A 72,089-nucleotide genomic window follows, 5' to 3' on the forward strand; every position below is an offset into this window, starting at 1 on the left:
TTTCGTATTTACCGATGTCGATGTCATTCGTATTTTTTGGCAGTGTTTTACGGGAGTGTATTGTAAAACACTGCCGACTTAAACACAATGAATCTCGGCCGGATCTGTGAGATCCGTGCTGGGCTTCATTGTGCACCTTTCGTAATTAATTAAACATTGTTAAAAATCTAAAAGAAAAATGCGTGGGGTCCCCCCTCCTAAGCAAAACCAGCCTCGGGCTCTTTGAGCCGGTCCTGGTTGAAAAAATATGGAGAAAAAAGTGACCGGGGTTCCCCCATATTTAATCAACCAGCACCGGGCTCTGCGCCTGGTCCTGGTTCCAAAAATACGGGGGGACAAAAAGCGTAGGGGTCCCCCGTATTTCTGAAACCAGCACCGGGCTCCACTAGCCAGATACATAATGCCACAGCCGGGGGACACTTTTATATTGGTCCCTGCGGCCCTGGCATTACATACCCAACTAGTCACCCCTGGCCGGGGTACCCTGGAGGAGTGGGGACCCCTTCAATCAAGGGGTCCCCCCCTCCAGCCACCCAAGGGCCAGGGGTGAAGCCCGAGGCTGTCCCCCCCATCCAAGGGCGGCGGATGGGGGGCTGATAGCCTTTTTGTAAAAATTTGAATATTGTTTTTAGTAGCAGTACTACAAGTCCCAGCAAGCCTCCCCCGCAAGCTGGTAGTTGGAGAACCACAAGTACCAGCATGCAGTGGAAAACCGGACCCGCTGGTACCTGTAGTACTACTACTAAAAAAATACCCCAATAAAAACAGAAGACACACACCTTGAAAGTAAAAGTTTAATACTTACATCCACACCTCCAAACATACATACTTACCTATGTTCACACGAGGGTCAGTCCTCTTCTCCATGTAGAATCCATGGGGTACCTGTTGGAAAAATTATACTCACATAATCCAGTGTAGATGGGTCCTCCTCTGTTCGATTTGTAATCCACGTACTTTGCAAAATAAAAAAACGGATACACGACCACGCACTGAAAGGGGCCCCATGTTTTCACATGGGACCCCTTTCCCCGACTGCCAGGAACCCCCCCTGACTTCTGTCTAAGAGGGTTCCTTCAACCAATCAGGGAGCGCCACGTTGTGGCACCCTCCTGATTGGCTGTGTGCTCCTGTAGTGTATGTCAGGCAGCACACGGCAGTGATACAATGTTGCGCCTATGCGCTCCATTGTAACCAATGGTGGGAACTTTGTGGTCAGCGGTGAGGTTACTTTCGGTCAACCGCTGACCACAAAGTTCCCACCATTGGTTACAATGGAGCGCATAGGCGCTACATTGTATCTCTGCCGTGTGCTGCCTGACATACACTACAGGAGCACACAGCCAATCAGGAGGGTGCCACAACGTGGCGCTTCCTGATTGGCTGAAGGAACCCTCTTAGACAGAAGTCAGGGGGGGTTCCTGGCAGTCGGGGAAAGGGGTCCCATGTGAAAACATGGGGCCCCTTTCAGTGCGTGGTCGTGTATCCGTTTTTTTATTTTGCAAAGTACGTGGATTACAAATCGAACAGAGGAGGACCCATCTACACTGGATTATGTGAGTATAATTTTTCCAACAGGTACCCCATGGATTCTACATGGAGAAGAGGACCGACCCTCGTGTGAACATAGGTAAGTATGTATGTTTGGAGGTGTGGATGTATGTATTAAACTTTTACTTTCAAGGTGTGTGTCTTCTGTTTTTATTGGGGTATTTTTTTAGTAGTAGTACTACAGGTACCAGCGGGCCCGGTTTTCCACCGCATGCTGGTACTTGTGGTTCTCCAAGTACCAGCTTGCGGGGGAGGCTTGCTGGGACTTGTAGTACTGCTACTAAAAACAATATTCAAATTTTTACAAAAAGGCTATCAGCCCCCCATCCGCCGCCCTTGGATGGGGGGGACAGCCTCGGGCTTCACCCCTGGCCCTTGGGTGGCTGGAGGGGGGGGCCCTTGATTGAAGGGGTCCCCACTCCTCCAGGGTACCCCGGCCAGGGGTGACTAGTTGGGTATGTAATGCCAGGGCCGCAGGGACCAATATAAAAGTGTCCCCCGGCTGTGGCATTATGTATCTGGCTAGTGGAGCCCGGTGCTGGTTTCAGAAATACGGGGGACCCCTACGCTTTTTGTCCCCCCGTATTTTTGGAACCAGGACCAGGCGCAGAGCCCGGTGCTGGTTGATTAAATATGGGGGAACCCCGGTCACTTTTTTCTCCATATTTTTTCAACCAGGACCGGCTCAAAGAGCCCGAGGCTGGTTTTGCTTAGGAGGGGGGACCCCACGCATTTTTTTTTTAGATTTTTAACAATGTTTAATTAATTACGAAAGGTGCACAATGAAGCCCAGCACGGATCTCACAGATCCGGCCGAGATTCATTGTGTTAAAGTCGGCAGTGTTTTACAATTCACTCCCGTAAAACACTGCCAAAAAATCCGAATGACATCGACATCGGTAAATACGAAAATGCAGAATACGACAGCTTAGTAAATTAGTCGTAATAAATGCAAAAAGTTGCATTTTTACACTTTCGATGTCATTCGTGATTGAACTTTAACCTCATTCGGGAAAATACGATTTTTAATAAATATACCCCATTGTATGATTTTTAAACAATTTACTTGTATATTCTTGTGGAAAATAAATATTTGGACACCTACCAAGCAGCAAGATTTCTGGCTGTCACAGACCTGTTACTTCTTCTTTAAGAAGCTCTTCTATCCTCCACTCGTTACCTGTATTAATGGCACCTGTTTGAACTGGTTATCTGTATGAAAGACACCTGTCCACACCCTCAAATAGTCAGACTGCTACCTCTCCGCCATGGCCAAGACCAGAGAGCTGTCTAAGGACACCAGGGACAAAATTGTAGAGCTGCACAAGGCTGGGACGAGCTACTCGACAATAGGCAAGCAGCTTGGTGAGAAGAGATCAACTGTTGGTGCACTTGTTAAAAAATGGAAGAAATACAAAATCACTGACAATCTCCTTCGACCTGGGGCTGCATGCAAGATCTCACCTTGTGGGGTATCAATGATCTTGAGAACGGTAAGGAATCTGCCCAGAACTACACGGGGGGACCTGGTCAATGACCTCAAGAGAGCTGGGACCACAGTCACAAAGGTTACCATTAGTAACACACTACGCCGTCATGTATTGAAATCCTGCAGATCCCGAAAGGTCCCCCTGCTTAAGCCAGCACATGTCCAGGCCCGTCTAAAGTTTGCCAATAACCATCTGGATGATCCAGAGGAGGATTGGGAGAATGTAATATGGTCAGATGAGAGCAAAATCAAACTTTTTGGTATAAACTCCACTCGCCGTGTTTGGAGGGAGAAGAATGATGAATGGCATCCCAAGAACACCATATCCACTGTGAGGCATGAGGGTGGAAACATCATGCTTTGGGGCTGCTTTTCTGCAAATGGGGCAGGACGACTGATCCATATTAAGGAGAGGATGAATGGGTGCATGTATTGTGAGATTTTGGGCAAAACCCTCCTTCCCTCAGTAAGAGCATTGAAGATGGAACGTGGCTGGGTCTTCCAGCATGACAATGACCCCAAACACACTGCCCGGGCAACTAAGGAGTGGCTCCGTAAGAAGCATTTCAAGGTCCTGGAGTGGACTAGCCAGTCTCCAGACCTCAACCCAATAGAAAATCTGTGGAGGGAGTTGAAAGTCCGTGTTGCCCGGCGACAGCCTCAAAACATGACAAATCTAGAGAAGATCTGCATGGAAGAGTGGGCCAAAATACCTGCTACAGTGTGTGCAAACCTGGTCAAGAACTACAGGAAATGTTTGACCTCTGTAATTGCCAACCGAGGTTATATTACAAAGTATTGAATTCAACTTTTTGATTGTCCAAATATTTATTTTCCGCAAGAATATACAAATAAATTGTTTAAAAATCATACAATGTGATTTCCTATTTTTTTTTTTTTTTTTCAGATTCTGTCTCTCACAGTTGAAGTGTACCTATGATGGAAATTACACACCTCTCTCATCTTTTTAAGTGGGTCAACTTGCACAATCGGTGGCTGTCCAAATACTTTTTTGCCCCACTGTGTGTGTGTGTGTGTATGTAAATATATATATATATATGTATGTATATATATATATATATATATATATATATAGTCTCTCATATCCATCCTGCCACATAGCCACCAGTATAGATAGAACCAGCAACTGCAATTTCTTCAAAAACGTGCTATTTACTCCAAATGCATATTAAATTGATACAAGGCTCAGCGTATACTCATCGTATGAAAGCATGAACAACACATGTGACCTCCCAAACAGCCGTTTTCGGTGTATCCATCTTCTGGGGAACAGTCAAATAAAGTGCCTTGTGCAAATAAGTGCCTGTATAAAGTGCATAACCTGCTTCCCTTGTGAGCTCCATTTAAGCTCACCTAATGATGCTTACCTGCAACACCTGTGTCTCACACGTCCACCCACCAGCCATCATGGAACCGCCACGTCCCCCTCTCGGGACCTCCGCCGCTGTAGCTGTAACGCATGCCGGCTACTACGTATCCAGAAGATCGGGTCCGTGACACGCATAAGGATGCGTCACGTGACCGGAAGTTCGGGTCCGTGAGCCGCATCATGCGTTCCACAGCCCGGCAGTAAACACGAGTGGAGGGCGGCAGTATCCTGAGCCCAATGGGCGCCCGTGCGAGGTCCGGTTATCGCATGCAGCATCACCTCTAGTACCTAATCAACTACACAATTATATACAACAAAACAAAAATATAAATACACAATATGTTGTGCAGGTGTGGGCGCCTACCAATGCCAATGGGAACCAATTATTATTAAACCATCTACCTATTATGTTACCATGGGGTATATAACCCCATCAGTCCCAAAAGCATTAAAATGTAGACACCCAGACCTACACAACATCCATAAGGAAAAAACGATATACAATAATCATTAATCACATCCCAAGGTAAACAAATCCTATCAACAATATATCCTCATCAGGATCGTCATACTAAAAGTTGTTGAGAATATACCATATTCAGGGTCATCAAAATACACTCAATACCAGTACTATATAAAGGGGGCAAATGAACATTCCTCGTTAAGTCCACTTGGAGCCAACGCATCCAACATATATATCCACCTACACTCCTGCTGTAATAAAAGCTTGTGCCTATCACCTCCCCTTCTCAAGGGAGGCACATGATCTATGGGCATAAACATAAACTCACTCAATTTGTGCCCAAAGTCCACAAAATGCCTCGCCACCGGTGGTGTGTTCCCATCAATTTTCTGATATGCCTTTTTAATTGATGATCTGTGCATAGCGATCCTCTCTTTAAGCATACGTATTGTTTTCCCTATATAGATTTTCTTACAGGGACAAACAATCATATAGGTCACAAATTTAGTGTCACATGACATCCGATGGCGTAACGGATAAGTTGTTCCTTTAATTGGATGACTGCAAGTTTTTCCCTTCATCATAAAGCTGCAATTAACACAGCCATGGCACTTAAAGGCACCTTTTTGAAGCTGCAACCACCTGTTCCCCCTGCCCACTCTGGGGCTAATGTCGGAAAAAGTCACTTCATCTTTCAAATTATGGCTGCGCCGATAACCAAACAGCTGCGGCTCTTTGCAGTAGTGTTTCATCACTGGATCAGACTGGAGTATATGCCAGTGTTTCAAAATTGATTGACGTACCTTACCAGAGGTAATTGAATACGTACTCGCAAAGACTAGCCGATCAGTGTCTGTTCTTTCCCGAGGTTTTAATAACTCTCCCCGCGGAAGTTGCAAACAACGGCTGATGGCTCCTTTAACTTCTTCCACTCCATAGCCTCTCTCAATAAAGTTATTGCCCATCTGTTGCAAAACCTCCGGTAATGTATCTCGTTCCGAGGTGATTCTTGCTGCACGAATTAGTTGGGAATAAGGTAATCCCTTCTTAAGTGCCACCGGGTGGAAACTTGAGGCAAGCAAAAGAGAGTTCTTGTCAGTGGGTTTCCTATGATGCCAGTGGACAATGCCCCCTCTTGTATTCGTACTGCAACATCTAAGAAGTTTATTTCAACTTCACTACTGGTACTCGTGAATCTGATGGACCCTGGTAACCCGTTTAATTTATCAATAAATTCACCTAGTAACTGTTGACCCCCAGTCCACATCATGAAGAGATCGTCGATGAAACGCACATAAAATTTAATAAATCTAGAAAATTTTTGATCACCCATTATGTGCAATTGCTCGTATTGATACATAAATAAATTTGCATAAGATGGGGCCATATTAGACCCCATCGCTGTCCCTTTAAGTTGTAAATAAAATGAATTTTTAAATAAGAAGTAGTTCTTATGAAGAACCACTTCCATTAACAATAATAAAAATTCCAACGGGGGACCTTCATAATGCGGACTGTGGCCAACAATTTCTCTGACAGAAGCTATCCCTTCGGTGTGCCCAATATTTGTATACAAACTGGTGACATCTAATGTCACCAGAATACATCCGGGCTCCGGTGGACCGATGGCTTTCAGCTTACACAAAAAGTCTGTGGTATCCTTGATGTAATAAGGTGTAGATTGAACCACTGATTGCAGATAGTAATCAATAAACTGCGAGATAGGCTGACCCAATGATCCTCGAGAGGATATTATGGGCCTGCCAGGGGGCTTGATCAGTGTTTTATGCACTTTTGGCAAGATGTATATCAATGGAATAATGGGGAACTCCTGTTTCAAAAACTCTACAGTGGGCTCATCAATCCAATTATTAGATAAGCCCAAAAGGATAATGGAATCAAGCTCTCTCTTGAACCGCTCAGTTGGGTCAAAGGAAAGATGTTTATAACACTCACTATCAGAAAGCTGGCGTAACACTTCCTCAATGTAATCCTGTCTATCTAGCAGCACTATAGCCCCGCCTTTATCTGCGGGGCGTATAATGATGCTAGGATTTTCCCGCAGGTCTTTCACCGCCTGAATTTCCTGTTTAGACATATTAGAGAAGCGTAACCTAGTATTCTGTATACAGGACAACGTTTCGCCCCGGACCAGCCGCATGAAGGTCTCAATTGAAGCGTTTGAGGCCGGCGGATCAAAGGTGCTTCTGCCCCTAAATTGTCCACAATGTTCCCCCTCACCTCTCTTAAAGAAAAAATCTTTGAGTCTCAACTGTCTCTGAAATTTGAACAACTCTATCTCACAGTTGAACTTATTCTGACGATATGTTTGTACATGAGTTAATCCCTTAGCTAAAACAGACATCTCTAAATCAGTGTGGGAATAAGTGGACAAATTAAGAACCGCTACCTCCTGCCTCCTTTCTGATTTTTTCCTTTGGCTTTTGTGTCTCTGCCCTCCTCGTCTACAGGGTTTTTTGTATTTCTGTTTCCCATCACAAAACTCCTGGTGTTTGCTCTCTCGCCTAAAAAAGACGCAGAGTTTTTGCCCTGAGTGGAAGCATCTGAATCACTATGTGATGTCTGAGAGTCCAAATCAGTAAAGCGCAAATCATTCCTCCTCCTATACCCCTGTCCTGTTCTCCATTGTCTACGATTTGATGGTGTAAAAATCCAGGGATACACCCTGAATTCTTTATAATCATCTTTAACTTTTTATACTTGGTCTTCTTGAATGCCAACAAGTCATTTTTAAATGAGACCAAGTGCTCATCAAGCTGTGCCAACCAGTCCACCGTACTGTCAGCCTTCAAAATAGGGAGACCTTGGGATTCACATAATGTTATTTCTTTCTTCACATTATCAATGTCAGTATTCACCTGCTGCACAATTAAAACCATCAGATCAAAGCTACATTGATTCAGTATTTGACACCACTGTCTACAAAATTATTTACTGGCATATACTCCAGTCTGATCCAGTGATGAAACACTACTGCAAAGAGCCGCCGCTGTTTGGTTATCGGCGCAGCCATAATTTGAAAGATGAAGTGACTTTTTCCGACATTAGCCCCAGAGTGGGCAGGGGGAACAGGTGGTTGCAGCTTCAAAAAGGTGCCTTTAAGTGCCATGGCTGTGTTAATTGCAGCTTTAGGATGACGGGAAAAACTTGCAGTCATCCAATTAAAGGAACAACTTATCCGTTACGCCATCGGATGTCATGTGACACTAAATTTGTGACCTATATGATTGGTTGTACCTGTAAGAAAATATATATAGGGAAAACAATACGTATGCTTAAAGAGAGGATCGCTATGCACAGATCATCAAATAAAAAGGCATATAAGAAAATTGATGGGAACACACCACCGGTGGCGAGGCATTTTGTGGACTTTGGGCACAAATTGAGTGAGTTTATGTTTATGCCCATAGATCATGTGTCTCCCTTGAGAAGGGGAGGTGATAGGCACAAGCTTTTATTACAGCAGGAGTGTAGGTGGATATATATGTTGGATGCATTGGCTCCAAGTGGACTTAACGAGGAATGTTCATTTGCCCCCTTTATATAGTACTGGTATTGAGTGGATTCTGATGACCCTGAATATGGTATATTCCAGTCAACAACTTTTAGTATGATGATCCTGATGAGGATATATTGTTGATAGGATTTGTTTACCTTGGGATGTGATTAATGATTATTGTATATCGTTTTTTCCTTATGGATGTTGTGTAGGTCTGGGTGTCTACATTTTAATGCTTTTGGGACTGATGGGGTTCAATACCCCATGGTAACATAGTAGGTAGATGGTCTAATAATAATTGGTTCCCATTGGCATTGGTAGGCGCCCACACCTGCACAACATATTGTGTATTTATATTTTTGTTTTGTTGTATATAATTGTGTAGTTGATTAGGTGATGCTGCATGCGATAACCGGACCTCGCACGGGCGCCCATTGGGCTCAGGATACTGCCGCCCTCCACTCGTGTTTACTTCCGGGCTGTGGAACGCATGATGCGGCTCACGGACCCGAACTTCCGGTCACGTGACGCATCCTTATGCGTGTCACGGACCCGATCTTCTCAATACGTAGTAACCGGCATGCGTTACAGCTACAGCGGCGGAGGTCCCGAGAGGGGGATGTGGCGGTTACTTGATGGCTGGTGGGTGGACGTGTGAGACACAGGTGTTGCAGGTAAGCATCATTAGGTGAGCTTAAATGGAGCTCACAAGGGAAGCAGGTTATGCACTTTATACAGGCACTTATTTGCACAAGGCACTTTATTTGACTGTTCCCCTGAAGATGGATACACCGAAAACGGCTGTTTGGGAGGTCACATGTGTTGTTCGTGCTTTCATACGATGAGTATACGCTGAGCCTTGTATCAATTTAATATGCATTTGGAGTAAATAGCACGTTTTTGAAGAAATTGCAGTGTGCTGGTTCTATCTATACTGGTGGCTATGTGGCAGGATGGATATGAGAGACTATATATATATATATATATATATATACATATACATACATATATATATATATATATATATATATATATACATACACACACAGTGGGGTAAAAAAGTATTTGGACAGCCACCGATTGTGCAAGTTGACCCACTTAAAAAGATGAGAGAGGTGTGTAATTTCCATCATAGGTACACTTCAACTGTGAGAGACAGAATCTAAAAAAAAAAAAAAAATAGGAAATCACATTGTATGATTTTTAAACAATTTATTTGTATATTCTTGCGGAAAATAAATATTTGGACAATCAAAAAGTTGAATTCAATACTTTGTAATATAACCTCGGTTGGCAATTACAGAGGTCAAACATTTCCTGTAGTTCTTGACCAGGTTTGCACACACTGTAGCAGGTATTTTGGCCCACTCTTCCATGCAGATCTTCTCTAGATCTGTCATGTTTTGGGGCTGTCGCCGGGCAACACGGACTTTCAACTCCCTCCACAGATTTTCTACTGGGTTGAGGTCTGGAGACTGGCTAGTCCACTCCAGGACCTTGAAATGCTTCTTACGGAGCCACTCCTTAGTTGCCCGGGCAGTGTGTTTGGGGTCATTGTCATGCTGGAAGACCCAGCCACGTTCCATCTTCAATGCTCTTACTGAGGGAAGGAGGGTTTTGCCCAAAATCTCACAATACATGCCCCCATTCATCCTCTCCTTAATACGGATCAGTCGTCCTGCCCCATTTGCAGAAAAGCAGCCCCAAAGCATGATGTTTCCACCCTCATGCTTCACAGTGGATATGGTGTTCTTGGGATGCCATTCATCATTCTTCTCCCTCCAAACACGGCGAGTGGAGTTTATACCAAAAAGTTTGATTTTGCTCTCATCTGACCATATTACATTCTCCCAATCCTCCTCTGGATCATCCAGATGGTTATTGGCAAACTTTAGACGGGCCTGGACATGTGCTGGCTTAAGCAGGGGGACCTTTCGGGCGCTGCAGGATTTCAATCCATGACGACGTAGTGTGTTACTAATGGTAACCTTTGTGACTGTGGTCCCAGCTCTCTTGAGGTCATTGACCAGGTCCCCCCGTGTAGTTCTGGGCTGATTCCTTACCGTTCTCAAGATCATTGATACCCCACAAGGTGAGATCTTGCATGGAGCCCCAGGTCGAAGGAGATTGTCAGTGATCTTGTATTTCTTCCATTTTTTAACAAGTGCACCAACAGTTGATCTCTTCTCACCAAGCTGCTTGCCTATTGTCGAGTAGCTCGTCCCAGCCTTGTGCAGCTCTACAATTTTGTCCCTGGTGTCCTTAGACAGCTCTCTGGTCTTGGCCATGGCGGAGAGGTAGCAGTCTGACTATTTGAGGGTGTGGACAGGTGTCTTTCATACAGATAACCAGTTCAAACAGGTGCCATTAATACAGGTAACGAGTGGAGGATAGAAGAGCTTCTTAAAGAAGAAGTAACAGGTCTGTGACAGCCAGAAATCTTGCTGCTTGGTAGGTGTCCAAATATTTATTTTCCACAAGAATATACAAGTAAATTGTTTAAAAATCATACAATGGGGTATATTTACTAAAAATCGTATTTTCCCGAATGAGGTTAAAGTTCAATCACGAATGACATCGAAAGTGTAAAACTGCAACTTTTTGAATTTATTACGACTAATTTACTAAGCTGTCGTATTCTGCATTTTCGTATTTACCGATGTCGATGTCATTCGTATTTTTTGGCAGTGTTTTACGGGAGTGAATTGTAAAACACTGCCGACTTTAACACAATGAATCTCGGCCGGATCTGTGAGATCCGTGCTGGGCTTCATTGTGCACCTTTCGTAATTAATTAAACATTGTTAAAAATCTAAAAAAAAAATGCGTGGGGTCCCCCCTCCTAAGCAAAACCAGCCTCGGGCTCTTTGAGCCGGTCCTAGTTGAAAAAATATGGAGAAAAAAGTGACCGGGGTTCCCCCATATTTAATCAACCAGCACCGGGCTCTGCGCCTGGTCCTGGTTCCAGAAATACGGAGGGACAAAAAGCGTAGGGGTCCCCCGTATTTCTGAAACCAGCACCGGGCTCCACTAGCCAGATACATAATGCCACAGCCGGGGGACACTTTTATATTGGTCCCTGCGGCCCTGGCATTACATACCCAACTAGTCACCCCTGGCCGGGGTACCCTGGAGGAGTGGGGACCACTTCAATCAAGGGGTCCCCCCCCTCCAGCCACTCAAGGGCCAGGGGTGAAGCCCGAGGCTGTCCCCCCCATCCAAGGGCGGCGGATGGGGGGCTGATAGCCTTTTTGTAAAAATTTGAATATTGTTTTTAGTAGCAGTACTACAAGTCCCAGCAAGCCTCCCCCGCAAGCTGGTACTTGGAGAACCACAAGTACCAGCATGCGGTGGAAAACCGGGCCCGCTGGTACCTGTAGTACTACTACTAAAAAAATACCCCAATAAAAACAGAAGACACACACCTTGAATGTAAAAGTTTAATACATACATCCACACCTCCAAACATACATACTTACCTATGTTCACACGAGGGTCGGTCCTCTTCTCCATGTAGAATCCATGGGGTACCTGTTGGAAAAATTATACTCACATAATCCAGTGTAGATGGGTCCTCCTCTGTTCGATTTGTAATCCACGTACTTTGCAAAATAAAAAAACAGATACACGACCACGCACTGAAAGGGGCCCCATGTTTTCACATGGGACCCCTTTCCCCGACTGCCAGGAACCCCCCCTGACTTCTGTCTAAGAGGGTTCCTTCAACCAATCAGGGAGCGCCACGTTGTGGCACCCTCCTGATTGGCTGTGTGCTCCTGTAGTGTATGTCAGGCAGCACACGGCAGTGATACAATGTAGCGCCTATGCGCTCCATTGTAACCAATGGTGGGAACTATGTGGTCAGCGGTGAGGTTACTTTCGGTCAACCGCTGACCACAAAGTTCCCACCATTGGTTACAATGGAGCGCATAGGCGCTACATTGTATCTCTGCCGTGTGCTGCCTGACATACACTACAGGAGCACACAGCCAATCAGGAGGGTGCCACAACGTGGCGCTTCCTGATTGGCTGAAGGAACCCTCTTAGACAGAAGTCAGGGGGGGTTCCTGGCAGTCGGGGAAAGGGGTCCCATGTGAAAACATGGGGCCCCTTTCAGTGCGTGGTCGTGTATCCGATTTTTTATTTTGCAAAGTACGTGGATTACAAATCGAACAGAGGAGGACCCATCTACACTGGATTATGTGAGTATAATTTTTCCAACAGGTACCCCATGGATTCTACATGGAGAAGAGGACCGACCCTCGTGTGAACATAGGTAAGTATGTGTGTATGGAGGTGTGGATGTATGTATTAAACTTTTACTTTCAAGGTGTGTGTCTTCTGTTTTTATTGGGGTATTTTTTTAGTAGTAGTACTACAGGTACCAGTGGGCACGGTTTTCCACCGCATGCTGGTACTTGTGGTTCTCCAAGTACCAGCTTGCGGGGGAGGGTTGCTGGGACTTGTAGTACTGCTACTTAAAACAATATTCAAATTTTGACAAAAAGGCTAACAGCCCCCCATCCGCCGCCCTTGGATGGGGGGGACAGCCTCGGGCTTCACCCCTGGCCCTTGGGTGGCTGGAGGGGGGGGAACCCTTGATTGAAGGGGTCCCCACTCCTCCAGGGTACCCCGGCCAGGGGTGACTAGTTGGGTATGTAATGCCAGGGCCGCAGGGACCAATATAAAAGTGTCCCCCGGCTGTGGCATAAGGTATCTGGCTAGTGGAGCCTGGTGCTGGTTTCAGAAATACGTGGGACCCCTACGCTTTTTGTCCCCCGTATTTTTGGAACCAGGACCAGGTGCAGAGCCCGGTGCTGGTTGTTTAAATAAGGGGGAACCCCTGTCACTTTGTTTCCCATATTTTTACAACCAGGACCGGCTCAAAGAGCCCGAGGCTGGTTTTGCTCAGGAGGGGGGACCCCACGCATTTTTTTTTTTAAATGAACACTTTCACACCCCTTTCCACTGAAAAACATGCACGGATCTCATGGATCCGTGCATGCCTATCCGAACACGGTAAAAAAAAGCAGGTCTGTTTTATTTTAACACTTTTTCACGATTTGTATTTTTTCACGGCAGTGTTTGGCTATTGTCGGCAGTGTTTGTGAATTGCACTTTTTAGTAAATGACTGATTTCTACCAAATTCCAGGCGTATTTGACCGATGGTGTATTCATTCGTATTTTTTTCCTAGGACTTCCAAAAAAATACGAATGCCCTCATCACTGCCGTGATTTGAGTTTAGTAAATTCCCGAGATGACACTTTGAAGAAAAAACACCATCTCGGTCAAAATCGGGAGCTTAGTAAATATACCCCAATGTGATTTCCTGGTTTGTTTTTTTCCAGATTCTGTCTCTCACAGTTGAAGTGTACCTATGATGGAAATTACAGACCTCTCTCATCTTTTTAAGTGGGTCAACTTGCACAATCGGTGGCTGTCCAAATACTTTTTTCCCCCACTGTATGTTCATCACATTATGACTGCATGGTGAATGTCAGCAAAACATACCAAACCCAGAGATATGCCCTGCAGTGAATTCTAGAACATCAGCTGTGATGTCCCTAGTGAGGAGGGGCACCTCTTACATGCAGTGAGGGCACCTCTTACATGCAGGGTAGGGCACTTCTTACATGCAGGGAGGGCACCTCTTACATGCAGGGGAGGGCACTTCTTACATGCAGGGAGGGCACCTCTTACACGCAGGGGAGGGCACCTCTTACACTCAGGGAGGGCACCTCTTACACGCAGGGGAGGGCACTTCTTACACGCAGGGAGGGCACCTCTTACATGCAGTGGAGGGCACTTCTTACACGCAGGGAGGGCACCTCTTACATGCAATGGAGGGCAGTTCTTATACGCAGGGAGGGCACCTCTTACACGCAGGGGAGGGCACTTCTTACACGCAGGGAGGGCACCTCTTACACGCAGTGGAGGGCACTTCTTACACGCAGGGAGGGCACCTCTTACATGCAAGGGAGGGCAGTTCTTACAAGCAGGGGGGGCACCTCTTACACGCAGGGGAGCGCACTTCTTACACGCAGGGAGGGCACCTCTTACACTCAGGAGAGGGCACTTCTTACACGCAGGGAGGGCACTTCTTACACTCAGGGAGGGCACCTCTTACACGCAGAGGAGGGCACTTCTTACACACACGGAGGGCACCTCTTACACGCAGGGGAGGGCACTTCTTACACGCAGGGAGGGCACCTCTTACACGCAGGGAGGGCACTTCTCACACGCAGGGAGGGCACCTCTTACACGCAGGGGAGGGCACTTCTTACACGCAGGGGAGGGCACCTCTTACACGCAGGGGAGGGCACTTCTCACACGCAGGGAGGGCACCTCTTACACGCAGGGGAGGGCACTTCTTACACGCATGTAGGGCACCTCTTACACACAGGGAGGGCACCTCTTACACGCAGGGGAGGGCACTTCTTACACGCAGGGAGGGCACCTCTTACACGCAGGGGAGGACACTTCTTACACTCAGGGAGGGCACCTCTTACACGCAGAGGAGGGCACTTCTTACACGCACGGAGGGCACCTCTTACACGCAGGGGAGGGCACTTCTTACACGCAGGGAGGGCACCTCTTACACACAGGGAGGGCAGCTCGTACACGCAGGGGAGGGCAGCTCGTACACGCAGGGTAGGGCACTTCTTACACGCAGGGAAGGCACCTCTTACACTCAGGGGAGGGCACCTTTTACACTCAGGGAGGGCACCTCTTACATGCAGGGAAGGCACCTCTTACACGCAGTGAGGGCACCTCTTACACTCAGGGGAGGGCACCTCTTACACGCAGGGAGGGCACCTCTTACACGCATGGTAGGGCACCTCTTACACTCAGGGGGGGCACCTCTTACACTCATGGAGATGGGAACCTTAAGGTCCATACACACGGAGCGATACCTCGTCTGGTGTGGTGTGAAGCTGCTGGGAGCCGTTACCGCAGTGCAGAAGGCAGCGTGTGCGGAGTGCGAGGGGGTGCTGGCCGGCGTCCAAATGGCTGATGACAGTGACGGGTCGTGAGGGCGGGGGTACCGCTGCTGCTGGAAGTTGCAGTGACGGCTGCCAGGGATTGCAAAATACGCGCTCTTCCCATCCACAGCCCTCCCTCTCCTCAAACTGCTCTCAGCCCGTGCTCCAACTTCCAGCAGGGCACATAGTACAGTATGTGGGGGATATTTAGAAAGTAAGTGCTGCTGCTGGGGGGGGGGCGCTGTTTGCCGTAATGTGTAAAATGGGGGACGCTGTCTGCCGTAATGTGTAAAAAGGGGACGCTGTTTGCCGCAATGTGTAAAATGGGGGACGCTGTCTGCCGTAATGTGTAAAAAGAGGACGCTGTCTGCCGTAATGTGTAAAAAGGCGGATGCTGTCTGACGTAATGTGTAAAAAGTGGGACGCTGTCTGACGTAATGTGTAAAAAGTGGGACGCTGTCTGCCATAATGTGTAAAAAGGGGACGCTTTTTTTTTTTTTTTACAGGTACCCCTATTGGATTCTACTGGACAAGGGGACGTGATTGGCGGCGTGGGAGGTAGGTAAGTATGTGTGAGTGTGTTTAAATAAATATTTACTTTCACAATGTGTGAGTTGTGTTTTAATTTGGGTATTTCTTTTGTTGTGGAACTACAGGTAACAGCGGGTCCGTTATTTCCCCGCATGCTGGTACTTGTGGTTTTCCAAGTACCAGCATGCGGGGGAGGCTTGCTGGGACTTGTAGTTCCACAGCAAAAGACAATATTCTTTTTTTGTCACTTTGAAAGACTTTCAGCCCCCCATCCACCGCCCAGGGATGGGGGGACAGCCTCGGGCTTCACCCGTGGCCCTTGGGTGTCTGGGGGGGTGACCCCTTATTTTTAGGGGTCCCCACTCCCCCAGAGAACCCCGGCCAGGAGTGACTAGTTGGGGGGGTAATGCCATGGCCGCAAGGACCAGTATAAATGTGTACCCTGGCTGTGGCATTACCTCTCTGGCTAGTGGAGCCCGGTGCTGGTTTTAAAAATATGGGGAACCCCTACGTCTTTTGTCCTCCATATTTTTGGAACCAGGACCGGACAAAGAGCCCGGTGCTGGTTGTCTAAATACCGGGGAACCCTATGAATTTTTTCCCCTGTATTTTAACAGCCAGGACCGGCTAAAAGAGCCAGACTCTGGTTATACATAGGAGGGGGGACCCCACGCTTTTTTTTTCTTTTTTTTACTTTTAACTTTTTAAATACTGTACACAGTGAAGCCCTGCACGGATCTCACTGATCCGGCCGGGCTTCATTGTGTAAAGTCTCGTACACTCAGAGATGTGCCACAACATCTTGTAGGGAAAACAGAGTTTATTTGTGTGCTGCACTCACAACCTGTAAATAGCAGATGATACAAGCCACTAATAATCACACCGGTCCCTGTAGATGGACAGGCTGCTCTTCATGATGATCTTAAGTGAGGTTCACAGGAAGGGTGGAGAGGACACATAAGCTCCAGTACTGATGGAGAACTCCTCATTGGCCACATAGGCCATGGTTCTTATAGGGATCCGTTCATTCACCACGTAGGCTTCAGTGTTAATAGGGATCCGTTCATTCACCGCATAGGCTTTAGTGTTAATAGGGATCCGTTCATTCACCACATAGGCTTCAGTGTTAATAGGGATCCGTTCATTCACCGCATAGGCTTTAGTGTTAATAGGGATCCGTTCATTCACCACATAGGCTTCAGTGTTAATAGGGATCCGTTCATTCACCGCATAGGCTTCGGTGTTAATAGGGATCCGTTCATTCACCACGTAGGCTTCAGTGTTAATAGGGAACTGTTCATTCATCACGTAGGCTTCAGTGTTTATCGGAATTCGTTCATTCGCCACATAGGCTTCAGTGTCAATGGGGAACCGTTCATTCGCCACGTAGGCTTCAGTATTAATGGGGACCCGTTCATTCGCCACATAGGCTTTAGTGTTAATAGGGATCAGTTCATTCGCCACATAGGCTTTAGTGTTAATAGTGATCCGTTCATTCGCCACATAGGCTTCGGTGTTAATAGGGATCTGTTCATTCGCCACGTAGGCTTCGGTGTTAATAGGGATCTGTTCATTCGCCACGTAGGCTTTAGTGTTAATAGGGATCTGTTCATTCGCCACGTAGGCTTCAGTGTTAATTGGGATCTGTTCATTCGCCACGTAGGCTTTAGTGTTAATAGGGATCTGTTCATTCGCCACATAGGCTTTAGTGTTAATAGGGATCCGTTCATTCGCCACATAGGCTTTAGTGTTAATAGGGATCTGTTCATTCGCCACGTAGGCTTCGGTGTTAATAGGGATCTGTTCATTCGCCACGTAGGCTTTAGTGTTAATAGGGATCTGTTCATTCGCCACGTAGGCTTCAGTGTTAATTGGGATCCGTTCATTCGCCACAGTGGGGAACAGCTTATCGGAAACATAGGCATCACTGTTGCTAGGCAGCCAGTTCATGGCAGCAGTAGCCGAGGTGTTACTACAAAGCCATCCCTTAGAGATGATGATGGGATCAGTCACATTGGAGGTATAAGCCTTCGTGTTAGTGGGCGGGATGTACTTCCCTTCATGAGTGGCTTGTACACGGCCATACACCAGGTATTCACATGACAGGACTCCAGCCATTCTGGGGGCACGGAGGAGCTCTGGTCCAATGTTATTGAATCCTTTGGGAAACAATAATATAGAGAGAAGATATGAACATTTATAGATGAATGGAAATGGTAGAGTGGCATTATCATAGCAAGACGATTATACAAGATAGTCATAGATCCAGGGGCATCTTGCCGTCACAGGGGGGCAATTATAAACCCATATTGCAGTTAAGTATGTGTAAATGTATGGTGTACCTACTTACCCCCTGAGAACATACACAGGTGCCCCTCTGCCCCCATTCCACATGGGCTGCCCCGCAACAGCACTATACACAACCTGTTGTGGGATTACAAGTGGAAATGGATATCCTCATGGTGGAAGTAGTATAATAGCGCAGCCTGGTATCATTTTAGGATCACCCCCTTCATTAATATCAGCTTAGTGTTGTTCTCCTTATCTACTGCATAACATTATCTCATCTACTATTTGAATTTTTATTTAACCAGATTTGCAAACCCACACAGCTCAGTGCAGAGTAATCTTTCGGGTAAGTGGGCAGGCGCCGTGACATGTGCGAGATGGGCAAATAGGCGCACTGGGTTCTTACGCAGAGCCTCACTGCAGAACATGCACTAGAGGGAGCTAATGAGCGAGGGGGGAATAGTACAGAATGTCTCAGAGTCTATTACACCAACCAGACAGCACAATAACATGTTACTGCCTCAGACACCACCACAATGAGCCACATTGCCCCAAACACCCAGAGATGTAGGTGTGCAGAGGCTGGAGATCCCACAGTCTTAACAGATAAGGAGATGTCAGTCTTTTTAAAGAAAAACCAAATAAACTTTAGTAGCTGAAGATATCAATTAATCTGCCATCATTGAAATTGGGTCATTAATAACCTGGGGTGTCTCAAATTATGTGTATCATTTTACTTAGTTATGCAATGTCACCAAACCTCTCAGTAGCTGGAGTTAAGTCAGTCAGCCGGCGCCAGCGCAGAGAACAAGAAGCGCGCAAACCCCAAACAGGTTATTTTGACCAAACCTCAATGTCGGTGTAACAATTCCATAAGACTGATTTTGTTTTCGTATTGCTTCCATTTTGAAAGATCTCATACTTACGTCAACAAAAGAGTCTAATTTTAGATGAAGTTTATTTTTTGTTAAGATATTAGCAATAATGCAGAAGTTGTCAATTTTGTTGATTTTTATTTTTTAAAGACTACTTGGAAATAAAAAAAAGTCCCTTCTCTATTCTCTGTGACTTTTTATTTTATCAATATACCTCATTCAATAGTTCATTGGGGTCATTCCGAGTTGATCGCTCGCTGACGTTTTTCTCAGAGCAGCGAACAGGTTACTACTGCGCGTGTGTATGCACCGCAATGCGCACACGTGTTGTACGTGTACAAAGCGGATCATTGCTGGGCGATGGATTTAACGAAGAATCCATTCGCACAGCCGATCGCAAGGAGATTGACAGGAAGAGGGCGTTTGTGGGTGGCAACTGACAGTTTTCAGGGAGTAGTTGGAAAAACGCAGGCGTGTCCAGGCGTTTGCAGGGCGGGTGTCTGACGTCAATTCCGGGACCAAAAAGACAGAAGTGATCGCAAGGGCTGAGTAAGTTCAGAGCTACTCAGAAACTGCAAAAAACTTTTTCATCCCACTCGACTGCACACGCGTTCGCACACTTCCAAAGCGAAAACACCCCCCCCCCCCCGCGGGCGGCGACTATGCGTTTGCACGGCTGCTAAAAGTAGCTAGGGATCAACTCAGAATTCTAAATATACCAATGATCTTCTAAAATCAACCTTAAAGTTTCAAAATCAGGCATAAAATATACTATGGTCATAATGACCCACCTCAACGCCCATATAACAACTTAACAACTTGATGCCGGGTTAAGTAATAATGTATCCAGGCTTGGGAAAGGTAATGTATAATATAATAACATAGGGGGTCATTCCGAGTTGTTCGCTCGCAAGCTGCTTTTAGCAGCTTTGCACACGCTAAGCCGCCGCCTACTGGGAGTGAATCTTAGCTTAGCAAAATTGCGAACGAAAGATTAGCAGAATTGCGAATAGACACTTCTTAGCAGTTTCTGAGTAGCTCCAGACTTACTCGGCATCTGCGATCAGTTCAGTCAGTTTCGTTCCTGGTTTGACGTCACAAACACACCCAGCGTTCGCCCAGACACTCCTCCGTTTCTCCAGCCACTCCCGCGTTTTTCCCAGAAACGGTAGCGTTTTTTCGCACACACCCATAAAACGGCCAGTTTCCGCCCATAAACACCCACTTCCTGTCAATCACATTACGATCACCAAAACGAAGAAAAAACCTCGTAATGCCGTGAGTAAAATACCTAACTGCATAGCAAATTTACTTGGCACAGTCGCACTGCGGACATTGCGCATGCGCATTAGCGACTAATCGCTCCGTTGCGAGAAAAAAATAACGAGCGAACAACTCGGAATGACCCCCATAATCCTATAGAATAAAAGGCTAATGCTCCTCCTCACCTTCAGTTGTTTTGCACGTAGCGGCCACTAGATGGCGCCCGACGGAGCAATCCAAGTGTTGCTCCGTTCAGGTGCACACAGTGGCCGGCGCTGACATTACTGTTATGCTGTTCTGCCATTTTGATGGGCTGGTAACTAGTCTATAATATTTACCTCTGTCTCCTGTGTTCATGATCTATCCACATGGAAATGTAAAAGCCAAGAAGTCAGTGCAGGTTACCAGCGCTGCACCATAGGGTGTCCTGTGCTGGCACTACTGCCCTCATGTGCCACTGCTGCCTTGGTGATGCAATAAGAGTTTTATGATGTCACCCAAGTGTCCAGCTACAGCATGTGAGGATATCCAGCTACAGCATATAAATACAGGGCCAGATTAAAGGCCATGGAGCTGATATTTATCAATGTCTTATTGTGAAGAGCTGAGTAACTGTGACTGGTGTGGGTGTGGCCAGTACTGTGTGGGTGTGGCCAGTGTCATGTGGGCGTGTGCACCCCAACACAATCTGCCCCACTGTGTCTCTAAGGGGGAGATGTACTTACTACTAAGTCATCGAGAATTATAAAGTGGAGAAAGATGGGGAAGATGTACTAAGTCTTGGAGTGAGATAAAGTAGACGGTGATAAAGCACCAGCCAATCAGCTCCTAACTGCCATGTTACTGGCTGTGTTTGAGAAATGACAGTTAGGAGCTGGTTGGCTGATACTTTATCTCTCTCCAAAAGTTGGTACATCTGCCCCTCAATAAGAAGTAGTAGATAAAATGCAGCATGTTGTGAGGAAAGTAGAATGTAAGTACTTATGACGTATGGCAGAAGTAGGGGCGGCTGTAGGGGAATCGTGCTGTGATGGTAATGGGCCTATTTTATAATGTAGTCCCACCGGCCCCCATAGTCTGACCCTGACTGACTACACATCTCAGAGATAAATACGTCCTGATATATTCCTGTTATATGTGAAACAAGTGACACCATTATAAGAGCCCAGTGTTCTGTTACATCAGACACAGTGCTGTGCTGATTCCTTACAGGTGCCAGTGGCCCCTTAATATCCGGGCATGCTGCAGTGATGTGCGGTGAGGTCAATGATTGGGGAGGCACTGGCTAATAACAGAACTTGATTTACACCAACATACAGCTAGGGGGTATTATCCCCTCTCCCCAATCCCCTAATCCTCCCTTTCCAATCCCATAGCCTAACCTTAACCTCCCCCTATAGTGCCTAACCCTAACATCTGTGCGGCATTGCCTAACCTCCCCCACAGCCTAACCCTAACCCTCTCCGTGGGTGCCTAACGCTCCTCCCTGCAGCCTAACCTCCCCACGCAGCCTAACCCTAACCTGCCACTATAGTGCCCAACCCTAACATCCCTGCAGCATTGCCTAAACCTAACACCCCTCCCCGCTGACTAAACTTAACTCTCCCTCCCCCGCAGCGCTACCCTAACCCTCTCCGTAGGTGCTTAACCCCCCTCCCTGCAGCCTAACCCTAACCTCCCTGGGGGGAGGGGCGGCTAAACTAACCCTGCCGACCCTAAAACTATCGGTGGCACTATACTTACATAGGTCGGGACGCCGACTGTCGGGGTTTGGACGTCTGTATCATGACCAAATCGGATTTCTGGCGACGGCATTGTGGCGGGGGGCAGGATCCCGACTGTCAGCAAACTAACCGCATCCCCTGCCAGTGAGCTTGACATACAGTACAGTAGGTGACCAGGCCAAATCGGGCCATATTGCAGCATTTATATTTAACTCTTATAATATACTGTACCATCCGTTTTTGCAACATCTTCACAACAACACATAAGGGCCTTACACACTGGCCGATTTTCAGCTGAGGTGCCTGACCGCCTGAAGGGTTAAACATGCTATATGAATTGTTATGTGTTTGAATAGACACGTACGCACTCTCTACAAGATGCCTTTGTCTGTTCATATAATATAAGGCTTGTGTGTGTCTTATCTTCAAGGACAATTACATACTAGATCAAAACTGTTACTTCTGTGTGTTACTAAAATATCCCGCATGTAATGTCGTATGCTACTTCTATTTATCCAATCATATGCTTGCACATATTGTATACACCCATGTTTCTCTTCTATATAGTACGCTGTAATTTATTAAATAAACAGAGTGATTCTTAACTACATGGTGTCGTGTATTATCTGTAACGTTAAGGATTGCTCTCACTGACGTCAGTGGCCATCACATCGAGGTAATCAAAGAGAGGTAGGGATCCTTTCAGCTGGGGGCTCGTCCGAGATTCAGTGATCGTCCCTGAATGGTAAAAATAGAGAATTTATTGTCTATCTTTGCCATACAGGATTGCGGTCATACACTGAAGCTGAATCCGTGTCAGTGTTCCGGGAACACGTGACAAGGTAATATTTAAGTCCGGGACTTAATATTACGAAGTTTTATGTAAAAACATAAAACAGGTATCAGGGATACCATAGAATCTTTAATGTCTGGGACTTAAAGATACGTCTGAGAAAGGACCAGGAGTCCAAGCGCAATTCTCCAAAGACGTTAGTATCTGGGATACTTAAAAAAAAAAAATATATAGACCTGGGGTCTATACATAACGTAGATTATACCTCGATCTGATCGTCTATATATATATTCTTGTATGTTGTAGTGAGATAAGTTCTTATATTTGGTTCAGACGGCTGGTAAGTTTTCGTCTGCCAGATATCTTTACTCAAAACTCTTTTCTTGCTTCCTGTTTAAAACGCTGTATTTTTCTGACATCTTGTACGAATGGTAAGCGTACCCGTCAAAAGATTTCATGTTCTCATTATACAGATAATATTGTGATATTGTCAATGACTAATTAACTGGTGTTAGCTAATGCATGCATAGAAAGTTTTTAAATTGCATTTTTTGTTGTGAAATTGCATAGAACGTATTTTTGTTGTGAAATTGCATAGAATGTTTTTTTTGTAAACTGCATTTTTGTTGTGATATTGCATAGACAGTTGTTATAAGTTGTTGTAGAAATTGCGTAGAAAGCTGGTGTAGATTGTATTCTTTACTATGGGAGGGGGTCAGAGTAAGACAGTCATTTATCCTCCACCTTTACCAGGAGAGACATGTAAGGAGTATGTAGCCCGTAACTCCACCACAGATTATTATCTAGTTAACCCTTGGGTAGATAACTTAGCGGGGTGGACAGAGAAAGTTGGCAGCCCCAGCCCATTCCCCCGTGATGGTATTAATTATCCATTTTATATGGACATGATCAAAGGGCTTTGTCTGGGAGACAAGGAAGCCTGGCCGTGGTATGATCATGACCCACAATGGGACATGACATATATGCGCGCTGGAGGAGAGCAATGGCTCACGATAGCACCTCATTGGTATGACAAAAATATCAAGCAGAAACAGCGTAGAATAAAATCTGTAACTTCCCGACTACACAAAGCTGAGGAATTTAGAAGCAACAAGTTTCTGAAAAACTCTTCTCCTCCGCCCTACAGTCCCCTATACCCCTCCTTAAAAAACACAGATCTTTTAGCTGCAGTTGCTTTGTCACGAATTCCGATGCAAAGGGGAGGGGGAGGAGGGGAAGGGGAAGGAGAAGGAGGCTCAGTTGCTTTGTCACGAATGCCGATGCAAAGGGGAGGGGGAGGAGGGGAAGGGGAAGGAGAAGGAGGCTCAGGAGGAATAGCCCCCCCTGACAGTACCCTCCACATAGACGTAACCACCCCCGCCCCTAGTGCCCCTACTCCTAACAGACAAACCGTCTCCCGCCGCAACGCTGACTTAACTATTGCTACTGACAACCCTCTCACCCCCTCCACAACGCGATCCGGCACTGGTTTCCTCGGTGTTGCCACCCACCTGCCCTTCATGACAGTAGGGGATCAGTTGTTAAAGAAACCCATTGAAATAGAGGATTTAGACAGAATTGTTAAGAACTGTCCCAAACCCACTGTTGCACCTGACGGCTGCATAGCTTACTTGAAAAAGGCTTGCACAGGACGCAGCTATACTCAAGAAGATATGAAGCTGATCATAGATGGGGTTATAGACCATTACAACGGGTGGGATTGGAAAAAGATTCCCACCATAAACACTCCTACCACCCTTAACGATGCCGTTCGCTACCCTCTCAATACTGGGGACGGTGTAACGGAGATGTGGAAGGAAATTGAGACCCATATGAAAGAGATTTTTAAAACCCGGGCTTCTCTTCCCATTGCCGTAGCATGTAAACAAAAGCCCACTGAAACTGTCACTGAGTTCTGGAAGAGGTTTAAAAAGTGTTGGTCTGAAGATGCAGGTCTCACTCTTGTAGATACAGACCATTTACTAATTTCTACCTTTGTAAATAACTTGTTGCCATCTGTTATGGTCCCAGTTAAGCAAGGTGTTTCTTCCTGGACCTCTGATAATATTAAGGAATTTGAAAAGCACTTATATGAAAAGGAAGCTGCAGGATGCTTTGATGTTAAAAAACCCTTGCAGAATGCCCCAACTCATAATTACCAAAATCAGAGAGGTCGGGGAGATAGACGCCAGCAGCACTCCACTGGCCCACCCCGTAATCCAGCCCGATATCAAAACCCACAAGCCAGGCCACCCCACCCCCCTGACTCTGCCAGCAGGAAACAAACCTCCTGCTTCAACTGTGGAAGGGACGATCACTGGGCAAGGGATTGCCCTTGTCCCTCACAAAACCACCGACAGCCCCAAGCTCCGGCTCCCTCCCGGGATCATCCCCGACAGTCACACAACAACCCCTTTCAGGATCATGTCCGATTCCGAGTTGACTGGCAGGACCCCTCCCACTGACGGGGCCCGGAGGAGGGTATCCCAGCCTTTGCCCAGCTCACCAGACACTGGAAGGACCCACCGCTACTAACCTTGATTATAGGAAAGAGAGCAATCCCTTTCCTGGTAGATAGCGGGGCAACTACTAGTGTTTTGTGTGTCGACCTGTACGATGGTCATTTGGTAAAGACTGCTCCTTCAATGGGAATCAATGGGATACCCACAGATGCTTACCTGACAGATGCCCTTAGTGTCAGAACCACGGGAGGCACATATATGGGTAAACACAATTTCACTGTAATACCTGAATGTCCAATTAATCTTCTGGGAAGGGATCTTCTTAGCAGGCTCGAAATCTCCATTCTCCCTTCACCCACTGGCAGTGGCCTGGAGGTTGAGTCCCCACACCTACCGGTGTGGGAAGCAACAGACATTACACCTGATTTTGACAAAGTAAACCCTGCTCTATGGTCGGAGGGTCCCTATGACACTGGCCTCATTCCTTGCACACCATATAGAGCAACCCTGAAACCTGACACACAACCTGTCTATCAAAAGCAATACCCCTTGTCACAAGAGAAGGTTGAAGGTCTTAGACCAATGATACAACAGTTTCTCCAACAAGGCATTCTCAGACACGTAATTTCACCTTACTGCACACCAGTCAACCCAGTTGCTAAGTCAGATGGCAGTGTAAGGTTTGTACAAGACCTTAGGGCAATTAACCAACTCATTGTGCCTATAGCACCCATTGTACCTGACATTAACTCACTCATTTCAGCTATCCCTGCAGATGCTGCATTTTTTTGCGGTAAATGCATTTTTTAGCATTCCAGTGGATGCACAGACACAGTTACTTTTTGCATTTTCTTTTGAGGGCAAGCAACTCACCTGGTGTCGTTTACCCCAGGGCTTCATTGACGCACCTGTTGTGTATAGCATTGTACTCCAGGCCACATTGGGGCCCTGGCACCCTCACCATGGTTCAGTCCTGCTACAGTATGCAGATGATCTGCTGCTCTGTAGTCAAACTGAGGAGGCCTGCCGGGAGGATGGTATATCACTGTTAAACTGGCTCTGTGAATGTGGACACAAGGTGTCCAAAACAAAAATGCAATGGTGTAAGAAGCATGTGGATTACTTAGGTTTTGTGCTCACTCAGGGGGAAAGGAAAGTCAGTCCACAGCGCATTCAGTCTGTATTGGGCCTGGTCACCCCAACTACCCAGAGGGAACTGCTGTCTTTTCTGGGTATGGTAAATTACTGCAGACAGTGGATATCTGATTGTTCCTATTATGATAACATTTTGAGACAAGCCACACTGAAAGACAAACCTAATATTGTACAATGGTCACAAGAAATGTTAACTGCATATGAAAGCTTAAAGTGTATGTTAATGAAAAGTCCGGCACTTGGCCTCCCCAACTATGTACTACCTTTTCATTTGTTTGCAAGGGACAATTGTAAAACCATGGCGGGGGTGCTCACACAGTTTCATGGAGGAAAGTTGCGCCCAGTGGCATTTTTTTCCAAAGTAATGCCTGTCACAGTGCAAGGTATGCCTGCTTGCCTCAGGGCACTTGCAGCCTGTGCAATGGTAACTGAAATGGCCACCACACTCACCCTAGGCCACACAACAATACTTCACACCACTCATGATGTTCTAACCATTTTTAAAGGGGTTACACACACAACACATGTCAGCTCAGCGCCTCAGTGGATATGAGGTTCTCCTTTTAAACAACCCCTCCCTCACCATTAAGTATGCCACCAACTCTTCAGGTCCTGCACCCATTCTCAACGCTCTACTGGGGCTCAAAGGTCCTGAAGACCACCCTCCTGAACCCCATGACTGCTCAGCTTCCATTGAGTCAGAAACATCCCCCAGACTGGACATGTCCCCTGTCCCTGTCCCCGACGCGGATGTCATTTTTGTAGATGGTTCCTGTAGCAGACCCAATGACACCACGTACCAAGCGGGTTATGCTATTGTCACTCTCCCTGACATTATTCTGGAAGCACAGCCCATTCCTTACCAGTCAGCACAGGCTGCAGAGCTCATTGCTCTCACAAGGGCTTGTCACCTTTACCAGAATAAACCAGTCACCATCTACACTGACTCCAAATACGCGTACGGCGTCGTGCATGACCATGGGGTCATTTGGCGACGCCGTGGTTTCCTTGGAGCTGATGGAAAAGGCATATCACATGCCCAACTCATCTCTGACCTTCTGCATGCCATAACCCTGCCCTCTGACATTGCAATCCTCCATTGCAGGGCACACACGGGGGGGAAGGATGCAGTCTCCCTTGGAAATGCTCTTGCTGACTCTGCTGCCAAACATGCGGCCTCACAGCCCATCACTCAGGCCCACATGTCCATCATGACCCCCCCAGCTCTCGACAACCACTACCTGATCACCCAGTTACAGGCCTCAGCCTCCAAAGCCGACCTAGCTGACTGGACTTACCCAGTTTTGCAGAAGAATCCTAAAACAGGATTAATCTGCAAAGAGGGGAAACCTTGTATACCCCAGTCCAGTGCACCCTTGTTTATTGCCCACTACCATGGCATAGGACACCACAGTAAGGCAACAACTACCTTACTCTTACGTAATGATTTCTATGTCACGGATGCCAAGTCATTAGTAGATCAGTATGTCAGTAGATGCATCACTTGTCTGCGAAACAACCCCAACAACCCTGACAAGGCAAAACATCAGCATCTTGAATACCCCACCACACCCTTTACACACCTGCAAATTGACTTCACCCATATCCCAGGTACTGGTAAACAGGAGTATGCCCTGGTCATTGTAGACATGTTCTCTCGATGGCCAGAGGTATTCCCCACTAAATCTGAGGATGCAAAGACAGTTGCTAGGATCCTAACTCAGGAAATCATCCCCAGATGGGGGTGCCCATTGCAAATCAATAGTGATAAAGGCTCCGCCTTTACAGCAAAAATTACACAGGCTCTGGTAAAGACCCTACAGGTGGAATGGAAGTTCCACATCCCGTACCATCCGCAGAGTTCAGGGGTCGTAGAACGCATGAATAGGACCCTCAAAGACAAGCTTAGGAAGGCCACAGGGGGTACCTTCCATAAATGGAAGAAGGTCCTTCCTATTATCCTAGCAGAGATCAGAATGACCCCACAAAAGACTCTGGGTTACTCCCCATTTGAAATACTAATGGGTAGGCCTTTTCCTACACCCTGGGCTAAGAAACCACTAGTAATACAGGAAGGAGATCTAGAACTTATCAGAGAAGAGTATGTCAGGTCCCTGATAACAAAACTGAATGAAATTGAACATGAGGTTGTTTGTAAAAACCCTTTGAATCCACAGGAACCTACACACCCCTTTAAAGTCGGAGACAGAGTCGTGGTGAAGGTGCTCCCCAGGAACAAGAGCCCAGGAGACTTCACCTATGGTCCAGAGACAGAGGTCGTAGCAGCTACCCGAACAGCAGTCCTGACAGAGGAAAGTCCTACCTGGATCCATGCATCCCGAGTAAAAAAGGTTCCTAGACCAGACCTAGAGAGGGAAGCAAGTGATTCCAGTGAGGTACGAACCGGGGCAGACAGCCCTGACCTCCCACCTAGCGAAGACAGAAGAACAGAAAACGATGAAGAACCTGCCCCCTATCTCTATCCTGGGGACTATCTCGATAGCCCTACTGGCCCTCATTCACCTCACAATATGTGAAGTCAGCATCACACAAACAGATGGGGTCCCCACCTTGTGGTACAATTCCTCTAACACACACGTAGCCACATATATCCTTGACTATTTTATGTTCCCCAAAATTGCTGATGACAAATATTATATACAACAAAGGAGGAAATCAGGAATGTCTGAGACAGTATATATTTGTGTTACTGACGAATGGTACTATGACATTAGATATTATGGATCTAATTGTAATTCCTGGGAAGCTGTGGGGTGGAATACAGGAACAGATTGGGGATATCGCCCATCAGCTGCCAGAAACAGATATGGTCAACATCTGAACCTACTTCAAAGATTGTCTATTCATAAAATGGAAGAGGGCCCAGACTCATATCGGTTCAGGCTAAACATAGTGCATCCCAGCAACCGGGATAATGCAACTTATGTAGTTGGTATATGGTGGCAAGCAGGGTACTATAGTGCAAGACAAAGGTTTTATTTATGGGATATGTACAAAAACCCAAAATACCAGCCTAAAATTGCTCCCCAAAACAAACCTTTAAAGCCCCATATTGCCACTTCTAAAGATATGGTGGCTATTACTAACCCTACCTTTGAAGACACCCTAGCTATTGAAACTGGTTTCTCTGACATTAATTTTTGGTTGGAATGGATGAAGTATAGTGCTAACAAACACAATAAAAGCAACTGTTATGTCTGTGGCAAATCTAGGCCCCACCTAGGTACAGTGCCCCTTAATATACCCCTAGAACAGGAAAATTGTTTTTTCAGCCTTTTTAATGACACCAAAACAAATGACAGTCAGTGCGAAATGTGGAAAAGGGAATATCCCATATTGTCAAAAAATCCCAACCCAGGAAATACCATAACCATATATCCTGGAAACTATACCTGTTATACATCTAACATCACCCCAGGGAGAAATTTAAAAACCTTCCCACCAGGGTATTGTGCAAATAAAAGAACAACTGTTTTAGTCAACCAAACTAGATCACTAGGCGACATTTATTATATATGTGGGGATATGAAGCTTAGAACTAAATTAGACACACCATGGTATGGTGAGTGTGCCCTGGCCAAAGTCATAATGCCACTCCTAATGATCACCGATGACCCCAATCCTCCCTCTAATACTCCTGCTAATCGAAAGAAAAGAGCACTCCCAGGAGGTAGCTTTGACCCCCACGTGTACATTGATGCTATAGGGGTCCCAAGAGGTGTTCCAAATGAGTTCAAAGCTAGAGATGAGGTGGCTGCGGGTTTTGAGTCATTGTTCCCTATAGTAACTGTAAATAAAAACGTAGCCTGGATTAATTATATATATTATAATCAACAAATGTGCAATATTGAAGGCAACAGACCTTTGTATCAAAACTGTTAGGAAAAACACAAGGAAAAGGAAGCCAGTGTGGTTTGCAAAAGAAGTAGCAAATATTGTGAGAGCAAAAAAGATGGCTTTTAGGAAATATAAGCAGACACAAAATAATGAAGACAAAAAGATATATCTTGTTAGACAGAAGGAGACAAAGAAGGTAATCAGATGTGCAAAGGCACAAGCTGAGGAGAAAATGGCCCAGTCAGTGGGTAAAGGAGGCAAAACTTTTTTTAGGTATATAAGCGAAAAAAGAAAAACAAAAGGCGGAATTATAAAACTAAAGACGGACACTGGGAATCTTGTTGAGGGAGACAATTTAATAGCAGATCATCTTAATGATTATTTTTGCTCAGTATTTACTACTGAAAGAGAGGGGAAGGGGCCACAGTTAAGTTGCAGGGATATTCAGGAAAATGAAACAAGTACATTTACAGAGGAGAAGGTCCTAACAGAACTCTCAAAGCTGAAAGTGGACAAATCTATGGGGCCAGATGGGATACATCCAAGGATACTAAAAGAACTTAAAGAGGTGCTGGTAGCACCATTGACAGAATTATTCAACCAGTCATTAGCTACAGGAGAAATTCCAGGGGACTGGAAAAGAGCAAACGTAGTCCCACTGCACAAAAGTGGAAGCAAGGAAGAGGCAAACAACTACAGACCAGTGAGTCTTACATCAGTAGTAGGGAAATTGATGGAAACACTCTTAAAAGAAAGAGTTGTAGATCATCTCAAATCCGGCAATTTACTGGATCCCAAACAGCATGGATTCACTGGGGGAAGATCATGTCAAACAAATCTTATTGACTTTTTTGATTGTGTGACTAAAGTGATGGATAAAGGTGGAGCCATGGATATAGCTTATCTTGACTTTAGTAAGGCTTTTGACACAGTTCCACATCGCAGACTGCTAAATAAACTTGAAAGTTTGGGATTGGATATTAGGATTATTGAATGGATAAGATCTTGGTTGAAGGATAGAAAACAGAGAGTTGTGGTAAATGGAGTGCATTCACAGGAGGGAAATGTTACCAGTGGAGTACCCCAGGGATCTGTACTTGGACCAGTGCTTTTCAATATCTTTATTGGTGACATTGCAAATGGGATTAAAGGGAAAGTATGCCTTTTTGCAGATGACACAAAGGTATGCAACAGGGTAGACACACCAGGTGGGGTAAAACAAATGATTGAGGATCTAGGTAGACTAGAGGAATGGTCAAGAGTCTGGCAATTACAGTTTAATGCCAAAAAATGCAAAATCATGCACTTGGGTCTCAAAAATCCTAAAGCTAAATACAGTATTAATGGCACTATACTGGAAACTACTGAGGAGGAAAGGGATCTAGGAGTCACTATTTCAGATGACTTAAAGGCAGGTAAGCAATGTAACAAGGCAATGAGGAAGGCTAGTCAGATGCTTGGCTGCATTGGGAGAGGAATCAGCAGCAGAAAGAAAGAAGTAATAATGCCACTGTATAGGTCATTGGTACGGCCTCATCTAGAATACTGTATTCAGTTCTGGAGGCCATATCTTCAAAAGGATATTAATACATTAGAAACTGTACAAAGGAGGGCAACTAAAATGGTGCATGGCCTACATCACAAAACATACCCAGAAAGACTAAGAAATCTCAATATGTATAGTTTGGAGCAGAGAAGAGAAAGGGGCGACATGATAGAAACTTTCAAATATATGAAGGGTTTTAACAAAGTCCAGGAGGGAAACATTCTCCAAATGAAGAGAAGCAATAGGACACGAGGACATGCACTGAGACTGGAGGGGGGGAGGTTCAGGGGAAATTTGCGGAAAAATTATTTCACAGAAAGGGTAGTGGACAAGTGGAATAGCCTCCCATCAGAGGTGGTAGAGGCTAAGACAGTAGAGCAATTTAAACATGCATGGGATAGACATAAGGATATCCTTACAAAAAAATAAGGATCAAATAAGGTTAGTGATAAAAAAAAATAATATATAAAAAAAAAAAAGGGGCAGACTAGATGGGCCAAGTGGTTCTTATCTGCCGACAAATTCTATGTTTCTATGTTTAACAAAGATTTGTTAATGATACCAAAGATGCTCTTAAAGGTATAGCTGAACAGCTAGAAGCCACTTCCCAAATGACATTTCAAAATAGAATGGCCCTTGACATGATTCTAGCAGAAAAAGGCGGTACATGTGTTTACATTAGTAAGGTGGAAGGCTGTTGTACATATATTCCTGACAACACTGGTCCCAATGGTAAGGTTACTTTAGCCATAAACAAGTTAGAAACCTTATCCATAGAACTCAAGAAAAATTCAGGTATTGATAACCCATGGAGCCAATATTTTGGGTGGTTTGAAAATTGGAAACAGGCTCTTGTGCAAATAAGCATATTCATACTTGTAACTTTAATTCTTTTAGGCATTATAGTTTATTGTGTAATTCCCTGTGGAAAGAAACTTACCTCCAAAGGCATTGATAAGGCCCTGATGTACTATGATATAACCCCCAGTCCTGTCACCTCCTCTGATAGTAAGGGACCCGACGATTATGCCCAATATCTCAAGAACTGGAGGAACAAGAAAGGAGCCTCACTTAAGAATCATGTCATATAACAATCATGATTCTAAGAGGGGATTGAAGGGTTAAACATGCTATATGAATTGTTATGTGTTTGAATAGACACGTACGCACTCTCTACAAGATGCCTTTGTCTGTTCATATAATATAAGGCTTGTGTGTGTCTTATCTTCAAGGACAATTACATACTAGATCAAAACTGTTACTTCTGTGTGTTACTAAAATATCCCGCATGTAATGTCGTATGCTACTTCTATTTATCCAATCATATGCTTGCACATATTGTATACACCCATGTTTCTCTTCTATATAGTACGCTGTAATTTATTAAATAAACAGAGTGATTCTTAACTACATGGTGTCGTGTATTATCTGTAACGTTAAGGATTGCTCTCACTGACGTCAGTGGCCATCACATCGAGGTAATCAAAGAGAGGTAGGGGATCTGCTGACGACGGTCACAGACCCCGCACACTCGCTCCCCAACCTGATGAGCGAATTAGACATTTTCAGTTCACTATCAGGTTTTAAAATCAACACATCCAAATCCTATGCCCTTCATATCTCAACCCCCCAGTCGGTGCTAATTGGCTTGAAAGCTATGTTCCCTTTCCAGTGGAGGGACTCCCACATTACATACCTGGGAGTTCAACTATCCAGCGACTCCTCACGTCTACTGTCCTTAAATTTCTACCCCATTCTCCAAGCCATTAGAAACGACTATTGCAGATGGCAATATCATAATCTTTCTTGGCTTGGTAGAATCAATGTTGTAAAGATGAATACACTACCCAAACTGCTTTATCTCCTTCAGACCTTACCGATTCAGATCCCTGACTCCTGGTTCCGGACCGTGAGATCTTTGATCCAGCAATTTATATGGCGTCGTAAGAGACCCAGAATCAAAGGGTCAATCCTGACTCGACCTCCCCAGAAAGGGGGCTTTCTATTACCAGATATTGAAATCTACTACCAAGCAATCCTCCTGAGCAGAGTCTTGGACTGGACCAGGAGTCGGGAGATTAAACAATGGGTGGTCTTGGAAGGTTCATACCTGCAGCTGTTCCCAGAAATCTTCCCATGGCTCCCGACCTTGCCCAAATTAATACGACCTCACCCGACCATTTCTCCTACACTTTCTTTTTGGAAGGGGACACGAAGAAGATCGTGCATCTCTTCTGTTTTTGGCCCCCTAACCTCTTTTCTGAGTAATCAGACCTTCCCACCTGGCCTCTCACTAGGATATTATCAAAACTGGGCATTGGAGGGACTCTTTAGAGTGGGGCAGTTGGTCCACCCATCCGGAGTTAAACAGTTCTCGGAGATACGAGAGAAATGGGAGATTCCACAAAGAGATTTCTGGAAATTCCTACAGATCCGTCACTTCCTACATACAAATAATGCATACCGTGAAGCATCAAGGGAGCTGACCGCGTTTGAAAAAATGTGTGTGGCCCCTATGAATCCAATACACACTATCTCCACCCTGTACAAGCTTCTATGTGCATCTAACTCCCTGATGCCTCCCCATTTTATTCAAAAGTGGGAGAGAGATCTAAACATCTCACTCTCGGATAAGGAATGGGACTCTATCTTTCTTAAAACACATAAGAGCTCCATATGTATCCAAGTCAGAGAAACACAATATAAGATCCTAATGAGGTGGTACAGACACCCCACTCTCTTACACGTCATTTCCCCATCCATCTCACCTACCTGCTGGAGATGTCATAGAGACCTAGGCTCTCTACTACACATCTGGTGGACCTGTCCCCTTATTAAAAATTACTGGGATGATGTAATCTCAACCTCCAAAGCCATTTTACATACCTCCGTCCCGTCTGACCCAGCCTTTTGGCTACTAAATCATTCCACTACCCCAATCTCTACCTACAAGTCATCATTAATACGACACCTGGGCAACGCCGCACGAGCAGTGATCCCCACAATGTGGAAATCTGTCAACCCCCCCACAAGGAATACCTGGTTTTCCAGATTAGATTATTATATGAACATGGAAGATGTATTAATGAGCGCAGGGGACAGGCGTTCCGAATTTACTGCTATATGGTGGCCTTGGATAGATTACAAGACATCCGAACCATATACGACTTACATTTCCTCTACAAAATAGAGTAAAGGACGGGAGCTGGCTTTTGACTCAATTGGTAATGGGATCTTAGATGAAAAAGCCTAATGCCTGAATCACTGCACATGTCTTACTCTCCTTGCTTATCATACTCGGTTTAGTCACCCCAAACTTCTGATGTTTTCTTTCCCTTTTTCTTCTTCTTGTTACATATCTATCCATTATTAGTTTCCCTTAAACCAAAATGTTGATGTGGACTACAACTATCCAGAATATGCGATTATCGATCTATATACGCTCATGTTGTCATACCATTTTGCCTTTGATTGATACCCAGATATGTTTGCAATTTGTTGTAAGTCTATATTATTACAATAAAAACAGATTATACAAAAAAAAGAGAGGTAGGGATCCTTTCACCGCCGATACGGCCGACGGATGTCCCGGCGGCAAGGGGGGTGACGGGGGAGTGACCTTTCTTCACTCCCCCGTCACCTGGCCCCATAGCCCTGCATGCTAATATGGACGATATTGTCCATATTGGCTTGCACGCATAAATGACACGGCACCAACGATGAACGTTCATCGTTGGTAAATACACACTGAAATATATTTTAGTGTAATCGGCCAGTGTGTAGGGCCCGTTACTCAGGACTTGCAGTGCCAGTGACCAAACAGAAACTGGAACAGAAAAGAACGGAGTACAAATATAGAAATGAATGAGTCTCCAGTGTACAGAACAACAAGTAAAGAGCCCCAGCATCCATCTCCCTCCCACCCCCAGCCAGGGCTGTGCTGCTGCTGCTGCTGCATGTGGGTGGGAATGGAGGAGGTATCAGTAACACACATCCACAGGCAGCAGCTGAGGGCTGGGAAACTAAAGGCTGGAGTAGACAGTGACAAGCAGCCTGCTCCTGCCATAGCCCTGACCCTGACAGCAGCAGCCTGACCCTACTGTCCGTGGCTAGCCATGTGCAGGAAACCAGAGGTCCCCAATCCCCCCTGATAACAGTGCTATCCACGCTCTATCCATGCTGCAGTGCACCCTGACAGCTCACCTCACCATCTGTAAAACGACCAGCACCTGGAGAGAGTGAGATCCGGACTTCAGGAAACAGTCACTGGCCAATCAAATCTGCCTCACTGACAGGGGCGGGCTCTGAGGTGGGATGCAGGCACGCCCCTGTCACTGAGGCAGATCTGCTGCTGCCTCTACTGCGTGTTTTTTCAATGGGCTTTTCCTGCCCTACGTTTGGCCATGCCCCCTGCCCGCCCCCAGCTCGGACACTTTACCATTGTCAGTGGGAGGCAGCGCTCTCAGCTGCCTCCCACCCACCGTTGGCTGTGTTTCCACACAGCAAATATGATTAGAAAAATGCAAAGAGGATAATTATGACACAGGACGTGTTATAAATATCTTCTTTGTATTACTGCAGTCATTATGACAGGGGAGGCACTGACTGCACGTCCCTGGCATGCTGTCACTTGTGGTTCGACAAGTTCCATCATGCTGCGACTTGTATAGAACAACATCATTAAAATATATATTTCTTTATTACATTGTGAGCACTGTACTAAAGCCCAGGCTAGTTGTCCCTTGTGACGGCTACCGGTCTCCCCTCCTGAGGGATAACTTGCCTGGGCTTTAATACAGTGGTAATAAATAGTTATATAATGTTGTTCTATATAAGTCACAGCATGGGGTGACACCTACATGCCGGCTCCAACACAGTGACAGGGAGCCGGGTGCTCAGTGTGACAATCTCCTGCAGCGCCTGGCCCCTGTCACTGAGGAGGAGCCGGCAGTGCAGCCAGAGTCTCCGGGGGCGGCCCATCATCTCCAGAAAAGCTAGGCATCCCCCTGAGTGATGTAATGGGGTCTTCCAGTGAGACCACGCCCCCTCCCAGGAAATAACACCCCCTTTTTGACATACGCCGGGGGACTCTATGCCTCACCCCATTTTTTGAGGGGGGGGTCCTGATTTTCCGAAGAATTACAGCCTCGTCTGACCAGCCTGTGGTTGGTTAATAGTATGGCAGGGGGGGCGTGTCTCCCTGCTATAGCGTTATCGTCCCAGCTGGTTCGACAATACCAGCATAGGCTGAGAGGTCCGGGGATGGTCCTTGATTTGGTGGGGATCATAGTGATCTGTGCAGCGCTTTGGTCAAACACACCCGCCACAGGCAGACAAAGTTCAGACACAGAGAGTGTCCCAGAGGAAAACTTAAATTATTAGAAGCTACTCCACACAAACAATCACCATAATCCCAGATTTGTAAAGAAACTGGGTCCATAGGAGCCTCAGAAGGACGGAGGCAGAAGAGAAGCCAATCAAATCAGCTTCAATGTACAGACCTTGGGTAATTCCACAACACACATTGGCCGAGTCAAGCTGCAAGGTATCTGGTCTTTAGGTCGACCACACGTATGTCGACAGTCAATAGGTCGACCACTATTGGTCGACATGCATTAGGTTGACATGGTCTTAAGGTCGACATGATCTGTGGGTCGATATGGCATGCACTATTTGTGGTTCCCGGTCACTTTACGAAGAAAACGACACCCAAAAAATTTAAAAAAACTCATGTCAATCTTTTTTCGTGTCAACCTCATGACCACGTCGACCTACTCACTGTCGACCTAATGACTGTCGACCTAGTTAGGGTTGACCCAATTAACCACACCCAAGCTGCAACATAGTATGGCCTGTACTCAGGAATGCCTAAAGCTGGGTACACACTGGCCGATATATCGGCCGTTCTATCGCGGGTCCGTCGGCCAGTGTGTATGAGCGATAGGTCAACTCCGTTGTTCACAGACCTATCGCAGCGGCCCTGCTGCACAGCCGATGGCCAATATATCATTAGATATATTGGCACGTGGGTGTGTGTGTACGAGCAGGTAGTCAGCCGACCGCCCGTACACAAGCTGCAGGAGCAGAAGGTGAGTGACAGCTGAACTGGCCGGGCGTGTGTAAGTGCTCGTCCAGTTCGTGACGTCATTCCCTGACGGATCGGGCAGAGTGTATGCACAGCACACTGACCGATCCACTTTAGATATATCTGCAGATCAATTGATCTGCAGACATATCTTTAGGTGTGTGTGTACCCACCATAAGCCCCACTTCATGGCATCCTCTGCATGACCCAAAGCCTCATGAGAGGTGACAAAAATTGGGAGTGTCTGATAAACATACTGCAGACCTCTGGGGAGGATGATCATCTCGATCCGGCCAACTCAGGAGATGCAAAGATGGAACCAGGTACATAGGATGATTTGATTTGCAAGTGTAAGTGGGGGTAATTGGCCTGATATAATTGGTGATATGTTTGATAATTTGAACATCTGAATATTTAGAGCTATATTTAGTAAACATAAAAACATCTTTTCTCCATCAATTTAGCAGCAGAAAATGTATATTTTTTCTCTTCTCCTTATTTATAGAAAAAGAAAACTACAAAAAAAACACTGATTTCACAGAGTTTCCATCTCTTCTCCCAGTTATACAGCCGCACAGATCTCAATGGGTTCAGTATGACTTACCAATGGATGGGATGCCGACGGTCAGTATGTCAATTGTGGCATCCCGTCTATCAGAACCGACAGTCTCCTATTAAGCCCCCTAACCTCACCTTTTCCCTACCCTAACCCTCCCTTGTGGGTGCCTAACCTTAACCCTCCCCGCTTGGTTCCTAACCCACCCTTCCCCGCTGCCTAACCCTAACCCTCCCTCCCCGGTCCCTAACCCTAACCTTCCTGTGTCTGCACCCTAACCCTAACCCCCCTTCTGCTGCCTAAACCTACCCCCCCCCCCCAGCGGCAGGACGGCTGTTGGAATTTTGACGCTGGCATCCCGTTTGGCGTTGGTGTTTCGATACCGGGATTGTGTCCTTCCTAAGGGTCCCGGTGTCGGTATATCAACCGCTGGGATCCTGTTCGTCGGGAGGCTTCCTTGCTGTGTAAAGTATCTTTTTGAGCACTGAATGTGAATAACTGGGCGTTTTGTCACCATTCGTTATTAAAATAATTACAACACATCAATCAAGGCCTGTGTTTGTAACTGTCTGCCAGCCATTGTCACACTCTGTGACTGCATGTCCACACTGTACCTTTACTGCGACTAATGTACGCACGCCCATTCCAGCCCTGCTCTCAGCGCACTAGTAACACAATATCAAGAGATGTTTAAAAAAGATGCAAATAGCAATTCAGAGCAGGAACATGCTACCTTATCAAATCACTACGAAGTGACTAATTTTTCTGTTTTATCTTTGTCTATGTGTTGTCTGTATGGTTTTTGGTGTGTGTACCGGTACTAGGTTGTATATAATAACGGCAGCAGTATTCTTTATACCGTAATTGATAGATACATATATATATATATATATATATAATACAGAATCCATCTATTACAGTGTATTCCATAAAAGTCTAATTAAGACATTCATTTAAATAAAATATTTTTATTATACAAAGTTGATTGTAGTGTATTTACTGTGGAGTGGTGCGCAGGGAGCTACCATTGTTCTATCAGGAACATGCCTCCCCTGTCATTGTTTTATATTATTGTAGTAATTTGTACATTGTAAAAATAGGTTTAAAATAAATTAGTTGCGGAGGCACCGAGAGCAGTGCCTCCTGTGGTCAATGATTAAGAGCAGTAAGTGGGGGCGGGGCCCTTCAATGGGCAGTAAAAAGCCCATTTAAAAAAGCAGAGTAAGAGGCACTAGTATAAGTGCCTCAGTAACAGGGGCGTGCTTTCAGCCCATATGAAAGCACGCCCCTGTCTCTGAGGCAGATATGATTGGGCATCAGATTTGGAGCTCTCCTTGGGATCTAGCCTGCCTTCACTGGAACTGAGAGGCTCCTTAATGCCCACTCTCTACACCGCACCTCCTCTCCTGTCCTCTCATTCATCACCACTGGAAGCCGGGGGAAGCTGCACTCACTGCCACCAGGGCTGGTCCTACCATCACTCCAGGGAAGGTGTCACACCGCACCACCGGTAGGCATACTCTTCGGCAGTAACTCGATCCCTACCTGCCTCGGTAACTGGCGCACAGACCTGTGTGCTATCTCCCCCACCACCACCACCAGCATCCTCGTACTCTTGAATGAAGTGCTCTGCGGCCTCCGTCTCTACACAGGACCAGGACTGGACAGGGGGAAAAAACAGGAAAAAACTGGGAATAGGTGGAAAAAGCAGACAGGTGGGAAAAAAGGCGGCTCCAAATAAGGAAAATGTCCGTCAGGAGAAGAAGGATGGTAAAAAAGGGGGAAGCAACCAGACAGATAGGTAACAGAAGGGGAAAGGGACAGAAGGAAATACAGGGGAAGAAACAAAAGAAGAGGCGGTGAGGAAAAAACAAGAGAAATATCCGCTGCCAGAACTAAAAACCCCTGTGCTGCCCATAGCTGAAATAAGAGGGGGAGGCAGCACAGAAAACGGAAGGAGGGGGAGAGAGAGGAGCGCAAACCACCGGGCCTGGTGACGTAAGCAGGTGGTCCGGAGGGGTGACGCAGGCAAGGAGCCTGCTCGAGGTGGAGACCGGAGGAAGTGGCTGCAGGAGGGGAGGCAGGATACGCTTACTCTTGAGCGGGTTGGGAGGAGGGAGCACACGGGAAGAGCTGGCAGCTGTGGATGGCTCCTCGGTCTACGGGGGAAGGGAGAACAGGTTGTGGCAGTACTGGCCCAGAGCAGAGAAATGAGTGGGAAGAATCGAAGTAGCATCGGGAGACAGAGAGGGAACGCCCGGCTCAGGGCATGGCGGTAGAAAAAACGGAGCAGTGGGGGATGAAAAGGGAGGTGGGCACTCTGCAGTGAAGCAGCAGCAGGTATTTAATGGTCATGGGCGGGCATCTGATGGCCGCTGGCAGCGTCAACCCTGTTGGTTACCAGCTGATCCTCTGGGCCTATTTTCATGGGGTGGCCTGGAGCTGTAGCTCCATCTGCCTCATTGTTAATCCAGCCCTGCCTACAACCATACTTTACTGCAAACGCCCAATCTCATCTGATCTTGGAAGCTAAACGGTATTGGGCCTGGTTAGTACTTGGAAGGGAGATCCCCAGGAAATACCAAGTGTTGTAGAGTTTTTTGGACATATTTGGATGCGTAATGCAGAACAAACACCAAAGTAGACAACTTTCTTCCTTCATTCTGTTGTACTGGTGAACCATAGCCATTTATGATGTCAACTCAGTTTAGGACTTTTGCGTAAACCAATGGCACTGTTACCATTAATCTAAAGAGGTACTTATTGATATGTAAGTAGGTGTTTAGATTTCTCAAATGTTGAATGACCCATTGCAGTCTCAGTAATACAGATTTGTCTGTACTGGTCAATGTGAAATAGATGTAGTACTGTTGTACTGGTGTCGGGGAGTCCGAGGCCTGCCTGTCTGATGGCTGGCAGTGCTGTGACGACGGAGGCCTGCTGGGGCTGCTGGTGACTGTGTGGCCCTGGAGTACTGGTGTGTGGGAGCTGCTCAGGTGAGATTCCGCATTCTGGCGTGCCTGTGGTGCTCGGGGCCGCCATGTTGGAGACCAATTCTCAGTGAGCCAGTGAAGTTTGGTTTCCTGTTCCTCTCAGCCAATTGCAGGCAGGTTCCTCTTTCAAAAGGGGTCAGTTCAGCTGTGAACCTTGCCAGTGCTTCATGTTACTGCCTAGGTTCAGGTGCTTCAGCTCTGAGCTCCCCACAGGATTCTCTTGTGAATATTATAGCATCCCAGAGGATACTCAGCTCCACGGATCAGTCTCCTCTGCTGCTTCCTGCTGCACAGCCGCCATGGGTCACTCTAATCTCGCTGTCCGCGGCTCACCACCTCCAAACGGTGACCTCGGGAGCTCCTTAACCGTAGAGTGTATCTCGGCTTCTGTTTGTGCCTCTCCGCAACGTTTAACAAGCATTCATCATTCCAGTCCTCATTCTTCAGTGTTCTTCAATCTTGTTTATGGAGCATCCATTATTCAAGTCTTCAGTATTCTTCAGCCACATCTAACAAGCATTCATCATTCCAGTCTTCATTCTTCAGAGTTCTTCAGTCTTGTTTACTGAACATCCATTATTCAAGTCTTCAGTGTTCTTCAGCCATGTCTAACAAGTATTCATCATTCCAGTCCTCATTCGTCAGTGTTCTTCAATCTTGTTTATGGAGCATCCATTATTCAAGTCTTCAGTGTTCTTCAGCCACGTCTAACAAGCATTCATCATTCCATTCTTCAGAGTTCTTCAATCTCATTTACTGAACATCCATTATTCAAGCCATGTTTAACAAGCTTTCAAGTCTTCATTCTTCAGTTGCGATAATTAAGCATCAATTTTTCATTTTTCAAGTCTACAATCTTCAGTATTCTCTAGTGTGGCCGGAGACCCCCAAGTCACATGGATAATGGCAGCCGCAGCGCTGAAGGGGTTAACCCTCAGCTGCCAGGCACTATTCTAAATTGACAATGGGCACTAGGTGCCATTTTAAAAAGGAACACTTAGCTCTAGGCACCATGCACTATACATAACTAAATGTATGTTGAATAATTTGTCTTAATATGTTATATTGCTGCGCTGTGTGTAGTTGGAGAATTATGGACTGCATGGTTATAGAACTGCATGGACAGTGAACTTATGAGAAAAGTACAAGGTATTTTGTTTCTAAAAGGCCTTGACAATAGTTCTTGAAACACTTTTGCTTAGAAAGTCGTATGTTCATTGTCTTAGCTCCAGCAGGGAATAGGTGACAATTGGCAGGCTTTTGGTGGGCAAACATTTTCTTTGAGATACAAATTAAGGTTTGGGAAGAAGACTGTGATTTCAGCATCTCCTATTGTGTAATAAGCCAACACTGGGTTTGCATGGAGATGTGAGAGAGACAGGAACATGTTAATCAGATTGTGTTTTACGAATGCAAACTAGTGGGCTTTGTTTAACAACAGTTTGATGTAAGATTTCCTAGGCTGCATTATATAGGATGCAGATTATGTTTAAATTACAAGAACTTTGTCTGTGTGTGGCAGGAAGAAAGAAATTGCTTTTTTGCACTTATATCCTTTTAAAATGTAATTTATTTATTTCTATTTCGTAAGATATCCTGATTGGATGGAAAGGACTCAGTGGGGAGACTACCCCCTGAGATGCATTGTGGTTTTACTGTATAAAAAGAGGAAGCCTGTGAGCTTCAGAGTGTATTCTACCATTTTCATTCTGCTGTAACATCCTGCTGTATTGCTGTTGCCCCTAGCAATAGGGAAAAGTTCTCTTTAGAACTATTGCAAATAAACATCATTTGCCTCAAGACGACCGCTTCATCTTGTGATCTGCAGGGCTAGGTGAAACCTAGCTCTGTTTTCCGGCTATCCAGGGTATAACCAGCGTCTCCAAGCTCCGCTTTCCTCCAGCTACCGGCAGAGGCCTAGTCAAGCGACTAGTGGGGATTCGTCAACACCACACAGGTGTGGTAAGGCCACGTGTCGACGCATACAGAGCAGAACCGTGGTTCCAGAAGCCACGGCAGGTTAGGAGTTTGGTGGTGGCAGCGCAGAGACCGCCCACTGCGCAGTGGGTGAAGTCAGTAACAGGCGGTTACTGACGGTAAGCGGGAATCCCCTATGAGGCCAGGTCCCGTGTGACCTAAACATCCATTCTGTGTACTGGGGATGGGACGCGAAAGCGGTGAGGGCTTTCGTACGGGACCATCCGGTCACATCTGTCTACGCTGTACAAGCATTCATTCTTTAGTCTTCAAGTTCTACTCTTCAGGCGGCTCATCTTTCAACTCCGAAGTATATGAGAAAGAACTACAATCTGCCTCCTCGTTTCCTTCCTGCAGGACATCCGCTCTTTTAGTTGACGCCCACTCATCAGAGTCCCATCCTCAGCCCGTCTATAATAGATTTGATGACTAATGGGTTATTTAAACATGACAGATAGGTGAACTTGATATACATTTTGTCCTTTTTCAACCTCAATAACTATGTTAGTATGTTACAACATACCTTGGACAGCTATTATTCCTACATTACACTGCTTCACATCCATTTGGGTACTTAAAGAGTCATCACAATCAATTTCCTAGCAATAGAATGGTGTTTAGAAGCTCAAATCGAATGTCTAACTTCATTCTATTCATTTGGGATTTTCAAATTCGATTTTGAGTTAGATTTACAGTTCAATTTCAAATCGAACTTTAGTAAATGAGGGGATTCTATGTTGGGATATGGGTAAACATCAACGTTTTTCAGAAATTCAATTTCTATCGGGATGTGAGTTGAATTTGGCTTTAGAATCGATTTGACATTCGATTTTGCTTTTAATAAATCTCTTCAATCAAAATTGCATGGAAATCAACAGAACGCCAAAATCCCTTCTAAATCAAAATTGAACGATAGTAAATTTAGCCCCTGGAGACTTTCATTTAGATTTTCAATTAGGTACTGATATTATTAGGTACATTATAAAGCATCATGTGTGACATGGAGAGGGTCATAGGCAGTAGTAATAAATGGTCATTTTAGAGAAAAGGAAACCCCAAGGCGGACCAGACCATACAGTCAAGAGGTTTGAAAAAAATACCTGAATTTCATTTGCACAGCACGTGTGACGTGGAGAGGTATAGGAGCTGTACATGATACAAGAGGTGTGAAAACTTGTAATGTAAGAGTAAAAAGTTGAATTGTCCTTGTGTACTTCTACCCATTCTTTAGTTGTATACTGACGTCACACACAGCTGCTCGGGGGGGGGGGGGGGAATGGCACCGGAACGACTGCCAGCGCAGCCAGGCTGCAAAGGCAGGGGTCAACCTCTAATTGATGCATCCGCAATTACATTTCAGACGCATCGCAGGGTGGCACCCACACATGCTGGGCGGCCTTGCCCTGTGCTGGGCGGCCCCCAGCATGTAAGTAGATGGACGCAGATCTTGCTGCAGATGCAAGTTCTCTGTCCATCTCTGAATAACCCCCTTTGTCACTAGCTAACATCAAACCTGACTATGGTGGACCAGCGAAGTTGGAGTCAAATGTTAATGCTCACGTGCAGGCGTTTACAGTGAAAGGGAGGACATTGCTACGGCAGGACATTTGGTATCGCTGAGATACAGTAAGCGGCGATATAGAATGTTGGTTACCATTGTAGCATGATAAATAAAACCCTTGAGATAATAAGATTTTACTTACCGGTAAATCTATTTCTCGTAGTCCGTAGTGGATGCTGGGGACTCCGTAAGGACCATGGGGAACTGACGGGCTCCGCAGGAGACAGGGCACTTTAAGAAAGAATTTGGATACTGGTGTGCTCTGGCTCCTCCCTCTATGTCCCTCCTCCAGACCTCAGTTAAAGAAACTGTGCCCGGAAGAGCTGACCGTACAAGGAAAGGATTTTGGAATCCAGGGCAAGACTCATACCAGCCACACCAATCAGACCGTATAACTTGTGATAAACTTACCCAGTTAACAGTATGAACAACAATAGAGCATCAGATCAATCCCGATGCAACTATAACATAACCCTTATGTAAGCAATAACTATATACAAGCATTGCGGAAAAAAGTCCGCACTTGGGACTGGCGCCCAGCATCCACTACGGACTACGAGAAATAGATTTACTGGTAAGTAAAATCTTATTTTCTCTAACGTCCTAGTGGATGCTGGGGACTCCGTAAGGACCATGGGGATTATACCAAAGCTCCCAAACGGGCGGGAGAGTGCGGATGACTCTGCAGCACCGAATGAGCAAACACAAGGTCCTCCTCAGCCAGGGTATCAAACTTGTAGAACTTTGCAAAGGTGTTTGAACCCGACCAAGTAGCCGCTCGGCAAAGCTGTAATGCCGAGACCCCTTGGGCAGCCGCCCAAGAAGAGCCCACCTTCCTTGTGGAATGGGCTTTTACGGATTTTGGCAGCGGCAATCCCGGCGCAGAATGAGCCTGCTGAATCGTGTTACAGATCCAGCGAGCAATAGTTTGCTTTGAAGCAGGAGCACCCAGCTTGTTGGGTGCATACAGGATAAACAGTGACTCAGTTTTCCTGACTTGCCATTCTGGCTACATAAACCTTCAAAGCCCTGACCACATCTAGTAACTCAGAATCCTCCAAGTCACGAGTAGCCACAGGCACCACAATAGGTTGGTTCATATGAAAAGATGACACCACTTTTGGCAGAAATTGCGGACGGGTCCGCAATTCCGCCCTGTCCATATGAAAAACCAGATAGGGGCTTTTATGTGACAAAGCCGCTAATTCTGACACACGCCTAGCTGAAGCCAAGGCTAATAGCATGACCACCTTCCACGTGAGAAATTTTAACTACACGGTTTTAAGTGGCTCAAACCAGTGTGACTTCAGGAAACTCAACACCACGTTAAGATCCCAAGGTGAGACTGGAGGCACAAAAGGGGGCTGAATATGCAGCACTCCTTTCACAAACGTCTGAACTTCAGGAAGAGAAGCCAGTTCTTTTTGAAAGAAAATGGATCGGGCCGAAATCTGGACCTTAATGGAACCCAATTTAAGGCCCAAAGTCACTCCCGACTGTAGGAAGTGAAGGAAACGGCCCAGCTGGAATTCCTCCGTAGGGGCATTCCTGGCCTCACACCAAGCAACATATTTTCGCCATATACGGTGATAATGTTTAGCCGTCACGTCCTTCCTAGCCTTTATCAGCGTAGGAATAACCTCCTCCGGAATGCCTTTTTCTGCTAGGATCCGGCGTTCAACCGCCATGCCGTCAAACGCAGCCGCGGTAAGTCTTGGAACAGACAGGGCCCCTGTTGCAACAAGTCCTGTCTTAGAGGCAGAGGCCATGGGTCCTCTGTGAGCATTTCTTGCAGCTCTGGATACCAAGTCCTTCTTGGCCAATCCGGAACAATGAGTATTGTTCTCACTCCTCTTCTTCTTATGATTCTCAGCACCTTGGGTATGAGAGGAAGGGGAGGAAATACATAAACCGACTGGAACACCCACGGTGTCACTAGAGCGTCTACAGCTATCGCCTGAGGGTCTCTTGACCTGGCGCAATACCTCTGTTGCTTTTTGTTGAGGCGGGATGCCATCATGTCTACTTGTGGCAGTTCCCACCGACTTGCAATCTGCGTGAAGACTTCTTGATGAAGTCCCCACTCTCCCGGGTGGAGGTCGTGCCTGCTGAGGAAGTCTGCTTCCCAGTTGTCCACTCCCGGAATGAACACTGCTGACAGTGCAGTTACGTGATTCTCCGCCCAGCGAAGACTTCTGGTGGCTTCCGCCATCGCCACCCTGCTCCTTGTGCCGCCTTGGCGGTTTACATGAGCCACTGCGGTGATGTTGTCTGACTGAATCAGCACCGGTCGGTCGCGAAGCAGGGCCTCCGCTTGTCGTAGGGCGTTGTATATTGCCCTTAGTTCCAGGATGTTTATGTGAAGACAAGTCTCCTGACTTGACCACAGACCTTGGAAATTTCTTCCCAGTGTGACTGCTCCCCACCCTCGGAGGCTTGCGTCCGTAGTCAACAGGACCCAGTCCTGAATGCCGAATCTGCGGCCCTTGAGAAGGTGAGCACTCTGTAGCCACCACAGGAGAGACACCCTGGCCCTGGGGGACAGGGTGATCAGCCGATGCATCAGTAGATGTGATCCGGACCACTTTTCCAACAGATCCCACTGAAAGGTCCTCGCATGGAACCTGCCGAAGGGAATGGCCTCGTATGATGCCACCATCTTTCCCAGGACTCGCGTGCAGTGATGCACCGACACCTGTTTTGGTTTTAATAGGTCTCTGACCAGTGTCATGAGCTCCTGACCCTTCTCCATCGGGAGATAAACCCTCTTCTGGTCTGTGTCCAGAATCATGCCCAGGAATGGCAGACGAGTCGTAGGAATCAACTGCGACTTTGGAATATTTAGAATCCAGCCGTGCTGCTGCAACACTTCCCGAGAGCGTGCTACGCTGATCAGCAACTGCTCTCTGGACCTCGCCTTTATGAGGAGATCGTCCAAGTATGGGATAATTGTGATCCCTTGCTTTCGCAGGAGCACCATCATCTCCGCCATTACCTTGGTAAATATTCTCGGTGCCGTGGAGAGACCAAAGGGCAACGTCTGGAATTGGTAATGACAATCCTGTACCACAAATCTGAGGTACGCCTGATGAGGTGGATAAATGGGGACATGAAGGTAAGCATCCTTTATGTCCAGAGACACCATAAAATCCCCCCCTTCCAGGCTTGCGATGACCGCTCTGAGCGATTCCATCTTGAACTTGAACCTTTTCAGGTATATGTTCAGGGATTTTAAATTCAATATGGGTCTGACCGAACCGTCCGGTTTCGGTACCACAAACATGGTTGAATAGTAACCCCTTCCCTGTTGAAGGAGGGGAACCTTTACCACCACCTGCTGAAGATACAATTTGTGAATTGCAGCTAACACTATTTCCCTCTCTAAAGGGGAAGCTGGCAGGGCCGATTTGAGGTAACGGTGAGGGGGCATCTCTTCGAATTCCAGCTTGTATCCCTGAGACACAATCTCTATAGCCCAGGGATCCACCTGGGAGTGAACCCACTTGTGGCTGAAAATTCGGAGACGCGCCCCCACCGGGCCTAGCTCCGCCTATGGAGCCCCAGCGTCATGCGGTGGATTTTTTTTGTGGAAGCCGGGGAGGACTTCTGTTCCTGGGAACTAGCTGTATTGTGCAGCTTCTTTCCTCTACCTCTGCCTCTGGCAAGAAAGGACGCACCTCGTACTTTCTTGCCTCTGTGTGATCGAAAGGACTGCATTTGGTAATACGGTGCTTTCTTAGGTTGTGAGGGAATATATGGCAAAAAATTAGATTTTCCAGCCGTAGCTGTGGAGACCAGGTCTGAGAGACCGTCCCCAAACAATTCCTCACCCTTGTAAGGTAAAACCTCCATGTGCTTTTTTGAGTCGGCATTGCCTGTCCATTGCCGAGTCCACAGGACCCTTCTGGCAGAAATCGACATTGCATTTATTCCAGAGCCCAGTAGGCTAATGTCTCTTTGGGCATCTCTCATATATAGGACAGCGTCTTTTATATGCCCCAGGGTCAGTACTATAGTATCCTTATCCAAGGTATCAAGTTCCTCAGATAAGGTATCTGTCCATGCTGCTACAGCACTACACATCCAGGCCGACGCAATCGCCAGCCTTAGTAGGGTACCTGAATGTGTATAAATGGACTTCAGGATACCCTCCTGCTTTCTATCCGCAGCATCTTTCAGGGTGGCCGTATCCTGTGACGGCAGGGCTACCCTCTTGGATAAGCGTGTTAAAGCTTTGTCTACCCTAGGGGAGGATTCCCAGCGTAACCTGTCCGTTGGCGGGAAAGGATACGCCATAAGCATCCGTTTGGAAATCTGCAGTTTTCTATCTGGAGATTCCCAAGCCTTTTCACATAACTCATTTAACTCATGTGAAGGGGGAAAGGTCACCTCTTGCCTTTTTTCCCCATACATATAAACCCTCTTGTCAGGGACTGGGGTTTCACTTTCCTCTGTGATGTGCAACACATCCTTCATTGCTATAATCATGTAACGGATGGCTTTAGCCATTTTAGGCTGTAACTTTGCATCATCGCCATCGACACTGGAGTCAGAATCCGTGTCGACATCTGTGTCAACAATTTGGGATAGTGGGCACCTCTGAGACCCTGACGGCCTCTGCGACATAGGATCAGGCATGGGCTGAGACCCCGGCTGTCCCAAGGCTTCTGCTTTATCCAACCTTTTATGCAAGGAAGTAACATTATCATTTAAAACCTTCCACATATCCATCCAATCGGGTGTCGGCGCCCTCGGCGGCGACCCCACATTCATTTGCTCCCGCTCTGCTTCCACATAGCCTTCCTCGTCAAACATGCCGACACAAGCGTACCGGCACACCACACACACAGGGGATGCTCTTTTTGAGGACAGTTCCCCCACAAGGCCCTTTGGAGAGACAGAGAAAGAGTATGCCAGCACACACCCCAGCGCTATATGTCCCAGGAGTCACACAGTAACTTAGTGTTAACCCAGTAGCTGCTGTATATATTGTTTTTGCGCCAAATTTATGTGCCCCCCCTCTCTTTTAACCCTCTTCTACCGTGATTCTGCAGGGGAGAGCCTGGGGAGCTTCCTCTCAGCGGAGCTGTGGAGAGAAAATGGCGCTGGTGAGTGCTGAGGAAGAAGCCCCGCCCCCTCAGCGGCAGGCTTCTGTCCCGCGTTTATGTGTAAAAATATGGCGGGGGCCCATTCATATATACAGTGCCCAACTGTATATATGCTGCTTTTTTGCCAAGAGGTTCTTAATTGCTGGCCAGGGCGCCCCCCCCCTGCGCCCTGCACCCTACAGTGACCGGAGTGTGTTGGTTAGTGTGGGAGAAATGGCGCACAGCTGCAGTGCTGTGCGCTACCTCATATGAAGACTGGAGTCTACTGCCGCCGATTTTGACGTCTTCTTGCTTCAGACACCTGCTTCTGACTTCTGGCTCTGCGAGGGGGACGGCGGCGCGGCTCCGGGATCGGACGACCAAGGGTGCGATCCTGTGTACGATCCCTCTGGAGCTAATGGTGTCCAGTAGCCTAAGAAGCAGGACCTATCTTCGGTGAGTAGGGCTGCTTCTCTCCCCTCAGTCCCACGTAGCAGAGAGTCTGTTGCCAGCAGATCTCTCTGAAAATAAAAAAAATCTAACAAAATACTTTCTTTCTAGCAAGCTCAGGAGAGCTCACTAAGTAGCACCCAGCTCGTCCGGGCACAGATTCAAACTGAGGTCTGGAGGAGGAACATAGAGGGAGGAGCCAGAGCACACCAGTATCCAAATTCTTTCTTAAAGTGCCCTGTCTCCTGCGGAGCCCGTCTATTCCCCATGGTCCTTACGGAGTCCCCAGCATCCACTAGGACGTTAGAGAAATTTTAGTTCCGCTGAGAAGGAGCAGACATTCTAATTAATTTATGGAGCAATAGAAATATTGCAGTACGTAGAACCTGAAGGTGATGTTACTGAAAGACCAAATATCGATAAATGACCTGTGGATTGTAGAGGAAAACCTAAGGCAGTGGAATAGGGCAAATGTAAATGTTTACTGCCTATAAGTGCTGTACTGTAGGAGAAGGCTGCACTGTAGGAGGCTGCACTGTAGGAGAAGGCGGCTGAGACTTTACCAGCCACCCTCTGGACTTGATTTAAGAGAGGTTATAGACATAAAGATCTATCATTTAATTAGGTTCCTTTACTTTGTCTGGGGCAAACATTAACATTCATGCTTCATACTACAATGTAGTCTCCCATCTAGCTTATTCTTGTACATTTTCATTTCAGCTACACAATGAACGTCTATCAAACACAAGTGGAGCTGATGCATTCTAAAGAGGAAAAAAAGGGCTTAAGTGCACGCGTGGATCTCACTTATAATTGAGAACAATGCAAACCTTTTAATGAGGATACCTAAAAAGTGGATGTATAAAATGAGCCAAGGATTCACAAACTGATTAATGCTGCGCGAGATAAGGGAAAGTGGATTCAGTTTTTAGAAGAGCCTCAAATGCTATTTCATTGAAAATACTTTGATGGTGTTTGGTCAGACCTCACATGTGAGCTGAATTCTATTAAAAGTGGAACCTTGTATTTTGTCGGAATGTTCCCTTTGGTCTGCCTTGACCCAATCAGCATGTGCCAGTTGCGGGGTCACATAAGGCGGCCCATGAAATAAGAGATAACGTGGTTACGTTTGAGCTCACAGGGTACTTTAAATGCAGCTCCTGGTTGTATAAAACAAAAGTTTTCAACCTTTGTTCAAGAGCCTGGATACTGCAATAGAGAGGAAGAAAAGAAATAGGTATTGTGCCATAGGCTTCATAAAAGGGGCTATTGATATGAAACATTGGAGGGTCATAATGCAGATGCTATAACAGTGCGTGTGTGTGAGTGTGTGTGGGGGGGGGGGAGGGAGGGGAGACACTAAGGCAACAGGAAATTCTACTTCTAAATGAAGGAAGAGTTTTGTTCAAGGAGTAGGGTGCCACAAATCCCAAAAAACTCATAAGGCCTAAGGGGCCCTGCACACTGGTCGATTTCTCTGAAAGATATGAACGATATTGTTCATAAATGAATGATAAATCGTTCATATATTTCAGTGTGGATACTTCAGCGATGAACAATGTGCATCCCCGCTTTCGTTCATCATTGGTTTCCCATCGTTTGAACATGCAAGTCGATATGGATGACCTGCATGGTCGAGAATGGGAGTGGAAAAAACTTTCACTCCCCTCGTCACCCGCACCTGCAGCGGGTCGCCCATCTGCCATATCGGCCGTCGGGCACCTCGGTCGCAGGTCGCAGAGTGTGTAGGGCTCTTTAGTCTCGCCTGCCACTGACTCCACATGCCCGCTCTGGACTGAGACTGAAGAAAGCATTCACTAGGGAGAAGAAAAAGACAGAGACTACTGCACTACAAAACAGGGCTCAAAGGAGGGCTGGCTGTGTTGACATCATTTTACAGAAAAGTGGCTTATTAGAATAATGCCTGGCATGAAATAAACAACGGAGGGACTATATGTTACAGAAAAGTGGCTTATTAGAATAATGTCTGGCATGAAATAAACAACGGAGGGACTATACGTTACAGAAAAGTGGGAGTGCTGTGATAAGAGATCACTTTAAGATTAAAGGGTGGCATGGAACAAAAGGAGAGGCACTCATGTACTTTGGGGCCAGGGTCATAAGATGTTACAGTGGAAAAGGAAAAGGGCCACAACAATTCCCAATAAAGAAAGTTGTATAGAAAATGACGGAATGGAATAATAAAGAACGGACACGTGCTCTTGTGCTTGAGCAGCAAATGAGAGATGTTTATCTCTTAATGGAACAGTACAGGTAGAAAGCAGCTACTGAGAAAGTGAGATGAATGACGGCCTCTCTTCATCCTGAGTAAACAAATCGTTTGAAAAGTGACCACGTTTAAGTATTATCAAAGCATTTAACAGGATTTCTCAGACTGCTGCCAGCTCTTGGTTCCCCCCAAGCACCATCCTCTATGGGAAATGGGTCTTCTGTTTTTTTGTGAGCTTTTTCTGTTCTTCTGCTCAGTTTACAACACTTCAAAATTGAAATTCCCCGTAGGAGTTAGGTACAATTATATCAGGTAATACCCCTGGGCTGCCAGCCAAGGCAGACACATTATTAAATATTCATGCATTTCATTTCACGGCGTCTCTGTTTTATCCAGCGATTTTATGCTGCTGGAAGAACGATAAGCAGAGATGACGCCACGGGGGCATCGGTGCGTTAGGAAGGTCTTCCTCAAAGTTTGCAGGACAATCTCTCGGAAAAAGAAAAAAACATTGCAGATGAATTTAAATGCAAATTACAATGTGAATAGCAAATCAGATGGTTCAGGAACGCCAATTGAATATACAAGGGTGCATAAACATGGTTGAGATGGCAGCAGATTTTCTATTTAATCAAGGATTTAATTAAAAGAAAGAGAGAGAGAGAGAGAGAGAGAGAGAGAGAAAGTGACCACCCGTTAATTAATTGTTGCCGTAGGAGCCCCGGTGCTATACTGGTTAATTTAACCGGAAAATTATTGTTAAAAACTTGTAACAATATCACGGCGAAAGAGGCGCTGAGCATTTTTTAATTAAACTAACTTTTCACTTGTATAGCACTTTCTAACCTTTGATCTGAAAGCGTTTTACAGATACAATTAATGCATTATTACAGTCATTATTACCCAATTAGTGGCAGATTGCTTTGTGGTTTCCTCAGTAGGATTAAATACAAAAAAAAAAAACTCGCCTGGATGTGAACTCGTGACCTCCAAAGTCACAGTGATGTATCCAAGCGAGAGACTAGAAATGTTCCTGATTACACATATATTGATCGGCTGCAAGGAGTACAATATCCCAGCGTACTGTTAGAAGACTGTAGGGAGGTTTGTAACTTTCCCACAAGCTAAACACTGTAGAGGAGAAAGATTTTGGCTTTTTATTATTGTTGTTATTATTATTATTATTATTATTATTATACTGTGCCATTTATAGTGTCTCATGTGGCCTGGGAGGGAGAGGCGGGCCTGTTACTGACCAAATACTGAAAGCAAGGCACTGTATCATATTAATGTGTCACATCAGTCACATCAGGTGATACAGGTTGAGTCTCCAATACCCAAAAATCCAAAATACAGAATATTAAGAAATACAGATTTTTTTTTTAGCACAACTGATAGTGACAACTTGGCTTTCTGATGATTCCGTGTACACAAACTTTGTTTAACGCACAAACTTATTACAAATATTGTATAAAATGACCTACAGGCTGTGTGTATTAGGTGTGAATGAAACATAAATGCATTCTGTATTTGTACTTTTTTCCGGGATCCGGTCTGAAGATCGACAGTATCTAGGTCGACAATGTTTAGGTCGACCACTATAGGTCGACAGTCACTAGGTCGACATGGATGGAAGGTCGACAGGGTTTCTAGGTCGACATGTGCTAGGTCGACAGGTCTAAAGGTCGACATGAGTTTTTCACATTTTTTTTCTTTTTTTGAATTTTTTCATACTTAACGATCCACGTGGACTACGATTGGAATGGTAATCTGTGCAGAGCGAAGCGAAGGCACCATGCCCGAAGCATGGCGAGCGAAGCGAGCCATGCGAGGGGACGCGGTGCACTAATTTGGGATCCCGGTCACTCTACGAAGAAAACGACACCAAACAAAAAAAAAATCCTCATGTCGACCTTTAGACCTGTCGACCTAGCACATGTCGACCTAGAGACCCTGTCGACCTTCCATCCATGTCGACCTAGTGACTGTTGACCTATAGTGGTCGACCTAAACATTGTCGACCTAGATACTGTCGATTTGATGAAACACACCCCTTTTTTCCAATCCCCTAGATATCTCATTATAGTATGCAAATATTCCAAAGTACCGAAAGATCCAATATCCAAAATACTTCTGGTCCCAAGCAGTTTTTTATATGAGAGACTCGACCCAGAGCCTAAACTACACTACATGCAGCAGATCAACAGCCATGGCCAAAAGTTTTGAGAATGACACAAGGATTCAGTGTTGGACTGGGGCATAAAGGGCCCACCGGGGAAATACGATGGTGGGGACCATGTTTAGGGGTGTGGCCAGTCTCCAGAGGGGGTATGGCCAGCTGCCACAGAGCTTGGCTAGCCATTAGAGAGTGCATGGTCTAGGCCCCTTAATAAATATATATAGTAAATACTTGCAGTGCATGCATGATAATGTATCAGATTAATAACTGCAATGCACTATAGAAAATGCACCATAGTCCTGTACAGTCTATGGTAACATATGTATTAGAGATGAGCGGGTTCGGTTCCTCTGAATCCGAACCCGCCCGAACTTCATGTTTTTTTTCACGGGTCCGAGCGACTCGGATCTTCCCGCCTTGCTCGGTTAACCCGAGCGCGCCCGAACGTCATCATCCCGCTGTCGGATTCTCGCGAGGCTCGGATTCTATCGCGAGACTCGGATTCTATATAAGGAGCCGCGCGTCGCCGCCATTTTCACACGTGCATTGAGAGTCATAGGGAGAGGACGTGGCTGGCGTCCTCTCCGTTTAGAGAAGAGAGAGACACAGTAGAGACGAGAGAGACACAGTAGTAGTAATTTTGGGGAGCATTATTAGGAGGAGTACTACTATACTACTATACTACTTGCTGAAGTGATATAGATTAGATAGTGTGACTGTAAGTGTATTGTATTATCTGACTTGTGGGGGAGACACTGACAGTGGGGAGCAGTTAGAGTCTGAGAGCAGGACTCAGGAGTACATATAACGTACAGTGCACACTTTTGCTGCCAGAGTCAGTGCCACACTGCCATTGTTGTGACCACACTGACCACCAGTATAATAATATATTTTGTGATTGTCTGCTTAGGACTCGGAGTACTAGTTGCAAGTTGCAACGTGAGTGACCTGACCACCAGTTTAATAATCAATCACCACCAGTTTAATATATATATATATATATATATATATATATATATATATAATTGTATATAATATATATATATATATAATATTGTATACCACCTACCCGTGGTTTTTTTTTTTTTCATTCTTCTTTATACATACTACTATAGTAGCTTACTGTAGCAGTCTGCGGTGCTGCTGACCTGACAGTGTCCAGCAGGTCCGTCATCAGTCATTACATAATAAATATATATAGTACCTGTCTGGCTGCAGTACTAGTGATATTATATTGATTTCATCTCATTATCAATAATTTATCATCCAGTCTAGACTCTATATTAGCAGCAGACACAGTACGTTAGTCCATGGCTGTAGCTACCTCTGTGTCGGCACTCGGCAGTCCATCCATAATTGTATACCACCTACCCGTGGTTTTTTTTTTTCTTTCTTCTTTGTACATACTACTATAGTATAGTAGCTTACTGTAGCAGTCTGCGGTGCTGCTGAGCTGACAGTGTCCAGCAGGTCCGTCATCAGTCATCATTACCTAATAAATATATTATCTACCTGTCCGGCTGCAGTACTAGTGATATTATATATACATACATATATATATTGATTTCATATCATTATCATCCAGTCTATATTAGCAGCAGACACAGTACGTTAGTCCACGGCTGTAGCTACCTCTGTGTCGGCACTCGGCAGTCCATCCATAATTGTATACCACCTACCCGTGCTTTTTTTTTCTTTCTTCTTTGTACATACTACTATAGTATAGTAGCTTACTGTAGCAGTCTGCGGTGCTGCTGAGCTGACAGTGTCCAGCAGGTCCGTCATCAGTCATCATTACCTAATAAATATATTATCTACCTGTCTGGCTGCAGTACTAGTGATATTATATATACATACATATATATATTGATTTCATATCATTATCATCCAGTCTATATTAGCAGCAGACACAGTACATTAGTCCACGGCTGTAGCTACCTCTGTGTCGGCACTCGGCAGTCCATCCATAATTGTATACCACCTACCCGTAGTTTTTTCTTTTCTTTCTTCTTTGTACATACTACTATAGTATAGTAGCTTACTGTAGCAGTCTGCGGTGCTGCTGAGCTGACAGTGTCCAGCAGGTCCGTCATCAGTCATCATTACCTAATAAATATATTATCTACCTGTCCGGCTGCAGTACTAGTGATATTATATATACATACACATATATATATATTGATTTCATATCATTATCATCCAGTCTATATTAGCAGCAGACACAGTACGGTAGTCCACGGCTGTAGCTACCTCTGTGTCGGCACTCGGCAGTCCATCCATAATTGTATACCACCTACCCGTGGTTTTTTTTTTTTCTTTCTTCTTTGTACATACTACTATAGTATAGTAGCTTACCGTAGCAGTCTGCGGTGCTGCTGAGCTGACAGTGTCCAGCAGGTCCGTCATCAGTCATCATTACCTAATAAATATATTATCTACCTGTCCGGCTGCAGTACTAGTGATATTATATATACATACACATATATATATTGATTTCATATCATTATCATCCAGTCTATATTAGCAGCAGACACAGTACGTTTAGTCCACGGCTGTAGCTACCTCTGTGTCGGCACTCGGCAGTCCATCCATAATTGTATACCACCTACCCGTGGTTTTTTTTTTTCTTTCTTCTTTGTACATACTACTATAGTATAGTAGCTTACTGTAGCAGTCTGCGGTGCTGCTGAGCTGACAGTGTCCAGCAGGTCCGTCATCAGTCATCATTACCTAATAAATATATTATCTACCTGTCCGGCTGCAGTACTAGTGATATTATATATACATACATATATATATTGATTTCATATCATTATCATCCAGTCTATATTAGCAGCAGACACAGTACGTTAGTCCACGGCTGCAGCTACCTCTGTGTCGGCACTCGGCAGTCCATCCATAAGTATACTAGTATCCATCCATCTCCATTGTTTACCTGAGGTGCCTTTTAGTTGTGCCTATTAAAATATGGAGAACAAAAATGTTGAGGTTCCAAAATTAGGGAAAGATCAAGATCCACTTCCACCTCGTGCTGAAGCTGCTGCCACTAGTCATGGCCGAGACGATGAAATGCCAGCAACGTCGTCTGCCAAGGCCGATGCCCAATGTCATAGTACAGAGCATGTCAAATCCAAAACACCAAATATCAGTAAAAAAAGGACTCCAAAACCTAAAATAAAATTGTCGGAGGAGAAGCGTAAACTTGCCAATATGCCATTTACCACACGGAGTGGCAAGGAACGGCTGAGGCCCTGGCCTATGTTCATGGCTAGTGGTTCAGCTTCACATGAGGATGGAAGCACTCAGCCTCTCGCTAGAAAAATGAAAAGACTCAAGCTGGCAAAAGCAGTAGCACCGCAAAGAACTGTGCGTTCTTCGAAATCCCAAATCCACAAGGAGAGTCCGACTCCAATTGTGTCGGTTGCGATGCCTGACCTTCCCAACACTGGACGTGAAGAGCATGCGCCTTCCACCATTTGCACGCCCCCTGCAAGTGCTGGAAGGAGCACCCGCAGTCCAGTTCCTGATAGTCAGATTGAAGATGTCAGTGTTGAAGTACACCAGGATGAGGAGGATATGGGTGTTGCTGGCGCTGGGGAGGAAATTGACCAGGAGGATTCTGATGGTGAGGTGGTTTGTTTAAGTCAGGCACCCGGGGAGACACCTGTTGTCCGTGGGAGGAATATGGCCATTGACATGCCTGGTGAAAATACCAAAAAAATCAGCTCTTCGGTGTGGAAGTATTTCAACAGAAATGCGGACAACAGGTGTCAAGCCGTGTGTTGCCTTTGTCAAGCTGTAATAAGTAGGGGTAAGGACGTTAACCACCTCGGAACATCCTCCCTTATACGTCACCTGCAGCGCATTCATAATAAGTCAGTGACAAGTTCAAAAACTTTGGGTGACAGCGGAAGCAGTCCACTGACCAGTAAATCCCTTCCTCTTGTAACCAAGCTCACGCAAACCACCCCACCAACTCCCTCAGTGTCAATTTCCTCCTTACCCAGGAATGCCAATAGTCCTGCAGGCCATGTCACTGGCAATTCTGACGAGTCCTCTCCTGCCTGGGATTCCTCCGATGCATCCTTGAGTGTAATGCCTACTGCTGCTGGCGCTGCTGTTGTTGCTGCTGGGAGTCGATCGTCATCCCAGAGGGGAAGTCGTAAGCCCACTTGTACTACTTCCAGTAAGCAATTGACTGTCCAACAGTCCTTTGCGAGGAAGATGAAATATCACAGCAGTCATCCTGCTGCAAAGCGGATAACTGAGGCCTTGACAACTATGTTGGTGTTAGACGTGCGTCCGGTATCCGCCGTTAGTTCACAGGGAACTAGACAATTTATTGAGGCAGTGTGCCCCCGTTACCAAATACCATCTAGGTTCCACTTCTCTAGGCAGGCGATACCGAGAATGTACACGGACGTCAGAAAAAGACTCACCAGTGTCCTAAAAAATGCAGTTGTACCCAATGTCCACTTAACTACGGACATGTGGACAAGTGGAGCAGGGCAGGGTCAGGACTATATGACTGTGACAGCCCACTGGGTAGATGTATGGACTCCCGCCGCAAGAACAGCAGCGGCGGCACCAGTAGCAGCATCTCGCAAACGCCAACTCTTTCCTAGGCAGGCTACGCTTTGTATCACCGCTTTCCAGAATACGCACACAGCTGAAAACCTCTTACGGCAACTGAGGAAGATCATCGCGGAATGGCTTACCCCAATTGGACTCTCCTGTGGATTTGTGGCATCGGACAACGCCAGCAATATTGTGTGTGCATTAAATATGGGCAAATTCCAGCACGTCCCATGTTTTGCACATACCTTGAATTTGGTGGTGCAGAATTTTTTAAAAAACGACAGGGGTGTGCAAGAGATGCTGTCGGTGGCCAGAAGAATTGCGGGACACTTTCGGCGTACAGGCACCACGTACAGAAGACTGGAGCACCACCAAAAACAACTGAACCTGCCCTGCCATCATCTGAAGCAAGAAGTGGTAACAAGGTGGAATTCAACCCTCTATATGCTTCAGAGGTTGGAGGAGCAGCAAAAGGCCATTCAAGCCTATACAATTGAGCACGATATAGGAGGTGGAATGCACCTGTCTCAAGCGCAGTGGAGAATGATTTCAACATTGTGCAAGGTTCTGATGCCCTTTGAACTTGCCACACGTGAAGTCAGTTCAGACACTGCCAGCCTGAGTCAGGTCATTCCCCTCATCAGGCTTTTGCAGAAGAAGCTGGAGACATTGAAGGAGGAGCTAACACAGAGCGATTCCGCTAGGCATGTGGGACTTGTGGATGGAGCCCTTAATTCGCTTAACAAGGATTCACGGGTGGTCAATCTGTTGAAATCAGAGCACTACATTTTGGCCACCGTGCTCGATCCTAGATTTAAAGCCTACCTTGGATCTCTCTTTCCGGCAGACACAAGTCTGCTGGGGTTGAAAGACCTGCTGGTGAGAAAATTGTCAAGTCAAGCGGAACGCGACCTGTCAACATCTCCTCCTTCACATTCTCCCGCAACTGGGGGTGCGAGGAAAAGGCTCAGAATTCCGAGCCCACCCGCTGGCGGTGATGCAGGGCAGTCTGGAGCGACTGCTGATGCTGACATCTGGTCCGGACTGAAGGACCTGACAACGATTACGGACATGTCGTCTACTGTCACTGCATATGATTCTCTCCCCATTGAAAGAATGGTGGAGGATTATATGAGTGACCGCATCCAAGTAGGCACGTCACACAGTCCGTACTTATACTGGCAGGAAAAAGAGGCAATTTGGAGGCCCTTGCACAAACTGGCTTTATTCTACCTAAGTTGCCCTCCCACAAGTGTGTACTCCAAAAGAGTGTTTAGTGCCGCCGCTCACCTTGTCAGCAATCGGCGTACGAGGTTACATCCAGAAAATGTGGAGAAGATGATGTTCATTAAAATGAATTATAATCAATTCCTCCGTGGAGACATTGACCAGCAGCAATTGCCTCCACAAAGTACACAGGGAGCTGAGATGGTGGATTCCAGTGGGGACGAATTGATAATCTGTGAGGAGGGGGATGTACACGGTGATATATCGGAGGATGATGATGAGGTGGACATCTTGCCTCTGTAGAGCCAGTTTGTGCAAGGAGAGATTAATTGCTTCTTTTTTGGTGGGGGTCGTGTGGCAGACCCTGTCACTGAAATGATGGGTTGGTTAAAGTGTGCATGTCCTGTTTATACAACATAAGGGTGGGTGGGAGGGCCCAAGGACAATTCCATCTTGCACCTCTTTTTTCTTTTCTTTTTCTTTGGGTCATGTGCTGTTTGTGGAGTGTTTTTTGGAAGGGCCATCCTGCGTGACACTGCAGTGCCACTCCTAGATGGGCCCGGTGTTTGTGTCGGCCACTAGGGTCGCTTATCTTACTCACACAGCTACCTCATTGCGCCTCTTTTTTTCTTTGCGTCATGTGCTGTTTGGGGAGTGTTTTTTGGAAGGGCCATCCTGCGTGACACTGCAGTGCCACTCCTAGATGGGCCCGGTGTTTGTGTCGGCCACTAGGGTCGCTTATCTTACTCACACAGCTACCTCATTGCGCCTCTTTTTTTCTTTGCGTCATGTGCTGTTTGGGGAGTGTTTTTTGGAAGGGCCATCCTGCGTGACACTGCAGTGCCACTCCTAGATGGGCCCGGTGTTTGTGTCGGCCACTAGGGTCGCTTATCTTACTCACACAGCTACCTCATTGCGCCTCTTTTTTTCTTTGCGTCATGTGCTGTTTGGGGAGTGTTTTTTGGAAGGGCCATCCTGCGTGACACTGCAGTGCCACTCCTAGATGGGCCCGGTGTTTGTGTCGGCCACTAGGGTCGCTTATCTTACTCACACAGCTACCTCATTGCGCCTCTTTTTTTCTTTGCGTCATGTGCTGTTTGGGGAGTGTTTTTTGGAAGGGCCATCCTGCGTGACACTGCAGTGCCACTCCTAGATGAGCCCGGTGTTTGTGTCGGCCACTAGGGTCGCTTATCTTACTCACACAGCTACCTCATTGCGCCTCTTTTTTTCTTTGCGTCATGTGCTGTTTGAGGAGTGTTTTTTGGAAGGGCCATCCTGCATGACACTGCAGTGCCACTCCTAGATGGGCCAGGTGTTTGTGTCGGCCACTAGGGTCGCTTAGCTTAGTCATCCAGCGACCTCGGTGCAAATTTTAGGACTAAAAATAATATTGTGAGGTGTGAGGTATTCAGAATAGACTGAAAATGAGTGGAAATTATGGTTTTTGAGGTTAATAATACTTTGGGATCAAAATGACCCCCAAATTCTATGATTTAATCTGTTTTTTAGGTTTTTTGGAAAAAAAAACCCGAATCCAAAACACACCCGAATCCGACCAAAAAAATTCGGTGAGGTTTTGCCAAAACGCGGTCGAACCCAAAACACGGCCGCGGAACCGAACCCAAAACCAAAACACAAAACCCGAAAAATTTCCGGCGCTCATCTCTAGTTGCGGGTAGCTGAGACTGTGAGTCAGGCATGATGGGCTGACGATTCTGTATAGCCGTGGGGACAACGGCACCAGGCGACCTCAGAAACGGATGTAGGTCTGCCACACTAAGCAGTGGACACAGACAATGCTGAAAGCAACCGGACCTGGAGCGCAGTGATAGCTTGGACAGGCATTTAAGAGGTAAGAATGTCTGTTTTGTTACCCAGACCGTGACAGCCTTCATTTTCAAGACCTCAGCAATTCGCTCTGGCATGCTGTCAATAAACTTCTGGGCCCCATACTGACTGATGGCCACCCATTCTTGCCTAGTCAATGCTTGGAGTTTGTCAGTATTTGTGGGGTTTTGATTGTCCACTTGCCTCTTGAGGATTGACCACATGTTCTCAATTGATTAAGGTCTGGGGAGATTCCTGCCATGGACCCAAAATGTAGATGTTTGTTCTCCGAGCTACTTAGTTATCACTTTTGCCTTATGGCAAGGTGCTCCATCATGCTGGAAAAAGGCATTGTCATCAAACTGTTCTTGGATGGTTGGGAGAAGTTGCTCTTGGAGGATGTTATGGTACCATTCTTTATGCATGGCTTTGTTCTTAGGCAAACTTGTGAGTGAGCCCACTCCCTTGACTGAGTAGCAACCTCACACATGAATGGTCTCTTTACTGTTGGCATGCCACAGGACTGATGGTAGCGCTCACTTTTCCTTCTCCCAACAAGTGTTTTTCCAGATGCCCCAAACAATCTGAAAGGGGTTTCATCAGAGAAAATGACTTTACTCCAGTCGTCAGCAGTTGCTGCCCTTCTTGATACTAGGCCATCCTCCAAAAGTCTTTGCCTTATTGTGCGTGCAGTTGCACTCGTACCTGCCTGCTGCCATTCCTGAGCAAGCTTTGCACTGGTGGTGCCCCGATCCTGCAGCTGAATCAACTTTAGGAGACGGTCCTGGCACTTGCTGGACGTTCTTAGACTCCCTGAAGCCTTCTTCACAACTGTTGAACCTCTCTCACTGAAGTTCTTGATGATCCGATAAATGGTTGATTTAGGTGCAATCTTACCAGCAGCAATATCCTTGCCTGTGAATCCATTTTTGTGCAAAGCATGATGACTGCATGTGTTTCCTTCAGATAGCTATGGTTTTCAGAGGAAGAACAATGATTTCAAGCACCACCCTCCTTTTAAAGCCTCCAGTCTGTTATTGTAACTCAAACACCATGACAGAGTGATCTCCAGCCTTGCCCTCGTCAACACTCTCACCTGTGTTAACAAGAGAATCAATGACATGATGTCAGCTGGTCCTTTTGTGGCAGGACTGAAATGCAGTGGAAATGTTGTTTTTGGGATTAAGGGGTTGATTCAGACCCGATCGGTGCTGTGCTGATGCCGCTGTGTGCCGGCGCATGCCAGACAGCTGATGGCTGTCGTAGCCCTGTGATCGCCTCTGCCTGACTGACAGGCAGAGGCGGTCGCTGGGCGGAAGGGGGCGGCCTGGCGGCGTTTGGCCATCATTTAGGGTGCAACTCAGGCGTGCCCGGACTGTTGGGGGGTGGGAAGGGCGCGGCGGCTGCGTGACATCACACGCAGCCGCTGAGACCCAAGCAGCGATGAGTAGCTCCCTGCCAGGAGCTGCGCTGGCTGGGAGCTAGTCCTGAAGTATAAAAGCATTGCCGCTGTGCGATGTTTTTGTATGTGTGCGACGGGGCAGGGACTGACATGCGGGGCGGGCTAGCCCTGTGCTGAGCGGCCTCCCAGCATGTCAGTGTGGCTGATCCTAGATGTGATAAATTTAGCACATCTACGATCAGGTCTGAATCAGCCCCTAAGTTCATTGTTATGGCAAAGAGGAACTTTGCAATTAGTTGCAATTAATCTGATCACTCTTCATGACATTCTGTAGTATATGAAAATTGCCATCATCAAAACTGAGGCAGCAGACTTAGTGAAAATTAGTATTTGTGTCATTCTGAAAATTTTGGCCACGGCTGTATCACAGTAGCCTACCCTCCCTCATTCTGCAGGAGACTCCCTGAAATAGCAGCAATCTCCCTCACTCCCTGAATAGTCCAGCAATCTCCCTGATTGCACCTTACCCCCATTATACAGCTGTTACATTCTTGGGGGGAAAAATAAATCAGAGATACATACATTCAAATGAGATCATCAGCGCCATTTCCCTGCATTGGTTATAAGGCACAATGATCCCTATGGCTACATGCATTTTAAATAAGGTTTCTCGTGGCCACTTACAGTATATGGAACCTCTTGCAAAACACAACACACGAACAAATCCTGCAAAATATCAGCGTCTTTTCTTCAACAATTAGATCTTACTGACTTTGAGGCTCATTTACATTTGGATGTAAGCAGTGCCGTTTCTTGCGGCGGGCGAGCCGTGCAACCGCACGGGGCGCCCGCCGCGGCACTTGCTGAGCACTTTCAAACCCCCTCCCCTCTCCTCCCGAGTGCCCAGCTCGGGGGGCGGGGTTTCATGGAATGACGCGTTTGCGTCGTGACGTCACGACACAATCGCGTCATTCCGCGAAACCCCGCCCCCCGAGCTGGGCACTCGGGAGGAGGGAGAAGGGGGAGCCAAGCCAGCCAGCACTGCGCAGACGAGGGAGAGGCGGCTGAAGAGCGGGAAGAACCGCTTCAAATGTAAGTCAGCCCCTCTCCCTCTCTCTCTCTCCCCCATGCCATACTGTGTAAAGTGGGGACACTTGCCTGCCGGAATGTGTAAAATAGGGACACTTGTCTGCCGGAATGTGTAAAATGGGGACACCTGTCTGCCGGAATGTGTAAAATGGGGACACCTGTCTGCCGGAATGTGTAAAATGGGGACACCTGTCTGCCGGAATGTGTAAAATGGGGACACTTGCCTGTTGTACTATGTAAAATGGCGTCACTTGCCTGCCGTACTGTGTAAAATGGGGGCACGTGCCTGCCGCAATGTGTAAAATGGGGACACTTTCCTGCCGCAATGTGTAAAATGGGGACACTTGCCTGCCGTGCTGTGTAAAATGGGGACACTTGCCTACCGTGCTGTGTAAAATGGGGAAACTTGCCTGCTGTAATGTGTAAAATGAGGACTTTTTTTTTTTTTTATCCTGTGGTGGCCATGATGATGATATCAGATGAGGCCACGCCCCCTTGCCGGGAGCGCGCGCGCCTGCGGGGCGCTCATACTTTTCTTCTTTATATCTATGGGGGGGGCGCATTTTTTCTTATGTGAATGGGGGGGCGCATTTTTAAATCTCGCACTGGGAGCCAAATTGGCTAGAAACGGCCCTGGATGTAAGTCATTTTCATTACACGCCTCTCAGATGTAGCAGTACACGTCCGTGCTGATAGGCGTTACTTTCACAATCTCCCTGACATGCTTTTTCAAAAGTAGGCAAGTATGGGCTGTATATATCTAAAATATATTTTAAAGGCTGCAAGTGCATGTATGATAATGTAGCAGATTAATAACAGCAATGCACTGTAGAAAATACACCATAGTCCTGTGCAGTAGAAGATAACATGAGTATAAAGTCTGGAACCTGATCCCTAGTAAAGAGGGTGGGCCCTCAGGTACAGTAGAGGGGCTCACCTGGGGTTTTCTCTGTAATCCTATGGGTCAGTCCAGCCCTGGATATGGCATTTGTATCAGTGACGCTGTAAAATTAAGAACTAATTCAGAAGGCAGGGCCCAGCAGCAATTGATGGGCATTACAGAGAGACCAGACTGACCAAACCAAGCAATCTGCAGTAACCGTGCGGGAGTAATTAGAGTGTGTAACTGTCAGGAGCAGTGTGCAGGCTTCTTATCACTGAACACTCACTGTCACTTATCTAAATTATTAAACCTTAATGGGGGTTTATTATAGTTCATAAAGTACATTTTAATTGTTCGCTAACACATACGGACAGAAATTTTCTTACACAGAACCTTACTTCCCTTAGCGGGTAACAGCCTTAAGGTGTAGCCTAGAGGGTTAAAAATTAAGAAACAAATAGTTTTTGGTTTATTAGCAATATAGCCCCTGCATCCTGTGTAAAAGACTATATTTACAAAGCTCCGCTTCTCAGTGGGTTGGAGATAAAAAAATTGAAAGCATCACTAATATTGCATTCAGTGTAAAGCACGCCGGGCTTTACACTGAATGTTAGTGCAGCTTTACATTTTCAGTGTTTACATTTGGATGTGTCCATGTGTGCTATGTAAAACTGTCTGGGGTTAAGAGCTGAGGCACTGACCGTCTAAGGCTCACAAGGCCTAATTATAAGATGCACGCAAACCGTACCCAAAGCAGATACTCAGATGGCTGGGCAAATTTTTGCAACTGCACATGCACCAAAAATTCAGAAACCCCCTATGAAGGGACGAATTTAGGGGTCAGGCCACTCCTAGGCACATTATTAGCCACTGCCACCCCCACTCCCCCCCCCTTCATCACATCATTGCCCCCTTCATTTCAAGTGCCAGTCTGGATGCCTCGAGACCACCAAAGCAGCCCCATCCTCACCCTACTACCAGCTCCTGGACCACAATTTGCTGCCCTTTCTGTTAGCGGACAAAAAACAGGTGGATGTACTTGACACCCAAATCCCAGGCGCAAAATTCTATAATTGATTAGTTAATTCATTTATATTCGGTAGACACTAGCTGCACAAACTAAGGCTTTGCAAGAGCCTGAAAACAAACTAGAAGACAAACGGAAGTGTTTGTGCGCTTTAGTGACTTCCAAATAGAGTGATAATAACGTGAATGTTTGCCTTAACTATAAAACCAAGAGACTTGTTAAATTATATTCTTTTACTAGAAACAAATAGTATTGCACTTTAAATACATACACTTGTTAAAATACACAATAAAATGTATCAGCTCAAATGCAATAAGTCTATTTGCTTGACGTGTAATCACATTACCAACAAAGCACTTTCAGTGACATCAAGTGCAAATGGGAAGAGTTTTTCCATAAAACAATATCTAAGCTGTGAATCAACATATAGTGTATACGTACTGCAATGTCCTTGTTCATTGCAGTATGTAGGCAGAACCACAAGATCAATAAAATCCAGATTTAGAGAGCATCGAAGGAATATTATTAATAAATCCCTGAAACATAGTGTGTCTAGACATTTTGTAAGAATGCACAACAGTGACCCGAAGGGGTTGTCTCTAACAGTTGCCGAACAATTTCTTAATACAAAACGAGGGGGGAATAGATTTCGTCATGTTTGTCTGGGGGAGTCATCTTGAATTTTTAAGTTGGACACTCTAAGTCCAAACGGTTTAAATGAAGCTCTTGATTATACACCATTAGACTAATCTAACAATCAGAGTCTAACTGGTGTGGATAATCCATGGTTATTAGAATAAAATATATAGGGCAATTTAGAATAGGGATAACTAGTCCACAATCAATTAATATTACTAGAGTAAATGTAATTTTAGTATGAGTGTTGGTCCACCAAATAAATAAGAGAAAATAATTACAGCTGACCATGAACCTGGGGGTCTGCGGTAAATAGATTAAAAGTAAGATCAAGAATCTATATGGATAAGATGGTTATATATACATGTGGTCATTTGTATGTATGTATATATATATATATATATATGTTTATGTGTATGTATGTATATATATATATATATATATATATGTTTATTTTTATTTCTTCTTTTTTATTTCTTCTTTTTGGCATCCAAGTGTATATTTTAATATATCTGATATAATATAGGTACATCATGTTTATATTGAATTGTTCCACCAAAACCAAGAGAACTGTTTTATTATTATATTTATTATATTTTTCTATACATTAGTAATGTTAAAATTTGTGTATGTGTAGTGATTTAGAGAAACAAAACAACATAGCATTTTTTATAGTTAAAGAGAAACCGTTTCTTAGTATCATTCAATTAAAACTTCAATTGAATAAACACAGGTGATTTGAGCTTCTCATCAAGAGGTAGATAAAAAGGTAACACCCCATTGAGAAGCCAGTCTTGAGGAAGTCCCGCGAATTAACGGGACGAAACGCGTTGACGTCATCACCCGGTTTCAACCGCTGCTTGTGTGATTGTGTCTCTGGCCGCTTCTGCCGCTCCTGCCGTTCTCAACTGTGCCGGTCTCCTGCCGCTCGTCTCTGCCACATCCACCTGTGTCCTTCGGCTGCCGTTTGTGGTGTGCGCTACACCGAGGACATTTACATCTACGGCTGATTATCATTGTGGCTTCCTGGACGCTGCTTGGTGCAGCACCAACGGCTCGTTGGAATCTCCTCTGCCTATGATTGTGTGCTTACAAACGCTGCCCGCCAGCCCGGAACTCCCTAAGGTATTTCCCTGCACTTGTGCTATAGTGCTGTAGTGGAGGACACCTCGAGGAAAGGGTAATTATTAACCCCGTCTGATCGGGCATAACATATCACGGAGGACTAATTCTGCACTGGGACGCCAGTGACAGTATAAGTGGAGACATTTATTTAATCAACTTTATACAAACTGGCATAGAGTAATGAGAAATATGTGGCATTAACGGCAAACGAAGCAAACAACCAATGTTTCTTACTAGTTGGATATCCCTGTAGAAACTATTGGTACAATTAATTAAGCTAAAGTGGCTTTTTATTATAACATCTCACTAAATGAGGAATGCGTTCTGGTTGAAACATTATAGCAATTGAGCTGATACATTTTATTGTGTATTTTAACAAGTGTATGTATTTAAAGTGCAATACTATTTGTTTCTAGTAAAAGAATATAATTTAACAAGTCTCTTGGTTTTATAGTAAAGGCAAACATTCACGTTATTATCACTCTATTTGGAAGTCACTAAAGCGCACAAACACTTCCGTTTGCCTTTCTGTTAGACCCATCATTTGCTAAAAATTTTTTTTGAGTTGTAATGACGAAAAAAAAAGAATCCTCTGCCCATTATCAGCCAGATGTGCTGCCCCCCAGCAAGTGCCATCCCTAGGCATGTGCCTCACGTGCCTAGTGGGAATTCCGCTACTGCCCCTAGGGGTGCCAGATCTACACAGTATGTATGCAAAAGGTGATCGGGTCAGACGGTACCAGAAAAGGAGCGGACGAGAGACGAGTGTTACTGGGTGGTGACTTGGAGGAGGCCTGAAGTGAACACAATAAAAGTCTGTCTCATGAACTGTTTTATTAACAGTTCATCATTCATAACTCAATTATTAAAAAATGCAAAAAGCTAAGTTCACCATATAAAAAATAATGAAATTCAAACTCATTAAAATACCAATAAAAGTTAAATTCAATTAAATGAACTGTAATTAAATGAAATACAAATATCTGTTATTTTCCCCTTTAATAATCCAGCATGAATCTTTCCTGTCACCGTTGAATTGGAAATATCAGTAACGCAATGAGAATAGCTGAAACCTCATACGCAAGGCCTGATTGCTGATTTGTAAGGAACCGCTCAGCTACAGGGAAGCGGCTGCCTTGGTTCACTTGGATGTGTGTTATAGACAGATATCATGTTGGGAGGGGATATTCCTCTTAGCCTTCAGCTTTCTGACAGAGACCAGCAGGTTTTGTGCCAAAATATTGTGAAGTGTATTTGTTTTGCCTCTAACTGGAGCCCATGTCCAAGCTAAAGAAAAGCAGCCTTAAATCATGGCGCCGCCATGACACAGTATATATGGTTCTCTATGTGCCAAACCTATCTTTTAGAATTAAGGCCAATTAGTTCAATATGGCCTCATCAGATCATAAGACACTTTCCCTTATAGCTTGGTTGAGGGCTGTAGTGAGGGAAGTGAGCAGTGCCTTAACCAGGGCACACGGTACTTGGGGTGGCACCGCAATGCCTGCAAGGGCACCCTGTGCCCAGTCTTGGCCACAAAAACAGACGCAATCTGCTTGGCCATTCTGCGCTCACATCAGAACTTCTGTAGAGGCGCAGCACCCAACTGGGTCCACTGGGCTGACTGTTGTTTGATCGTAGAGTTTAAACTGTGGATCCAGGATTCATCGACGCTGATGATCTCCCATAGAGAGTTTGACCGACCGCCATCATACATGCCCAGCATGTTATGACACCAAGTCACCCGAGCTTCCTTCTGTTCTCGAGTCAGCTGCCGGGGCACCCAATGTGCAGAAACCTTGCTCAGGCCTTATGTCTTTGAGTCTTTGAAAGAGATTGGCTTCAGACTTCATTTGCCTTTACTATTGGTTATAAAACATGAGCTGGCTGTTTCTCCCTGGGGATCAGCTGCACCTATATAAGGCAGAAAGGTATAAGGCAGAAACTGAAGAACTCTCTCAAAAGGATCTGTAATACTGTACATCTTCGTTCTGGGACTGTAAACTAATAATATTACTACCAACATTGAAGGTCTTGTTTACTTCCGGTTATTGGCTAGCGGCTCCCGCCAACTTCCGGTTCCGGCGGGCGAATGGCATCAAACTTCAGGACGCTGGGTGAAACACATAGTGGACATCACTTCCAGTTCCGCCGGGTGGAACGCATTGCGAACGTCACTTCCGGTTCCAGCTAGGCCCGGACCGGAAGTTACCGGATGTAACACGCGACCGCTTTCCAATGGCCAGGACACCATACAAATATAGGAGACTGAGGCACAGAGGTTATACAGCTTTAATAAAGGGACCAGGTTGTCCCTGAAATGCGTCGGTGTTAACCTCTAGTGCCACCATGCACACAAGGACATTTTGGGCTGAATATGCTGTTATTGGGAATTTTACAGCTTGACTGGTGACCTGAGCATATACACACATTAGGAGTTTGTAAAGTGAGATTAAGGGGGACATTTACTAAGCAGTGATAAGAGCGGAGAAGTGAGCAAGTGGAGAAGTTGCCCAATCAACCAATCAGCAACGCTATATAATTTTATAGTACGCAAATTACTTCAGCGCTGATTGGTTGCCATGGGCAACTTCTCCACTGGCTCACTTCTCCGCTCTTATCACTGCTTAGTAAATGTCCCAGTATATCCTTTATGCCATCTTCTGTACATTGACATTTATGAGAATCGGTTTGGTGTTGCAATATTTACAGTATGTTTTTAAACAAAAAAATGTTAGACAAATAAAACGTCATTGCTTGACCATTAATGGTTATCATCTTTTTAGGTGCATTTTCTGGTGAGACGGTTTCATTCTAGGGTACACCACATTTGGTATGCCATAACAAAAGTCTCTGGTTCACTGAACTCACATTCGGCCTATGTAGGCGAATTCATCTGTAACTTCGTTTGACATTGAATGTACAGATATATATATATATATATATATATATATATATATATACACTGCTCAAAAAAATAAAGGGAACACTAAAATAACACATCATCGATCTGAATGAATGAAATATTCTTATTAACTACTTTGTTCTTTACATAGTTGAATGTGCTGACAACAAAATGACACAAAAATTATCAATGGAAATCAAATTTATTAACCCATGAAGGTCTGGATTTGGAGTCATACTCAAAATTAAAGTGGAAAAACACACTACAGGCTGATCCAAATTTGATGTAATGTCCTTAAAACAAGTCAAAATGAGGCTCAGTAGTGTGTGTGGCCTCCACGTGCCTGTATCCCTCCTGAGGGATCTCCTCCCTAAAGCA

The 72,089-nt window shown here is 45.7% G+C and overlaps 1 protein-coding gene and 1 pseudogene across 3 annotated transcripts; one reads left to right on the forward strand and one right to left on the reverse strand.

The window, feature by feature from the left end:
- Positions 1-16,731: 16,731 nt before the first annotated feature.
- Positions 16,732-36,196, reverse strand: LOC134966709 (uncharacterized). 3 transcript variants are annotated; one of them, XM_063943668.1, is made up of 2 exons: positions 36,098-36,196; positions 16,732-18,088 (listed from the first exon to the last, which is right to left on the reverse strand). In XM_063943668.1, exon 2 carries the CDS (start codon positions 18,045-18,047, stop codon positions 16,863-16,865), a length of 1,185 nt encoding a protein of 394 aa, XP_063799738.1. In that variant the 5' UTR covers positions 18,048-18,088; positions 36,098-36,196; the 3' UTR covers positions 16,732-16,862. The 3 variants fall into 3 exon arrangements, with proteins under 3 accessions (XP_063799738.1, XP_063799739.1, XP_063799737.1); XM_063943669.1 differs by lacking the exon at positions 36,098-36,196 and adding an exon at positions 22,100-22,154; XM_063943667.1 differs by lacking the exon at positions 36,098-36,196 and adding an exon at positions 20,695-21,075.
- A 4,817-nt stretch (positions 36,197-41,013) lies between these two features.
- LOC134968103 (5S ribosomal RNA) lies at positions 41,014-41,132 on the forward strand (annotated as a pseudogene).
- The last annotated feature ends 30,957 nt before the right edge of the window (positions 41,133-72,089 follow it).

The sequence above is a fragment of the Pseudophryne corroboree genome, chromosome 10 (assembly GCF_028390025.1).
Source record: "Pseudophryne corroboree isolate aPseCor3 chromosome 10, aPseCor3.hap2, whole genome shotgun sequence".
Classification (NCBI taxonomy): domain Eukaryota; kingdom Metazoa; phylum Chordata; class Amphibia; order Anura; family Myobatrachidae; genus Pseudophryne; species Pseudophryne corroboree.